At 39.8% G+C, this 72,089-nt stretch overlaps 2 protein-coding genes across 5 annotated transcripts in view; one reads left to right on the top strand and one right to left on the bottom strand.

Moving 5' to 3' along the window:
• Positions 1 to 20,786, top strand: part of PPP2R2C (protein phosphatase 2 regulatory subunit Bgamma) — a 132,269-nt gene extending 111,483 nt beyond the window's left edge. For all 4 annotated transcript variants that reach the window (XM_032186021.1, XM_032186022.1, XM_032186025.1 and 1 more), the window contains 3 exons: positions 7,425 to 7,594; positions 11,578 to 11,669; positions 20,296 to 20,786. In XM_032186021.1, coding sequence (XP_032041912.1) covers positions 7,425 to 7,594; positions 11,578 to 11,669; positions 20,296 to 20,587 — 554 coding nt within the window. In that variant the 3' untranslated portion in view covers positions 20,588 to 20,786. The remainder of the gene's footprint in view (positions 1 to 7,424; positions 7,595 to 11,577; positions 11,670 to 20,295) is intronic.
• Positions 20,787 to 35,173: 14,387 nt separating this feature from the next.
• WFS1 (wolframin ER transmembrane glycoprotein) lies at positions 35,174 to 71,803 on the bottom strand. Its single transcript, XM_032186240.1, has 8 exons — positions 71,549 to 71,803; positions 69,832 to 70,026; positions 50,855 to 50,937; positions 46,600 to 46,744; positions 45,624 to 45,794; positions 44,915 to 44,995; positions 39,556 to 39,701; positions 35,174 to 37,863 (listed from the first exon to the last, which is right to left on the bottom strand). Exons 2-8 carry the CDS (start codon positions 70,019 to 70,021, stop codon positions 36,055 to 36,057), a joined length of 2,625 nt encoding a protein of 874 aa, XP_032042131.1. The 5' UTR covers positions 70,022 to 70,026; positions 71,549 to 71,803; the 3' UTR covers positions 35,174 to 36,054.
• Positions 71,804 to 72,089: the final 286 nt, after the last annotated feature.

Below are 72,089 nucleotides of genomic sequence, written 5' to 3'. Positions count from 1 at the left end.
CAAATGGATTTTTTTTCCTTGAATTTGTGCGTTTACTTTTGAACCCATGTATAATTTTTACTGTTCCCAATATCTATCAGTAAATCTTCTCTAACTTAATTAGGCACAGTGTGGTCTGCTCCTGCCTGTTCTGTACTTGCCCCTTTGTAGTTTCCCTTGGTGACCCCTTAGTTGTTGACTAGAAGAGACAGTGTACAACGGGAGCTGTCCTTCCCTATTCATCCTCCCTGTGCCACAATTACAGACCTCTCAGAGCACTCTTTCCTAGGCTGAGGAGTCCCAGTCTATTTAGCCATTCCCTGCATGGGAGTTATTTGATGCTTTTGGTCATTGTTACTGCCTTTTATTGTCTTCTTCAGTCCCCTACCGCTTTAGAGATAAGACCAGAGCTACACATACCTCAGGATATGATCACATCTTGAATCTAAATGGCACCAAAAAAAAAAAAAAAAAAAAAAAAAAGAACTGAAAAGAAAAATGCTTTCTGTGTTGGAAAATAGTAAGAAGTTGAAAATAGCAGAAAGTGTTGTGGAGTTGAATGAACGTATTAGTAGTTTTATATAAATTTCATGAAATTTAGCTTAGGTTTTGTATACTAAGCTTTATGAAAGTAAATTATGAAATTGTGGGGCAAATCACAGCTGTCCTGTGGAGCAGGACTAATTTGCCATCTAAATGTATTATAGTTAAGTTTTTAGTAAGGTTTTCAGCTTAGAATCATATTTTATGGGAGACATTTCATAAGTATAACCATATAGTCCAGAAAGTAAGAATGTTTAAAAGTGTTTATCAGCTCTCAAGACAGTATATTGCTTCTTGTCTCTCTTTCAAGCTGCTGTGGCCGATCTGTCCAGAGGGGCAGTATTCCTTCATTTCCGAGAACCTTTTTCAGTACATTTCAAATAGTTAATGCAGCCATTTTTATTTGGGATCTGACTGCAGGAAAGGCTCAATTTAGATAATAAATTGTTTGGCCTGGGATTGCAGCTCTTTTCTGTGCTTATGAAACTTCAAGCCCACTGAGCAAATACCTGATCCACTGTATGTGTGTCTGGTTGAAATGCACCTACTGTTTGTGTAGGTATTATCTGTAACAAGTCCTTAATTCAACCCAACTGTGGGCCATTTGCATGCTTGGACAAAGAAAATTGTTCTCCCTCTCTTGTTCTAGCATCTTCCCTGGCTCTGGCATCTACAGTCCACCGCCCCCTCGTAAGTTCCCACTGCCTTTTTTCTGCTGTTCCCCAAACTGTCTTTACCAATTTGTGTGGCCCTTGAACAGGAGCTGGAGAATGTTCTACATCCTTTAGCTGTCTTTGGAGGGAGAGGGAGAGTTGTTATTTCATGGTGCGAGATTTCTGGGTCCTTAAATCTAAGTAATGGCTCTTATAGGGGTGGGAAGTGACTGTATGTGAAAATAGAGTCACTGCAATGGGCTTTTTTAATGGGAGAAGCAGTCAGCAGTGAGGAGTCAGTTGTCCAGTCTCACTTTTTCATCCAGTTGTTTTTGAATACTAACAGCATCCTCTAGGGGAAAAAAAAAAAAAAAAAAAAAAAAAAAGCTTTTGAAAGTTATCCTTGTTCTTAAATAGAAAGAAAGTAGCTGTTTTTCTGTTATAGAGAATGGCTTTTTAAGGCCACTTATAATTTTATCCTATGAGTGATGGAATTTCTTATCAGCTCTGAAGCTGCTAAGCTTCCATCTTCAAGTTTTTCTTTTCTTTCCTTTCAGATAATCACAAGTTCTGAAATATATGTAAGCATGATTCATCTTTAGTTTTCTTTTTAAATCTATTTGGCTTTGTAATAGAAAAAAAAAGTTGTTTTTATCTATAGTTCTGCTTTTAGCTGGCAGTAACAGAAATTTTCAAGGTTCGTATCTTTGTGCCTTAAGGAGTATGCAGTATTATCATGGTCTTCTCCCTTGCAAGCTCTCTTTCTCTCTTTGTTTTGTTTACTGATATTTCACAGTAAACCCCTTCAGTTATCATCAAGTGCTCAGGCCTTGATAACATTTTTTTTTTTTTCCAAACCTTGTACTCTGCGTTTCTCCCCTTTAAAAGAGATGGAAGATTTGTTTAACTGAATACAGTTAACATTTCTTTTATCCCATCAATCCATTATACACTTATAAATTCCTGTGGAAAATAAAAAGTAGCTCCAGATAAACTTTCATTATATTAGATAGATAGCTTTTCTAACCCCTGCCCCATATTATCTCAGATACTGTTATTGCTTTCCCTTTAAATAGATCTTTCTTCTTTGTGCTTTGAAAAACATTATTCACATTTGAATTTGGGAACCATCTGCCTTGCAGCAGCATTGTGAGGAGCTCATGGTTTTATTTCAGCCAGGCAAAAGAAAGAAGGTAAGAGGTAAAGGGGAAGTGAGAAGAGTGTTGAAAATTAAGTTGAGGCATTAGCCAAGGGGTCCTCTAATATAAAGTAAAGAAGTATGCATATTCCTTGTTGAGGAATACAGGATTGTGTGTGCTATTTTGGATTGTGACACTGCACCCACCATATGAGCCATTTTTAGCATTATTATTTTTTAAAGTTCACATATGCCAGAATTTATACCCTGCAATGATTAAACCTCAGGCCAGCAAACAAATTAGTAATTTTCAGTGGTACTGCAGTCTGGAGATCCCAATGACTCCATCAAAAATGTGTGCCTTTGGAAGAGGAACCAACAAATCACAGAAAAACCTTTTATGAGAGCATGAGCTGTTATGTTTTCTGAGGCTGAAGTTACATTTTGGCTATTGCTGGGGTGATGGCTGGTTGGCTCCTAAAATATCATTTAGCTACAATCTACCCACTGCTCTTCAGCAGAGTGTGCACGGTGATGCTGTTTGATTTATCACTTGCCTGTGTTGCTAGCAGTTTGATATCCCTCCTTCATCTGCCACAAGTATGTATTTGAGAAATTGGAATATTGTACTGGAGTAAAATGTAGCTAGTGGAGCTGAAGGCAGTACCAGCGATACCTGGTCTCTCTCCAGACCATTGAAATGGGATTTCAAAGCATTTTTCACCCCTCATGGACCTTGTGGTTTGTATGATGTGTGTTGAGAGGAGTGAGAAATTCCACTCTACATGTTATCAGCAGTTTTGGCAATTAAAAGAAAAATAAGAAACAATATGCTTAAGAAAGGTTACATTTGCATGTGCATTTTGTCAGCCATTAGTTCTTGTTTAGAATTTAACTTGAAGATTAGGGTTATTTGTTCTTTATTGGATGGGTCTTGTCCAAACCATATACCTTCCAGGTCTGTGTAATCAGGCCCATGTTAAACCAAATGGGAAGTTTCAGTGGCAGCACCTATGACACCCAGAGTGCAACTCATCAGCTTGATGAGAACCCCAAGAATGTCAGTAGGTACTGCCCAAGCCATCTGCTTTTAGCCTTTGTCTGGAAGGGAAGCTGAGAGAGATGGACATTCCCACCCACCCTAGCTGTTCTTGGCTTTTTCCTTTTCCTTTTCCTTTTCCTTTTCCTTTTCCTTTTCCTTTTCCTTTTCCTTTTCCTTTTCCTTTTCCTTTTCCTTTTCCTTTTCCTTTTCCTTTTCCTTTTCCTTTTCCCTCTTCCTCCTCCTCCTCCTCCTCCTCCTCCTCCTCTTCCTCCTCTTCCTCCTCTTCCTCCTCTTCCTCCTCTTCCTCTTCCTCTTCCTCTTCTTCTTTTCTTCTTCTTTAAAAAAAAAAAAGATGATTGTAGACATGTGCATATATTTCTGCACAATAAATGCGTACCTTGGCAGTGCCTTTTGTGTCCACTGTTGCTAAAGAGAGTCTCCACATATTAGGTCAGAGCAATTCAAGGCATGCTAAGATATTTTTTCAGTGAGTTGAGAGCTCATTAAGCAGATGGCAGCTCCTTTTGAGAAAGAAGTGGCATATTGTTGTGCTGCAGACTTTCTTCAGGATCCAGGAAAAGAGTGCTCTGGCAAGTATTCTTCACCTGACCCATCCTTCTTCCCAAAATCTGGAATTACTTCTATGAAAAGCTACCCTGGTTTTTGACTTATGAGCAGAAAGGCATGCAGAAAGGGACTGAGCATGTTTATTTCCTTAAAATGACTTCCCAACTTCCTCAAGGCTCTGCTTGCGGAGTGAGGAGCAGGAATGATGTCTGCCTTGGAGGCTTGTCTTCAGCATTGGCTGTGTTCAGAGACAAATTCACTTTCCCTCTGTAATCCTCTGGCATTTCTCTGTTCTCCAGCACCTGCCATAAATATGCCAAGGTCATATTTAAGTCTGAGCAGTGCCATGTGAAAGTTGAGCACACTACTCCATTTGTGAGTTCATCAGTTGGCAGCTGGACAGGTAGCTTCATCTTTCATGTAATGAGCACTGAGAATGCTTTCAATAACAATATTCATGAAAATTAAATACCCTTTTTATGAGAAAAGTTACTTATTAAGAAGTTAATAAGAAATTAATCGAGGAGTGTAATAGAATTTGTAATTGAATCTCTTTAAAGTTCACATTCCAAATTCTAGTCTAACAAGATCTGCTTAGATAGAGAAAAGTCTGCTCAGTTTGTCTTGAACCTTGGATGCTGATGGTCCCCTGGTGTAAGAGCAGCCTCCCCAGTGTAAATATAATCTGTAGTGAGCAGACTGTGTGTTTCCAGTGCAGTCTGGCAAACCTGACCTTGCGGACAGTGGGCTAGCACCATGTTGCCTCTTGTCAGCTTGAAGAAGCCAGGGTTGAATTTGTATTGCCTGCCTGAACTAGAGGCTTAGTTACCTGGTCTTCGCTGCTGTTCTGTCTCCACTTAGCTTTTATTAGCCAGACTGAACTTTCAATATGGATTTTTGCAGTCTATGTGGACCTATATGTTGCTGCTAAACCAGAAATAGCTAAAGGCTGTGGGTGCTCTATCTCACCTTCATTTCCTGAGGCCAGTGCCTTGATCTGGGTGCTCAGCCACACGCTGCTAGTTGCTGCGCTTTCTCTGTGTCACTGGGAGTCACTCCCTAATTTCCTTTAACGATTTTCCTGGTTTGGTTATGCTGACTGTATGGGCTGTCTGCAACAACTTTCCGCCTCTAAAATTGCTACCTTTCTTTCCATAGTGATACAAGGCTTTCAAGCCTGCAGTAGGTTTTGTGGTTTAATTAATCTGTCTTTCTAATACTTACTGTGGTAAGGCTAGAAAAGCAATACACAGTGCAGATAAGGTATGAAAATGTTTAATCTCATTAATTAACAAAATACAGAGCATCCAGGTACAAATATTACTCCTCTCTAATCACTGGGGGTTGGATGAGACATATAGAGCTGAGAAAATATATCTAAGCTATAAATGAAGGTGTAGTTCAGTGTTTTTTCTTTCTTTCTTTTTTCTTTTTTTTTTTTTTTTTTGTTGTTGTTGTTGTTTTCCTGGCTTTAATAGCAACTTCACATCATAATTAAGAGGATGAAATTCCTGCCAGCCAAGTGCATAGTTTGCACAGATTAAAGGGAAGAGGTATGAGAAATGATAATTGCTCTGTGCTCGTCAGATTTCTATTGAAAATCTGACAGGATAATTGCAAAATATCTGCTTTGCAGAATGTCTAGGCAAATTTTTAAAGAGCTATTTAAAGTTGTTCGTTTACAGTCTGTCTGAAAAGTTCCCCCCCCCCCCCCGTTTCGAAGTACATTGCCATCTAGATGTGTTGTATGTGTTCAAATATAGACCTTATTCTCATGTGCATGCCGGGCTGCATTCCACTGCCCACCCCCAAAGAAAATTGCCCATAATTTTTTGCATTACCCCACATGCTTCACCCACATACTCACCCTTAGCTTTCTGCCGAACATTATTTCACCTGACAGAAACTGGAACCTTGTTGCTTTCAACAGTCTGAATCATAGCCGTAGATAAATGAACTGAGAACAAATATTCCAATGGACTACACAAAAACATCTGTTTTGACTGACAGCTGAAAGTTTTTCCACTTTCAGCACGTTTTCATGTGTCATCTAATGGTTTTCCTTCACCTGCTTTTGAAACTTGGAAGTGACACTCACCAAATTGTCAATTTGCAAAGAATATTCTAAATGTAGAATATTCTAGAACTGCATTGATTTTACTGATAACTGAAAGATCCTGAAATTCTGACTTTCTGCTAAACTTCACCATATGAGATCATTTGCCTTGCTGGGCCTGCAGAAAGATCAACAGAAGTGCTCTAGGCTCCTGGTAGGAGTTAAGGAATTAATGTTCACTTCAACCAACAGGGGGACCTGACACCAGTAGCACCCCTTTCTTGTGGGTGCCTCACTTTCCGACTCTTCCAGAGCTAGAGTTCATGCAGGCTTCTGGGGGAAGGATGTATGAAGAGAGCTAGTTAGAAATGGGTTTGTATAGCTGATGAAGTGGGGTCTAGTAAAACCAGTTGTTTCAAGTTCCTGCGATTCATCGTGTGTCATCAAGTATCATTATTATTATTACACACAGTTGAATAGGGATGACTAATCTCATAGAATCACAGAATATCTCAAGTTGGAAGGGACCCACAAGGATCACTGAGTCTAACTCCTGGCTCTGCACAGGACCACCCAAAAATCAGACCATATTTCCAAGAGTGCTGTCCAAACGCTTCTCAAACTCATGTAGGCCTGGTGCTGTGACCGCTTCTAGCTACAAGAGCTAAGCATCCCCCTATGGAATACTCCAAGCAATATTTCATGATCCCCTGCCTTGTCGGATCGTGCAGCACATGGAGCAGTTAACCAGAGCGTGCAGTGAATTTAGTGCTTCCCAGAACTGTCAGCTACTGCACGTCAACTAAACAGCTCATGTATGCACATGGTAAATCACTGTCTGTTCCCTGCTCCCTTTATTGGAAGGAGGTAATTGTAGCTTGCAATTGCTGCTCAAAATTCTCATGTTTAGTCTCTGGTGCCCTCAGACAGGAGCTGTGAGGTGCCTGCAGACAGGCCAGCTGGTTCTGGCAGGCAGGGCAGGCTTTGAGTAACCACCCTTCCTGGGGATGCCAAGGCTGTTGTGAGACCACATGGACACCTTTCATGTGTCGGAGCCCCTGAATTTTCTTTATGTGTCAGGAAACAGGATGTGGGGACCCCTGGGAAGGTGACCATGGATGAACTGCCTTGCTGTTCCGTAGCTGTAGTCAACTAACTGGTATATTTATGGGATTTCCCAGAGTGATGCAGTGGGAGCATAGTGATAAGGTTAATTATTGTAAAAATCAAAGCTTACTGCTTGTATTTTTATATAAAGATAAAGGAAGCTTTATATAACGATAAAGGAAAAAGGATGAAGGTGCTGTACATATAATTAATTCTGTATCATGTGCATCAGTACACTGGATTACCTTGTTTCACAAGAAATGCACAGCACAGATTGTGTAACAAAGCATTTCTTCCACAGAATTCTAATTTCTCTCTTGCTTCTTTTTCTTTAAACAGTTTATGAAGAACCAGAAGACCCCAGTAACAGATCGTTTTTTTCAGAAATTATCTCTTCAGTGTCAGATGTCAAATTCAGTCACAGCGGTAGATATATGCTAACAAGAGATTACCTCACTGTCAAGGTTTGGGATCTGAACATGGAAACAAAGCCTGTGGAAACATACCAGGTAGGTGTCTCCTGCTTACTGAAATGTAAAAATAGAAAAACTTCTCACTGAAGGTTTTCCCAAACTTCTCACAGCTTGGTCTGAGGAGCACATATTTAAGAGCTGCTAATCAAGATGATTAAAATCCTTATAGTGGCATCCTTGTAGTTGCAAAAGGGCAACTTCAGCATTAGTAAAGACGTGTAACTCCTAGGGAGTCAGAGTAACTGTGGAATGGGCTCTTGAAAAAAACGATGTTTTCAGCAAGGGAAATCATCTCGTCACTTTGGCATCCGTTTTCAAATGATGTATTCCACTATTAACATTTAAAAGAAACTGAGGAAAGGATTTTGCAAATTGCTTAGCATCCTGGTCCCTCTGGGACTGCTGAGAGTTTACACCTTTGTCATTTCAAAACTTCTTTTTAAACCTTTATCTACGCATTCCTCCCTTGTGTCTAGTTCTAGAAGAGATCGTTGTTAAATCCTAACATTGCCACTGACACAGCGATTTGTGAATGCCAGACAGACACATCTGGTTGCCTGAATTCATTGTGATATTATCCAGACAAAATGCCAGTGGCTCCAGCCAGTGCTGAGCTTGTACTCTGACATCTGTTCTAGTTGGCAACAGAGGTCTGAGCTTACATTTTTAACTCTGCTTTGAAGAGGGAAAATATGTCTGTGACACAGAAAATGCTTGGTATGAAAATGCAATGAGAAAAAAATGTTAGGGTGCCTGCAGAAGAGTATGCAAAGCAGGAAAAATATCATTCATCTAGCTCATACTGCTTACGCAGGGACAGTGCTGCAGTACTGATGGAGCAATCCCTGTTTTCTGTCCCCTTGTGTCTATAAAATGGCAGGTGGGGTACAGTAGTTCACAGTAGCTATTATTAAGGTTATTTTTCAAATAACATGGAAGGATACTTTAGTGGTAGAAAATGTCAAAACAACCAAAATTTGACGTCAGTAACATTGGAGGTGTTTATTAGCTAGTGTTTAGTAGACAAAGTGGGCACTGTTTTTCAGTATACCCATTGTATTTCAGTGGACACTACCCAGTGTGTCTCCTATTAGCACTGAAAAATCTGAGCCTGTGTACCTTTAAAACTACAGAATTGGTTTTGCTCTGAAAATGGCCATACTTGTAATACTAAATGTGTTAGAAATGTTGGTGTGCTGTAAAAATGGAGTGGGAGGGTAAGGGTGAGACTGTTTTATGTAACAGAGTTGTATCTCAGATTTTTAGGAACTTAGGTAATACATTATTTTATACTTATTCTAATGGATTGGGCATTCTCCCTGGAGAGGAATGGCTAGTCAAGCCAATCTGTTTGTCTTGACTTTGACATCTGCTTTTATTTCCTCATGTAGGTAGCCATGTAACAAGGTGGCTACCTTTAAATCAGTCTGACACCCAACAGTGGGGCCAATTAAAAAGTTATGTTTCTCCATGCTGAGATGCTGAAAAAAATATGATGTAAAATTTTCAGTACTGTTTATTATAGTCAGCAACTTATGAAAAACAGCAAGAAAACCTTGAAAATATAACTGTTCTGGTTGCTTTACTTTAACCAATGGATTGCCTTTCATTCTCAAGTACCTGTGCAGTGCCTTGACAAGTGCTGTAGCTGACTGAAGGAGACCTCAGAGCTCAGAGGCCATAGGCACAGGACTGTGTAGGATTCACACAGTCCAACTGCTTTCAGCAACCTTGAACTATGAACATATTCATAGCTGATAATAGCTTGATCCACTTTTGGCGAGGTTTATTGTGTAGGGATTTGGACTAATGTGTCACTTATCAGCACAATTCCTGATTGTGAATGTGCAGCCCCAGTGAAACAGCTCCCCACGTAGTCATATCGCTGTGTGATTCTGGAGCACAATATGACTAGATAATTCCAGGAAGGTCTGACCTGAAACAGTGCAATGAAAAAAAGGAGGATGCCTGGGGTGATCGGTTAGGAGTGAATTTGATTAGGATTCAGGTATTATTTATATGTGGTAAGAACAATATGTACAGACAAAGCAAATCTGAGTTTACCTTCAATCTGTAGTGGCAGATGAACGTGAAAACAAAGTGAAAATTAAGTGTTTCCTCCAGTTAGTTCTCCATAGTCTCTGAGGGTCTGAATGTGGTCAAGTGTGGTAATCAAAGGGTGAACGTAGAGAGTAAGCTGATTATCCCTGGCAGCAGTGCAAGTTAGCAAGGGCAGTCAAGAAAAGGGACCTGAGACCTTAAAGAAATCAGACAACTGCAAGAGAAACTGCAAAATGCTTTTCAGTAGAGTAGGTAGAAAGGCACAGCTCTAAGCTGTGGAATCGGACGCTCCTTGCACAGGGTGTGTGCATGATGGTGGTCATGACAGATGGCTGCTGGAAATGGTGAAGACCTGGAAATGGCAGTCAGTGAGGCAAAGGCGATCTACTTCCTTGGCCTGCTTTACCTAGCCTTGCTACTTCTTCCAGGTCTTGGGAGCTTACAAACATAATAATGGAAAAAACTCCAGTTCTGTAACAAATTACGTGGGTAACACACACCAAAAAGCTTTAAGTAAAGAGAAAATGGAAGGATTTTAATTACAGGGGGTGCAAGAAACTGCATCAGTTCTCCATGTTCTGACCTTCTGAAAGTGTTCTGACCTATGGGAGTAACTGCATGTAGTTTGAAATGTTTGAAATGTTTTATTTGCATCTACCATTTGCATATTAAGACATTATCTGTTGATATACAGCTTAGTGTTCACTCTTCCATTGCTGAAAATTTATCCGTAACTAAAATGTATAGTCCTTCATAGCCTTATGTTACAAATATTCTTGATAAACTTTACAATTTTGCTTCTAAAGGTGGTTTAGTTTAAATAAAATATTAGCGAAGGGTCATTTTCCTTACTCTGGTCTTGGTAGAAGTTGCTAGCAGAAATGTTTAAGCCCTCAGGCCAGAGGAAGATGCTGAGCATGTAATGAAAGGACCACAGTCAGGAAACCCTAATTCAGGTGGTGCTGAGCAGGAACAGTCTGCTAGGACACAACAGCCAGTACCTCTGTAGCCAGAGCTCAGTAATGCCCTTGGCTGTCCCACTGGTGTGTGTGCTCCTAGAAGTCATCCACACAGCTTGGTGTCACAGTTTCCACAACAGCTAGAAGAAAACATCAGGAATGAAAGTGCGTTAGTAAATTCTCCTGTGCAGTGATTTTCTAGCTCATTATTTCCCTGCGAAATTAAAGCAATCATCCAGAAGGAAAACTAATCAAATCTAGCAAAGGGATGGAACAGTTTGCATGAGATTTGTCTCTTCCTGATAACCCTCGCTCAGCAGAGGTATATGTATATAGCCCAGAGGAGAGGTCTTCTACTGGTTAATCTCACTATTCAAGTAGGTATGTGAAAATTTACAATTTTGTTCTTAAGTCTTAGCCAAATATGAAGTATCCTTGGGCTAAATTAGTGTTATAATTTGCAGCCTATGCATCTGCAACCTTATACAGGATTACGCTTCCGAAATACCTTACCCAAATGTATGTGTTACCATACACTACAGGTCCTTTTAATAGAGCCAGGTTCTTTCTGCTGCAAGAAGTGATAATCCACTTATCTTGGAATATGACATTTTTGTTACAATTTAAATTAGATTTCTTGCACATTAATTAGCACATCTAGGGTATCAGCTGGTGAAACGTCTTTGGGAATTAGGCTAGCATTGAGAAAATCACCCAAGCAAGAAACAAGTGTGTTGAGGAGGGGTGGTCTGCAGCCTGCTGAGTGAGGTATGCTGCGTGCCTTCCTGCAGCAATAATTCTGTAACACCTGGTTAATTGGGTTGGGGGATGATGCAGATAGCTTCTTTAGAGTTTAAACACAGTACCTGCTGCAGTTACCAATCTGTACAGCATATTTCAAAAGCGAATGTGGGAGACAAAGCAGAGATCGAGGGATTGGTTTGGGAGTTTTGTTTTGCTTTGTTTCATGAATAACAGCAGTTGTTTTCTACAAAACAGGTCCATGATTACCTTAGGAGCAAGTTGTGTTCCCTCTATGAAAACGACTGCATCTTTGACAAGTTTGAATGTGCATGGAATGGATCGGACAGGTAATCCACCCTTACATACACCACTGTCTTCATTTAGCAAAAGCACTCCCATATGATGGAGAACAATCAGAAAATAAAGTATTTTATGTGGTTATTTTCCACATAAATTTATAACCCTACATATCAGTGTTGAGGCTGATAAAAGGTGTGTGGATATTGGTGCAGCTGGGTCTCCAACCTTCTTGTTGGTCTTGGTTCTCATGCCTTAGGGGAAAAAACTTCAAATTCAGTCCTTCTTTCACCAAAACTGTAAGTAGGCTGCAAGAATTAAAATGAATGCTGCTAATTTAATTTACACTGCCCCACCAATGCACTAAGGAGGCTTGTGTGATCCTGCGTTTACACAGGAGCTACTACAGACACCCAGTTCATTTACTAGAAATGGGGAGAGGGGACAAGCAGTCACAGGGACCCACTGATGCTCTGCCACCTTCCCCCTGATTCTTCCAATGCCTACCCCTTGTCAGAGCATTCCCTTTCCTTATATTTACCCAAGATATCCAAGACATGGTATCTTGTTGGATATTTTCATGAGAGATACTAGTACAACGAGTGAGAGAGGGGATTAAATTTGCCAGTACCCTAATCCTAGCAAATAGAGGTGGTACTTTGGGGAGCAGGAATATTGCATGGGAAGAACTGAGCAGCCTAGAGGACCAAGACAATAAAAATGGATGAAATCCAAGAGTATGATGCAAGGTGAGGATTTTAGTTGACAAAAACCACAAACCTTCATCTTATCAGTTGGAAACAACTCACAGGGACATTCATACGCTAGGTGGCTGTGGAAAGGATTAGCTGACTACAGGATGCATGTGAAAGAGAGCACATGAGCCAATTTGAATGGCACACAGTGACTCCAGTCTCTGCAGAGTTTGAAGCCAAGCAGCAAGTGCAGCTGATCAGTTTGGCACTCACAGAGAGCCTGGAACTATGCCTTCAACTCACTTAGCCTCGCATTTGGGAAAAACAGTCCATCTCATTGCATGTGAAACAGGTCTGCCCCCCCCAGGCTGCGCAAGGACTGTGAGACAGGGTGTGGGGCAGCTGTGACAAAGGCAAATGTGATCCTTGGGTGGGCAAGACTGGGATATCCAACAGAGAGGGGAGCAGTGCTGATGTTGTGTTGGGATCTTACTGAAGGACCTTTGGACTACAGTTGCACATTTGTTTTCCCTCATATTCAAGATAGATGAGCTAATCAGGCAAATGGACAGCTGCTCTGAAGAGAGGAGGGGAAGAATTTGTTTTGGATCAGCCTGGCAAAAGAGGAGCCAAGATTATACTTGCTTCTGTTACATACATCAAGGAGGTATATGTAGGGAGGAAGAGGATCTGGCTGAGCTAAATGCTAATGGTAATAGCACAGGGGTGATTACTGCTTGGGCCTACGTGGGGCCAACTTGGTAGTTTGCTCCTACTGGAAATACCAAAATAAAAGCCTTTCTTGAAAATACATGTGAGGCTGATCCCTGCCTAAACCTGGCACTAAAGAACCACGGAATCAAATCGTTCAGATATTTTGAAACTTCAACACTCAGAGGATTTCATGTCCTTTCAGACCGTTTTGTTTTTCCTTAGTAGGAATTCCCAATGTGTCATGCAGGATGGGCAGCTACATGTTCACAGGCTTAGGGTCTTTCTCTTGTAGTTGAATGAAGTACTGCCATCCACACTGACAAGTGAGACCACTATCCAGATAGTTGGTAATAATAGAAATTTTATTCAGTATCAGGATTTAAAATGAGTGTAATATTTTAGTTCATACTTGACAGATCAGAAAGATCGACATAGTGAGTAATTATTAAGTGGGAGCCTTACACCGTGAGAGCTTAATTTGTTGTACTGCCCAAGCGTCGGGGGGTTGTTAGTCTTGCACAATTACCAGATCTGTCACTAAGCACAACACACTGCTCTTGATTGTAAGAAACTGTTGAGTGGAGTAGCTGGCAACATTTGACAAAGGATAAGGGCTCACTTTAATTTAGTTTTCTTTGTAAGAGTCAAATATATTGGCACTGATGTTCATCTCTTGAGGTGAGGAAATTCGTGTTCACTGTTCTGAGCTTCTTGCTTCTGTGCTTGACAAGTATTTTATTGTTTTGCTACACACTGCAAGATTATTTTGGTTTTGGTGGATTGTGATTTAAATTATATTTGGGTACCAGTAACCCTTAAAGAACAGTTCATTTTAATAGTAAAGTCACTTCATGTGGTCCTTTCGGTATGTATTTTTAAAAAAGACCTACTGCGAAAGGTAAGCAATAACCATTAACAACAGTACTCATAAGAGATGCTGTACTATAACATTTATAACAGTAATTCATATACATAACACTAGTAATTGCATTTCTAAACTTGGTATTTTTATCTTTTGCAGACTTTAAAGTTACAATGACAAATTAAAGTGACAGGATTGTTCGGTTAAAAATGAAAGCGTGTTTATTATTTAGCAGAAAATACTTCTTATTAATGTTGTCATTATTAAGGAGTTAATCTAGGCTATGATAGAACCCGATGGTGAGGCCATTTACAAAAAAAAATCAATGTACGTGGGCTCTGATTAGAACGTGATTGATGCTCAGTTACTCCAATGAACAGGAACTAATACGATCAGACAGACCCTATCTCATTTGCTGAAGGGCACATTAATCACTAGGTACTTGGGCAGGAACTGTGGTCAGGGAGGGAGTCAAGCAGGGGTCTTACAGTAATTCAGGCAGATGAGCACATATTATCTATGGTGGAGTATATTACACTAAAATTATGTCATCTTTGTTATGTATACATCTTTATGTGACTATGGAGAATGCGTGAGCTCGGCTTTGTACACCAATTGCATTTAGTCCTTCCATTCACTTCCAAAGTCAAGTTTTTCAATAAGGACCCACAAAACCCTTCTCGGTGCCAACCATACCCCTTCTGTATTTCAGTTTTACCTCAAAACTTAGCACTTACAGAGCTGTTGGCATGTTACAGAAGAACCAAGTAAAAGAAAAAGTGTAGTATATTCTACATGGTAGTAAATGAATACCTTAATTTCTATCTTTTTTTTTTTTTTTTTTTTTTTTTTTTAAGATTTCAAATGCATGGGTGTATGGGAACCTTCCAGGGAGGCTTCTGAATGCCATTGTGATAAGTGATATGCTGTAAGCAGATGAATGAAGTCACGTACAGCTGTTCAGTCAGCCCTTTCCTACTGAACTGTCAGTCATCCCAGTGAAAACCCGTCAGCCTTCACTCCAATCAGGCGGGATTGGCAGGTCCCAGTGCACCAAACGTTAACCATTTATTCCCATCTGGCAGCACGCTCCGTGCTGGGGAGCTAGAAGATATCATTTCGCTATCAAGGCTCAGCACATCAAATATTAGCTTGGAAGGACTCTGGAATCCCTGTTCTTATTTCCAGTGTTATCCCAGCCAACCGTCTCAGGGTGTTGCAGTTCTGACTCTCAAGCTTTTCCATCACATATCCCCAGTGAGTTTAAAGAAGCTCCTTTAGGATGTGAGGTCAGTTGCTTCACTCAATGCAGGATACAGTAAAACTGCCCAGGGTCCCTACAGACCCACCCCATAATGACTAGTCTAGTGGTGAAAGGAAACTTGTTTGCAGCAGTGCTCCTTCCTTTCCCTTCATTGTAATAAATCTCATTATTTATTCCCATGAAGAATATTTTGAAGAGTTTTCCTGGGACAAATCCTTTCTTCTCATAAGATCGAGTGATTGCCACAAAAAGGTCTTTCGGGCTTTGCGTGGTAGTCTCAGAAGACTGCAGATGTGCTATTCTGCGCTGGCAGGTGTGGTATTGAGTTCTTGCAAATGTAGGGCTCAAAGGGTAACTGGAGAGGGGGTTTCAGGTCAGAGAAACGTCCCCTTCCTGTGCTCCTGTGCAGAGACTTACTGCAAGGTCTGGAGACAGAGGTACCCCTGTCCTCAGTGACTGTTACACCCAATGAAATTTCAAAGCCTAATCAATATTGTGGAAGAAAATTGCACTGCAGTTTAGTGTAAGTGTTGAAGGCCTATTCAGATACTCTTGAGGTTGGTGGAATAGGAAATGTGTTGACCTTCCAATAGAAGCAGGATGTTTAAGAAAGGAAAGCTATGCACCAAAATATTGAAAGGCAGATGTTTTATGGTATCAAGGTGCTTAAAGATGCTGAAGACATCAGTAGTTGCTACGGTGCTGCTGTAGACCCTAAAACTCTGGCCCTAAATGAAACCCTAGAGGAACAACTACTGGTGTCACGCAAAATAAAATAGTTCTCTGTAGGTAAATGTCTGCCCGTTTAGGTCTGTGTATTCTTCTTGCACTGCAAGTGGGAGGAACTTTTAGTCTCAAGTCCTTTGCTCCAGAAAATTGTACAGATGGGGATTTGATTATTACTATTTTTTTAAACAATAGAGTTTACCTGAAATATTACTGGCTACTGGATCAGCAGGGTATGGGTGAAGAAACCGCTGCCCAGTGGGCACTGGTTTAAGAGGCAGCAGTTAGTGTTGTGCTGATTTGAAGCAGTCCCTCCTGCTGCAATGGGCTCCAGTTCCTGGGATTTTGTGCTAAGGTCCTCAGGCCCTGTGCTCTGAGTGCCCAGCTGTCCTGCTTTCAGTTAGGACAGAGAAACCAGGACACCAGCTCAAAAGCAGATTACACACATGTTGCACACAAAAGTCTCTTTTACAGCCCATGGCAAGAATTCATGTGGAACAGATGAGCAGTTGGGCATCTCCCTCCCTGCACCCCCTGATGAGCTGGTAGGCTTTGTATGGCCAGACAGGCTCTGCTGATCTCCTAGCACCCTGACACTTCTGGGGCCACTGCTACCAATCTTCTGCCAGATTCAAGGGCACAGGAACCACTCATTTGTACCTGCTGAGAGAGGAAATCTGCCCATCTGCTGCTTTGTTCAGCCTGCAGCCCAAAGGAGAAGGCACGGGTAGCAGCCCGAAGCCCCTGAGAGCTGAGCAAGCTGTCTGTGAGGGTAAGCTGGAGACAGTGGGAGATGGCAAGGGATGAGTGAGCAGTGAGACCCCCAGGAGTAACATGAAGAGCAAAGAGGAAGGAAAAAGGAACAGACAAAGGGAAAAGACAAAAACAAGCAAAAGAGACAGTAGGGAACTGGGACCTGAAGGTAAAGCTGGGGAGGACACATCACTGGCAGGGAGAAGCAGGATAAAGGGAAATGGAAGAGAGGGGAATAAGAGGATGTGGAAAAGAAAAGACGGGGAAAGAAAACCTAACTGCAAAGTGTGTAAAGACTGCAATTTTGTGATTAGAAGGGGAGAAATAGAAAGAGAGAACAGAAAGGCAACTAGGGAGGGAGTGAGCAGAAAAGTCAATATAATGAAAGTAGGATTGGATTCCACTGGATTTTTTTCCTTCCTCCTTTACCTCCTGTAAAGAGAATATATTTGGTCTGCTTTTAAAGGAAAAAATAACGGGTAAGGCTTTGGGCACCAGTGACCCAGGGCTGTGGGACTTAAGCATGGCAGTGAGATACCTCAGATTGCCTCCTTGGTAAGGAAAAATGCCAGAGTGTCAGTGCAGGCTGTAAGAATTACTCACAGCTAATGTTGTCGTGTGTGCATATGTGCATGTGGCTCTTTTTTCTTTTTCTTTTTTTAATCTTTCTGCCTGTGGCTGTGGTGGTTTGCATGGAGTACAAATTTACTCCTGCCTGAGCCATCAGTCCACTGCTCCTCAGGGGCCACTGCTGTGTGTTTTGAGCCCCAAACACCCCTGCCCAGGTGAGGTGGGACTCTGCCCATGCTTTGGAGCAAAATTCAAGGAGTTGAGGCAGAACTTTTTGGGGCTGCTGCCTTACACACCCATGAGTTTGTGTGGGGAGCTTTGGGTGGAGAGGGCTTTGGTTTCTTGAACCAGCGTGGGGTGCAGGCACTCGTAGCACTGCTGTGCCCAGCACGCAGTCTAGAAATACAGGGTAGGCACTTCCTAGACTCAGCTACCATTTTAATTCTTGTACATATATATATTTATAATCCTCCTTATCACATACATTCCATTATTGTATGTTATATTTTCCTGAACAGGAATAAATTGCAGGGTTACAGCTAGTTCTTGCTCTCATTTATTGTTATTTTAAGCGGCAGGTAAGGTTATAATCCATCTGGGTTTGTGATCTTGAACACAAACGGGCACTTTCTCATTTACATAATGCTATTTTTTACTGAGCCATTAAACTACAGAAAAACAGGGCCAGCATGAAAAGTAGTCATCTACATATGTTAAAAAAAGCCCTGCAATAAATCCAACCGAAGGAAACAGACTTTTAAAAATATGTGAGTTGAAGAAATTAAAAAGCAAATGGACTGTAAAAGCAGCTTTACTGCAAGCAAAACCTAAAAAAAGATTTTTTGACAGGCACTTCTTTGTGCAGTTGGTGCATTGGTACATTGCCTGCATGAAAACTGCTCCCTGATGGCACCTGCCTGCATCTGGTGCAGGCTCCTTATTCCCGGGGGAGCCGCGTCCCAGCCAGCACAGCTCTGCAGCCCATGGCACGTGGTGCCCTGCTCTGGGAGCCTGTTTCAAAATTTTGCCTGAAGCGGGGGGGGGGAGGGGGGGGGGGGGAAGAAAAGAACAAACCAACCAACCCTACCACAGTACTGTCAGCATCGCCAATTGTGTGTGTTGGTGCTGAGGTATAGAATCACCTCTGCTGTTTCGTGTTGTGACCAACTGTTGTAGCAGGAGCCCTAATGGCAAGACACAGTGATTTGGAAGGAGTGAAGCATTAGATTTACTGCTGTTGATTCAATTTCTGAACTGGGCACTAATCTTGATCAATAGGCTTTCTGCATTTTTTGGGGTTCGTTTTATCAAGCTGTCATACCGACTTTTTTTTTTTTTTTTTTTAAAAAAAAAAAAAGCATGCGAGGTTGTTTGTGTGGGCTTAACGAGCAGAAGTATGCCAGGCCTTTGCAAGTGGGGAAGCTGAGGGAAAAAAATCTCTGCAGACAGCCCTGCTGCAGTGAGCCTGGGCTGGCTGTAACCACCTATGGGCCCTGCCTCTCCCAGCCACACTTGGCTTGGCAGCAGAGCAGGAGAAGAAGCCCTTGAGCAAGCGGAAGGCTGCGTGCCACCAACTAACACCAGGGCAGGGGGGAGCTGCCAGTCCTGCTGGTGACTCTGTGCACATCCAGCTCCCCTGAGCCAGTCACCCTAAGGAGTCCCCGAAGGAACAGAGCAGCTGCCGTTCAGTAGCGGTAGTGCAACCGCAGTTAGCTCCACAGCTTCGTTGGTGGGTTTGGGGTATATTTCTCATCGGTATTACAGCAGCTACTGATGACCCCAGGTGTGATCAAGGCAATGCTGGCTGGGTCTGTGCATGTAGTGTTAGACAGCTTCTGAATGCAGGGGCACCATCTCTCACCAGCTAGCATGACCAGCAGAGAGCACACGGTCTATGACTCTGACTTCCCCCATCGTTCGTATGCAGCTGCCTCAGGGCCAGCCCACAGCTCTGTGCAGCTCCCCCCAGGTGGGATACCACAGCCAAATGCTCCAGCAATGCGGCTGTCAGCTGCGATGGAGATGAGTTTATTAAATGCAAGGCACGTGACATACGCTCTATTGTGTACCAGAAAGGCAAATATTTACTGGTTGCCCAAGTCTTTCTTAAAATCGAAAGCTTCTTCCATAGAGACCTGACAGTTCAGGGTGGGTTCCTCTTCTGAAATGGGAGCACAGAAATTCACTAAATTCACTGTATTTGGGGCTGGGATGGGAAAGATGAGAGGAGTGTGGCCCTAGACTCAGATAGGGAAAAAGTTTGCAGAGGATGAGCTCTTGAACAAGGCTCTAAGATCCATGATTATGCTAATCCAATAACCTGAGGGCCATGGATGAAATCCTGAATTCATTAAAGTCAGTGACAAAATATGCCCCCCTGGGGAATGAAGCAACTGGAAATTCATTATTTCAAGCTACAAGCTGATTAATGGGGTAATTTTTATACAGGGTGAGGTATGCTTTTGTCCCTTTCTCCCAGCCTCAGAAATATATCCTGACTTGATGCTTCAGTCAAACTTTATACAGAAGATAAAAGAATCCTATTTATCAATATATTTATTTTTAAGAAGTGTATTTAGATACAAATTTTAATAGTGCCTACACTTTCTAACAGGTCTATGGCTTTGAAAGGAAAAGGGTTTATTCTGAAAAGAAATTTACTTCTGCAAAGCTCTTTTTTTTTCCTTTAAGAGTGTTTCTGGAATCATGGTAATCTCAGCTGTCAAAAAAGGTAAGGCTCTGGAGAAAGAAAAAAGCCTGGAACTATGACCCTTTAAAGCTTGTAAAGAGCTGTAGGGTAATTAAAAAGAACTTAGGTGAACGTGTCACTTTTACTGTCCTGTGAAGTCAGTCTCATGATGTCAGGGCCCTGACATGATTTTTTGTGTGAATGCTTATGGAAGCCAGTTCTGGGGTAACTGGAAATTTAATTGAATACATTGGAAGCAGGAAAATCCCACGCTTTGTACTGTTTCTGGAACCAGAAGCCATCTTATTCTAAGGTCAATGTTCAGCTGTCTCCATCCATTCACGTCAGTAGACTTCCCCCAGCCTGCTGTTTGATCATGTCTTTTTTCCCCCTCTCTCCCCAGTGTCATCATGACAGGTGCATATAACAACTTTTTCCGAATGTTTGACCGAAACACCAAGCGGGATGTTACCTTGGAGGCATCCCGAGAGAGCAGCAAACCACGAGCCATCCTTAAGCCCCGGAGAGTCTGCGTCGGTGGCAAACGGAGGAAAGACGACATCAGTGTTGACAGTTTGGACTTTACGAAGAAGATCTTGCACACGGCGTGGCACCCAACCGAGAACATCATTGCTATAGCAGCGACAAACAATCTGTACATATTTCAGGATAAAGTGAACTCAGAAATGCACTAGATTTATCAATATCCCTCTCTACTTACAAACCAGCCTCTTGAGAATTGTAGAAGGATGTGATCCTCACAAAAATTGTGGCTTCTGTGGTGGGATTTGTAGGTTGCATCCTTTCATCCCTCAGCCTGTATCATTATCGGTGGCGAGCCAACTATTTTCCATCACTGCAACTGTATAAGTAAAAGGCACGACTGCAAATCCAGCACTGTGGTCTGTATCGGTTCCTTTACCAAACAGGGGTGTTTATTTATTTGGGGAGTGTTCCTGAGGAGGGCTGGGACTCCTCAACTCCTGACACTCCTTTTGAGGGTCTCAGTGGTTCACAGGACCATGCTGTTCTGGTGCACTGCCTGCTTTTGCAGTCCATGGCATTTACCACATTGTTAGAGCTTTTTGCTTTATTTTATTTTACTCTTTTTAAGTAACATTTCTGTCTTTCAATCAAGCCAAGCCTGTTTGTGAGTGGATGAACGAATAGCTGCATCCCTTTAGGCCACATGGCATGGTGGAAGGGCCTCCAAAAGTCCTGCTGGTGGAAGGCTGTCCTGTCTCACCTGCCTCATTCCCTTCTCTACACCATCTATTCAGTATTTATTCACATTACCAACTGTGTGCTTTAACTTCCCGAGTGAATAAGTGACAGACTGATAGAGCTAGCCAGCTTATTTTGAGAAGTTCATTCTCCATCAATCTCTTTGCTCTGTTTAAAACAATAATTAGCATCCTCACCAGGTGGAGGACTATTTAAGACCTTGGTATTACTATTCCACGGGGACTAGCTGTTTAAACACAGCCTAGCAGAGTTAATACATAAACCCACACCATTGTCTGGGGGTTGGAGTTCTGGAAGTCTTGGCTAAAAATGCTGTCCTTGAAGGCAAATTTCAGCTTTAGTGGAAGCAAAGTCGCATCACTTCAATACACCTCAGAAAATCCCTTGTTAGCTTTTTACAGCATAATTATTTTCATCCTGGCATTTGGGGAACACAGACAATGCCACAATCTCTGTCACTATAAAATAAAGGTACTGTGAGATGTAGCATTGCTCAGTGAATTTTAAAGTTTTGTTTTGTTTTTTTTTTTAAAGTCCACTGCTAGATGACAAAGGTATTTCTGGAAAAACAGAAAAACACAAACCCTCCAAACCAAACCTGCTTCCACATAAATACATTTCTGTGAGATCTAGCTCTAAGAGAGATCTATCACTATTTCCAAATGAATAGTGATGTAATGGCAAATGAAAGTACAAGGAATTGATGTACCTCATTCGGGAAGCATATGGGAAAAGCGTAGTGGGCAGGAAGTCCTCTTCATCCAGGGAAAAAAAATCGTTGGCCTCCCTAATAGTTCTGGCAGAAAAACTGATATCCCAAAGGATTTCTTCTAAAATCATGAATACAAGAGCACAACTGAGATGACCTGTTAATCTGCCCATATTAAAACTCCTCAGAAAATAAATAAATAAATAAATAAATAAATCTCTAAGCCATTATGCACTGATTTCTATGGTGAGTGGAGAATGTACTGATAAAGAGATCTGCATGCTTTTGTACTTGGGTTTGGGGAAAAGGGTGGGTGAAAGTCTGCTTTCAAGAAGTAGAAAAACCAAGTCTACAGCTCTTTTATAGGACATCTTAACACAGCGCGTGAAATCTGTATGTTTGAAGTTTTCTACATCAACGCTGTAAATTTTGAGTGTAGAAGCACAAACGCATGTGCATCAGTTTCCAGCCATACTAAACACATACGGTATGAAATGTGTAGGTTAATTTTAAAGGGAATGAGGAATGTTTGTTTATAAAATACTGTATGCTCTAGCAGGCATGGACAGTATATGTACATATTTATTCTAATGAAATTTAACAAAACTGCTTTTTTTTTTTTTTTCCTTGTAAAAAGGTTTAAGAATGTGGTAAATTGTATAGAAAAGTTGCTAATGCCAAACTACCGCTTCAAGGGTGTCATACGATTTCTTTGACTTTTGGCCTCCTCGTTAATCTTTGCAGCTCAAAAAAAATAAAATTAAAAAAAAAAATGCTATGAGCTCATATTGGCATTTACAGCTAGAAGTACTGTAAAACATATATTTAGCTTTTAACATTCTCAAGTAAGAGTCTATAGATAACGTTATAAAGCAGATCTTAATACAACTTTTTTTTTTTTTTCTTTTTCTTAATTTGAAGTACCTTACTCTGTTACAGCTCTGGGTACCAAAAAGATCTTGTTAAAATTAAAGAAGTAAATATATCTTTGGAGCTTTATAAAACTAATGAACTACCCAACCAAAATACCATGAAGTGATTACAGAGGAAATAAATAGAAATCTTTCAAAGACCAGTATTCCCTTCACGTCTCTGACTTTGCTACTACAGCTCGGTTGCCTGGTCTTCTTGAATGTATGGAAAGTTAACATCGTCATTGTGAACGTTTCCAACTTTCTTTCTCTTTTTAGTTTGAGCTTTCAGTGGTGTAGAGTAAGTGATGGTAAAGTTGGTAAACCTGATTGTTTTGAAAGCTGTTGTTCATGGCTGCATTCTTTGTGTTGCACAAATTAGCTAACTGTTGTTGAATAAAAATATAAATATGTTAATACCAGCTTTTTCAATAAAACTACAACAAAAAAGGCATAAGGAGATGGCTTCAAGGTACAGCATATTTTTAAGCTAGACACGAGAAGGTTGTTTAGCTCCTATTACAAGGGAGTAAGAGCCACAGTTAGGGGGTCAGGGTAAACGCGTAAGATAAATTAGGGATCAGGGTAAGATCGACACTGGCCCAGGTGAAGAACCAGGGGGAGGGCAGCAGAGGAGCATCCACCTCTCTTTTTGTTCTCCACTCAGGAGAGGGGCTGAACCTCAACAAGCTGGTTTGGCACACACTTAATGATAGGAAAGGACTCACTTCCCAGCCCAAACTGATGCCTGAGCCTCCCCTAGCTACTGTGGTGTTTACCCCAGACCTTGGTCTTTTCTTTTGAATCTCTCACCCTGTCTGCATGTTATTTATGGAGCCACGGGGTTGGAGACGCCTCCTGGGCATCGGCACGTGTGAGTTACACCCTGAAATGTTAAGTCCTTTTTCTGGATGTGGACCAGAATACATTGCCTCAGCTGTTAGATTAGGCAGGGTATTGCTTTGCACAACTCCCCCAGAGCTTACACGCTAATTCCACCCCCCTTTCCCCTTTCTGGGAAGACACAGTCAATCCCACTCATTTAGATGGGCAAATATGTCTAGGCACTGCAGCGAGAAATCTCGGCTGAAAATCAACACATCAAGCAATTCACTATTTACCTTTCCAGTTTCCTTTTTCATCCCTAAATGCCCAGGACAAGCAGGAGCCAGATGGCTAACTCTCCTGCTCTCAAAATTGTCACCAGCAGATTTAGTAGCCGCATACGGCAATCTCACTCTGCATGGAGTGGGGGTGTGGGGAAATGCTGGCAGAGCCACCTGCTTCTCCCATGTGCAGCCAGCAAGTTGTCTTGCTCTCAGGCAGCCTTACGTCCTTTGGTCCCTGCCAAGGCTGTGGTTTTCAATCCCTGGTGAAGGGAAGTATAAGGATTGTTCACCTTCTACGTCCAATTTTCAGTAACATTATTACCATCAATTTGCTCCCACTCCCAATAGTAATCCTTTTCCATTTGCTGTCTTCTCAGCAAATTGCATTAAGTCTAAAATTAGAGCATGAATTCACTTATCTTGCCTGTGTGGCAGAACCTCAAAAGGCAACAGCATTACTAGTGTGGGTAGAGATTCAAAAAAATTGGCCCTAATTTTATAAGACGCTTGGGACAGGGTATGTGTCTTTGGTTTTGTGAAGCCATGAAACAGTCTGGATGTTTGGTACATGACAGCTTGACACGCATGCTGGAAAGGTTTGCTTTCAGAGTGAAAGCTGTTATTAGCAGCAATTTTTTTTTCCTTCTCTCTGAAGTTGGACTCGGATCAAACTTCTACTCACATGAAAGTGAGCACAACTCTTTAGGCACTTCGAGAGCCTAAGTCAAGCCTGAGACATGAAGCATTTCATGTGAGGCACCTGACAGAGCAAACTCCTGAGCTCCCTCAGCTCTAAAAGCTCCCCTGAATACAGATCAGCCAGTCAGGGTACAGATAATTACTTGTCTTGCCATTTGCTAAGCAGAGACAGTCAATGAGTAGGACAAGATACTTAAACCAACAATTCCATCAGATAATTATTTTAATTGTCATGGTGACTATATATATTCTTTGTATAATGTGGCTGCTAAAAAGAATAAAACCTACTGTAGTGACTGCTAAAGGATGCAGGGTAGCACTAGTCATACTAGTAGCATGGGCATGCTGACCCAAGATAGCCCGACAGCTCTAACCTCAAATTCAGGACCAAAATATTCAGCTGAGAGTGCCCCAGTGAGAGTCTTTAGCAGGGAGAACCCCAGAATAACAAAATACTGTAGCCTCCTTCTGAGGGTCAGTGGCTTTCTCATTGTTTCTCCAATTGGAGGAACAAATCCTGGGAGAAGTTGATTGTAAATGATAAATAATTCAGACTGGAATTAGGGTGTCAGACTGGGGGTAGAGGGGGTGGTATCCTTCCCTGCTCTACCTATAACACAAACACTGACTCCAGAGTGGGATCTCCCTGTCAAGAACTTACGCCAATATTCCAGCCTTGGCAGGCTACATCTTTTTAATTCTTCCTTGGCAAGGCTTGAACCCACCCAAACATCCTTGTGGGTTACACTGGGCCGAGCTCCTTCTCAGTTAGTGGGAAGACATGGAAGGAAGCAGAGGTTTCCCTCAGATACAAGCAATGCTGGCACTCTGGTCTGTGTAAGACAGGAGCGTGCTCACCGTAAGCGTACTTACACCTTGGGTTGGCTCAGGGAAGAGGCAGGGAGGAGAATGTCGCTGTTTCAATTATTGGCCTCTGACATCTCTGCTCACACCTCCCGGAGACGAAGGGCTGCAGTCTCCACTTCTCACAGCTATTGATCCAGGCCTCTGCAAACCCAGAGAGACGGTGCTGCAGCAATTGCACTCTGTCAACAGCATTACAGTACTCTGCAACCTTAAACAGCTAAAGGCTTACTTAACAGCAGAACGCAAGCTAAGCTGTACTGTTTTATCCCACCTTCCTCCACACACTTTGCAAACAAGCAGGGCTCGGCTACGCTTCTTTTTAAAATGTTTGGTTATTTTGGGCTGTCACTGCGACCTTGCTACTGAGCTTCCAGGAATCCAGGGCTACCTTTCAGTCTGATGTCTCTTCATCACTTGGAGGAGCCACAAGAAATCTCTGCTGGCACAGCTTATCCCTAAGGAAAGCCTGCCCAGTCTGACCAGTCCCAAACCCAGACTGTCCCCAGATTTGCCTGTCATTACAGGAGGGCAGAGGAGGCATTTCGTGCTACAGCTGCAGCCATTGAAAGAGGGGAACAGAAAGATGCTGTCTGTCCCTGATGAATCCCTTTTGCTTCCTCCCTGCCCTTCCTACCCTCGCTGCCTTCCTTTTTAGCCTCTCATCCCATGGCTTTGCACATTCCCCGTTGAACCTTGGGCCTCACAAAAGCCACGCTGAGTCCCACCCCAGGACCAAACACTGTGGTCTCCCCATCTCCTGAGCAGTCACAGAGGAAAGGCCTGTTTGCCAACACAGAGCAGCTTCAAGTGGAAGATTTACAGGCTCAGGGAGGTTGTATCTTAGCAACCAGCGATGCGTTAGGAAAGCAGCTCAGCTGTGTAAGTTTTCAGTTAAAGAACGCACACCACAGAGGCAGGGACATGCACCACGCACAAGGCCGCTCCAGCCTTTGTCGGGAGGGACGCGGCTACCGCACACACACCCACATGCCAACGTGACCCTGAGCCTTTTCCCTTCCCAGCATAGGCAAGTCAGGTGGAGAGATGGCCCATGGCTGTGTCATTGGCTCTCCTGCAGGAGGAAGAATGGAGAAAGGCCTTCTGTTTGCAGAGAAACCCTGAGGTTTTGTGCATTGGTCTTGTAGGAACCAAAGTAACGTTTTGAACAGTTTCCAGGAGGGAATTGAAAACTCCCACCATGAAAACTTGGTGAAATAGGCATGTGGCTGTGATCAGCCTACGGAAGATCACAGAGGCTGGGAAAGACCTCCAAGGTCATCAAGTCCAACACTAACCCAGCACTGCTAAGTCTACCTCTAAACCATGTCTGAGCACCACATCTACACATCTTGTGAACACCTCCAGGGATGGTGACCCAGCCACTTCCCTGGGCAGCCTGTTCCAATGCCTCACAAACCTTCCAGTTAAGATTTTTTTCTTAATATGAAATAATGTGATCACATGAGGTGATGTGATGCAACCTCTCTTCTCTGGTTTTTACAGCTTAAGCATGGGAATGACAGTTGTTACTTTCCCTTTCGGGGCGATACCTTATTTATTAGTCTTCAGAAAAAGACATCTTCCCCACAGTTCTCTTCTTCCATACCAGGTGAGCCAGGCTACAAACAGAACCTGGCCTCCGCATGCTTTATGTGAACACCCCAAATGACACTGCTGGCAGATTTTTCTGGCTACGCCTGCAATACGCCTGAATTTCATTGCTGAACTGACAAAGCTATAGGAAAAGCAGTAGGGACTCTGAAAAACTTCATTTGGATGAATCACCATTTTCTGCCTCAAAAGCTTCCTGTAAAATAATTATTGCTGGCTTTTAGTGCCCATTCCATTCCATTTTCCTTATTCCAAACTGTGATCCCTGTTGTGCAGCGACACACTGCAACAGCGAGATGAAACCAGCGTAATCCAAAGAGAGGGCACCTTTATGTTTTGGAAAAAAAAAAAAAAAAAAAAAAGTCTAGTCCCCAAAAAAGCAGCTGCTTGAGAAAAACAGTAAGAGTGGTGCAGAGTTCCTCACCTATAGATTAGGATTTTTCTGCACAGAAAGACAGGTCTTAATCCCTAACTACAGTCCCTGACCAGTCTTGGAAGCACACCTGGCATTGCAAACCTGGTGTGGACAAAACCCACAGACTTCCACGGGACTTGGAAAGGTGGCAGCCATCGTCCTTCTGGCTCTTCCCTCATGGATGCACTATTTTGGAGAAACTGAATGTAATAATGAAAGAAAATATAAAGCAAAAAAGAAATTCTGCCAGGACAACTACCATTACCAAAGAGTACCAGTTCTGTATGAGAACTGTGATATCAGGCACACACGTGTACTCAATGTACTTATTTGTGTTTAAAGACTATTTTTATCTCTAAGCTGCAAGACAGAAGAGCTACCCTGGGCTAGAGAAACTTCAGGATCCAGGATTGAAACATTCCCACGGAGACCCACTTTTTAAATAACGATTAAAGATCAATTGAACTGTTACTAGAAGCAGCATTAGGAGAGATTTATGAATCATCCATTTATAACTCTAGGAAAGCATCTTCTGTCCAGAGAAGACTGAAAAATCCATTTATTGCTAAACCATTTGCTGGAATCATCATCTGTCTCTCACGCCGGTGTGGGGGCACGCTGCACAAACAGGGCTCTGGCCTCTAACTGGATTTGGTGGCTGTGAAAGGTTAATAAATTCCTTAAATGTACTTCATGACAGGATGTGCTTTGAACAAAATTTAGCACCAAAATGAACTAAATTTCCTTTGTGTGGCATCCTCAAGGAACACACCTGGATTTTTGATAGATTTTTTTAATGTTCTTTTTTAAACTAGAGGCCTGTTAGGGTACTCAGACACTGACATCCATCCTGACCTTTGGCTGGTGGTTTCAGCTTTACTTGTGGACAGGTTCCTGATCAGAATTCAATCTGTTCAAGCAGACTGCCAAAGCATCTAAGCCCTATTGAAATAACATTTCCATTACCTAATTAATTGTTTGAAGCTATTCTCAGTGATTACTTACTGAAGTTATAGTTTGTCACCTGAGGCAACAGAACGCATTGTTGTCGTGGAAACATCCTGGCTGTCACCAGCGCTGAATAGGGAGGGAGGGACAGGAGAGGGAACTAGAGAAGAGATGCTTTGTTGAAATGCCTCAGTCTTTAAAGTGAAGAAATTATTTGAGATAAAGACAGGTCACTCAGAGCTAAGCTAGGGTTTCAATGCACACTGATTTCTGAGGCATTAGGGGGACTGTGGGCTTGGTTCAAGCCCTTTTAAATTTGGCATGACATTTCCTGCCATCTCCCATGGTTAACTGCAACATTTGCAAGGCCCTTTCTGATGCCAAACCTGCTATTAGTGCAGAAAAATCCTGCCATCTTCAAAACTAGAACAAAAACTCTGTAACAACCTGCTGAAAAACAAAACAAAACAACAACAACCTCCACCTGTTATCATCTCTCATTTGTAAAGTATGAAAATTCTGACTTTCAGGGTTTCTTTCATCAGCTTTTACCTGCGTGATCTTGACACAACCTTTCTGCTTTCCTCAAATCCATGCACAAATTTCTAGTGCATGAACATCTACAGCAAGAGTTGTAGCCAGAATTTCCCTTAAGACAACAAGTCTTCTACCTAAGTTTTACCTAAACTCTGAGACAGATTTTCTCTCGGACAGGTAACAGAAGGTTAATAAAAAAATTATAAAAAGATATAAACTGTGATAAGCCCTGGTTTGTTTTGTTTGTTTTTGCATCTAACACATACAGGCAATGAAGAAAACAGTTTCCACCAGAAGGGACATCAGGGCTGCCTGTTGTCACCATGCAAATAACTGCAGAAGCAGACAATGCAGATTAACTCTGCAAGATTTGTGATAAAAGACATTAGAAAAATGAACCTCCTTAAAAATCTGCTAAACTACAAAGTATCCAGAAAGTGCATTCCACAAGATTGCTATGCACTGTTTCATATCCTCTTAGTTTATCACTACACAGTACGTTATCACAAGGTTATTTTTTCCATGATTATGGTCTCAGGTTATAGAAACACTGTGACAGTGACTTTGCTAGTAACTGCTTGTGGGGGAGACGGCTTTAAATTGGGTCTGCAAATAGTTATCCATTTTTCACAAAATATTTTCTGATTGCATTTCCTCCCTGAAATGGAGTAAAACCAGAACCTGATTCTTTTGTTCACTGCCGGTGCCCTCTGGAGACAGCAAGAGGGAGAGAAAATGCAAAGTGAACCTGGAGTGCCATCTGATGGCACTAATTAAAACCACACTGCTTATGTGCTTGCTAGAAAAAGGGTATGTACCCTGTAAAACAAAACAAAACAAAACAAAAACAAACAAACAAAAACCAGAAAAGTACCACTTTCTTGCAAGAATTATTGAACAGAAAAGGAAAACAAGCGCACGGAGGCTCCAAACACAAATCTGCTCTTTCTGGACATTAATGAAATAATGAAACATAATTCACAGGCAGGACCCCTTAATGAGCACATTAACTAGACTCCCCAAGACCATATTTTCTGACTTTTTAAAGAACACACATTGCAAAAGTATAACTCATCAACAGTTGGGTAACGGCTTGTACCATGATGTTTTTGGCATCCTACGTCAAATAGTAGATGAGAACTAAGTATCTGCCAGTAATTGAGAATGGAAACGTAAATTGTTAATTACCTTTGTTCAGCAGTCACTGATGTCTCCATGAAGCTGATGCAGATGTCACTAACCCTGACTAATCCAGCCTTAGAACTAATGAAACAAAAACTACAAAATGGAGGGATTTTAAATCAAGCTTAGTGTCTGGGGGATTCTAGTTCATAAAGAGCACTTGTCCCTTTTCTCTTAAAACTTCATTTATTTTCTTAAAATGTAGACTGGCATCTAATTGTAACATTCAGGAAAAGGGTTACAACAAATACCAGCTGTCATAAGAGCAGGAATAATGTTAGATGCATTGGCAATGCCAAATGAACTTAGCTGGAAACGCAGCAGTTGTGCCATCAGCAGTAGAGTGGCATTCCTGTGCTTCATGCTGAGCTATGGAGGGTGCAAGGGAAACATTTTGTGGCAGAAAAGAGACTCAACCTTCACAGCAGCAATCCCATCCGCACAGTGCCACCCATAAAATATGTACCACCTCTCAGCAGGCAGCTTCTGCCAGTGCTGACCCAGGACAACAGATACAGCGCAGTGCTGGAGTAGGCTGATTTTGTCCTGGTCTGATTGTATTAGTGGGGGCAGGTGTGAAAGGTAACTAATTGTACTCAGCCTCACTTGTTAAATCTGTCTCCCCACACAAACCTTATAAAAGCTCTTTTTCTCTTTGTAGTGGGGAATTTGTAGAAGGAAGGAGGGTGCAGCAGACTATAATTCTGTTGGAGCAGACAATCCAGACAGATCCACTGCAGGGGGATTACTTCTGCTGAGGCTCACGTGAAGCCTACAGGTAGTGCCATCGGTCTCCAGGGCTACACCCACCAACCTAGATCAGGCTATGAATGCCTGGGCTGCAAGGTCATGCTTGAATTGCTAATATCTCACTGCCTTGGGAGAATATCTTAATTTGTGTGTGTTTGAATCTAGTGGCCTTCTGTTTGCAGTCAATTGTGGGAAAACTTGCTTGTTGTTTTGGAGGAGTGGTGAGAAGGCTCTGGAAAACATCACAATTTCACTGCTTTGTTTTCCCTGTTGCAAAGCGAGACAGTTAAGGAGGAATGCATGTTCCAACCCACAGGCCATCTGGGAAACAAGAGGGGAGTTAAGGCTAAGAAAGCCTACCAGAGAAACTAGGTTGGGGATGGACTGCCAACATCTAGTCCTGAGGATGTGATGCTTTGACAGGAAAACCCTAAGGGCACATTTTATAAGATGTGGGTAAACTGAAGTGTCAGATGGCTTTGGTGCAACAACTCTGTACGTACTGACTACAGGTATTATATACAGACATGCCCCACCTTACTCATGTGCTGGATGTGCACCTGCTTCTTGACTAAAATGCTGACTATCAATAACCTCCTGCTATTTATTTTCTGCTACATTTTGGGAAGTGTGATAACACATTCTTTTCAACAGAACTGCAAAGAAATTGGTGGCCTCATCGTGAGTTTCAGCCCGTCAGAGGAAAGACTCTACGAAACTCAGTCCTCAACTAAGAATGTGCCACAGATCACATCACTTACTGCACAAAATTATATGAAAAATTGTCAGACAAATGCTGAGGATTGAATTGTGAAGCTGCAGTCTTACAGAAGCTGTTTTCTGTAGCTGGCAGTGGGAAGATTCTATTCTGTATGTTTCTTTCCATAGCAATGTAAAATATTTTGTAAAGGAAGGGTGAAAGTGGTTTGTCCATGTTCATGTCTGGCTTCAAAACCTGAAGAAGAGTTTGATTTGATTGGAGATGATGATTTTTTGTCCTTTCTTAATTGGGGGGTGAATCTCATCTTTTGCACTTTGGATTATGACTTAAAAGAGGAAGTTGCAGGATGCTCATGACATTTTATTTTCTCCCAGAACAAAAGCTAATTACATCTTTTGAGTAAAGGAAGGAAAGCAAAGGAACCATTTGAAAGCATATAACCAAAAGTTGTTTGTTTGGTTTCTAGCCATCCATATTTGCATTTAAATGATGTCTGCAAGTAGGTATAAGTTATTAGAGCAGCTATAATAATCCTTTCTAATTTGGTGAGTTCCAACTAACTTTTGCTGCATGGATTACTATTTGCTTAACTTAATCATTAAATGATTGTTCTTCCGTCATAACTCTCTGCTGTTCAAACAACTGCAGGTGTAAAGCTGAGATGGGAGCACAGCCCCCAGTAAAGGACAACCTCCTTCATTTGCTACTGACATTTGGTACTGACCATACCCCTTACACTGAAAGGCTGCAACGCATCTGGCTAGTGTTAAGGATGTATTCATAATTATGAAATTCATTTTGCCTTTCTCAGTGGAAACAGAGAAGCCAAGAGACAGATGGACATTGAAGTGCTCTGAAAGGTGACATCGTTTTATGTCAAAGGCTCATGCTCAGCTTTGTAAGGAAGCATGGTGCTACCCCTAAGGTAACATCCCTATTACCACGTATTATGAAAAATTGAAAGCAAATCTGTAATAACATCAATTTTATGACACTTGAGAAGACCAGTTTGTTCTGGAAAATAAAAAAAAAAACAAAACATGGAAATGAGTAGATCTGTAGGAATTACTTCTCCAGAAGCACTGGGCAAAATGCAAAGTATAAACTCCTTGTATTCCTGCCTAAAGTGAGAGGCTGTTAGTCATTACAGAGTGGGCTCTTAAGTTATTCAGAATTTCTGTATGTTCCGAATTGTTTTTCTGTGCTTATAGAAGAATGTACCAGTTTGAGAACAAGCAGTACTTCTTCATGTTACTTTGAGGATGGAATTAAATTTTAAATTTTGTATATTCTAAATGCTAAAGCTAAGCTTACAGAACAGCTGAACCTAATTTAGATGTGTCAATAGCCATGTAATATAATCTTCCTCCTCCTCAGTTAATTAATACTAATTCAAAAGATTGAATTATCAGCCTAGAAAAAGGGCATCTATCTTTGGAACTGTTTATAATTCATTATGTCTTCAAAATTAAATAAGAAAATAAATGTAGAAGTGAATAATTAACAGCAGCTGCCACATTCTGTCTCTCTCCTTTGCAGTTAAGGAAGATGAACTGTTTTGAATATGAAGATGTGGCACACAGCAGTAGAACAAAGTTATTTTGTGCTCTGTTTGCCTGCAAGATTTGAGGTGGTTGGAAACAACCTTTGCAAAAACACCTTGCCTGGGGTTGCAATCACACTTAGTAAAAATTAGTGATTTTGTCAGCTACAATTTAGAAATACTTGCTGAAGGTTTCAGAATGCTGAACACTATACAGGCAAGAAAATGGAGTACCTATCCATCATGTTAATGTATTTTCTTTTTCCATTAAAAAATTGAACAGTCCCCATCAAGTGGGGCTGTGCCCCTCTGTGCATTCCCTATTAACTCCTCTCAGACTTGGAGGTCTTAGCCTAATTTGTTTTTAAGAGCATCACAAGGTTTCCCTATTGACCCCTGAATAGGGAAACAGCCTCCAGCCAGAAGTTTGCTTCATGACAACCCTCCAAATTTCCCTCTAAGCAGCACTGAATGAGGCAGTAGTGTTTTGGAGGGCAAAGTGACTGTGTAAGTAATGACAACAAAACACTTATCTCCTTCCTACCATGGTGTACTCTTGTGCCAGAGGCTTTTTGCTGTTATGGTTCCTACAGTGAGCTGGTCAGGATTGTTTTCTTTCCTCTTTACAGTGTGGAAGTTGACACATGCACTGAAAGCACTAGAGGGGCGCTTCTCAGCTCCCTGTTCTCAATAGGATTCAAAATCCAACTTGGCTGTTTGCCCTGGACTGAAGCATGCAAAGATTAGAGGAGTTGTGTGCAGATAGCAGCTTTAGACAACTTTAACCCATCATCTAACCTGCCACTGCTCTGAGCAGATGAGTTATTATTCCCTTACAACAATTACATGCCAGTATCACCTAATAATTTCATGAGAAAATGATAAACTCGAATTTGCAAAGTTGGTGGAGTTAAACCTCATAACAATGTTATATATGGGAACAGAGGTACTTGGCTTAATGCTTTTGTCTTGCAACCCTTTCCATCTGACTTCAGTCAAATTTTCCCTTTTTGTGACATGTAGTTTCTTCACAATGCACTGACGTTTGTAAATTGACATCTTTATGCAAGGAGTAAAAGCTTTTTTAAAAAATTAATGCTAGTTATGAATACCAAGACTGCTTTTTTTTTTTTTTCCTCCTGACAAACATGTGAATAGAAGTTTCAAAATTATATGTATCTAAGGAAAAAATGCATCTTTAGAACCTAAGTTTCAGAACAAGGAAGAACATTTAGATATTCGAAAGGAACCTAGAAATTTTCTAGAAACAAAGAAGGAGAAAAGACAAAATTTAGCTTACCTGGTCTCCTTTTGGCTGGAAATAAGCCAACCTACGTCAAAATTTGCATTTATCTGCAACCTTATACTATTTATTTTCCCCAGGTAAAAAAAGAGATGGTTTATAGTTTTCAAAATTAAAAGTATCCTGAAAACATAATTCTACTTCACAGATTTTCTGATAGGCTCAGACATGACCAGGTCTGCAACATCAGGCTCAGCTAATTGCCTGGGAATCTGGCAGCAGGTTTGGAGGAGCCTTTGGATTCTTCCCTGCTGCAGCCCAAAGTGTGATGTTCAAGATGGTGTTGATGGTTGGAGCACAACCAAATGCCTCATTTTATCCAGGTTTCCCCTTCTCTATCTATTTTCACTGACTGTGCTTCTCCCATACACCCCAAACTGATGACTGGTATGCCAAGGCAAAAACAATATGAATGCAGGATCAGTGAAAGCGGTAGGGGAAATAGCATGATGCATGTGATACGCACACACATCCAATGGTTCAGAATGTAGTAAGTCACAATGAAAGCAAAGGCACGGAGTATATTTAAGATTTCATAGCTATAAAAAATTGGCCTGATGTACTCACGTTTTACTGCTAGATTGAAATAATGTGAAGTACAACTTCAGGTATCTCATACAAGAAAATGAAAGCTAAACAAACAGCTTTCATTGGAAAACACGATTATCAGTGCAACATGAACAACTGCTCAAAGTGTCAAAGCATAATGAACAAATGTTCTACTCATTTAATTCAAGTTTATCTTTTGTATTTATTTGCACAATACAAATCATTAAACAGACGTTCTTTTCAGTTTCCACTGTAGACTTTTACATACTGTTTTCAGTTGCTTTGGCTTGTCTGTACCATCACAATCTTATTATCTGGTGTTTGACATTCACATGCCAGCATGGATTATACCTTAGTGTCATACATATAGTGATCATAACCAATTAGAACAAATACTGTGTTTTGTACAGAATATTTAAAGCAAAATAAAAGCTTGAGAGCTTTTTTTTCCTTTTCTTTTTTTACAGCCTTGCTGGGGTGTGAAATGGTGTACCTTTCAAAAAAGCTTAAAATCATTATCTTCTGGACAAATAGTGAAACAATGAGTTCTGTACATAGATAACACCACCAGGTACTGATTATATGATCACCTTTTTCTAGAATACACCAAATAAATACAAGCAATAAATGCAACATAAGCTGTTGTCAGCTACCTACTCTAACTCATGCCTGTGAAAATACATATGGGCATGTTGTGAATATTTAAACAGTAAAGTGCTTTTAACATCGAGCAAGTAAATACATCTAGTGTCGTACCACAGGCAAACAGCATGTTCATTTTGGACAAAATAGTCTCCATGCAATTAGTCAGCAGCAATCCCCTGCATTCATTTACAATATTAAACTAGTATAATATCACTTCAGTCATATAGGGTTTTAAAGTCAGGATACAGTGTATACACTTACAAAACTCAACCAATGCTCTACATTAACATACATTTTGAGCATTGCTACAGCAGGGTGTTCTGTTTTATTTATTTATTTATTTTTTCTTTTTAAGCCAAACCTTTGGTAGTATAAATGCACCGTACATTGAAGATACCACTGAACCAATATGACCTCATTATGCAGCTGACAGGAATGGGAAGAAGAAAAAATCAAAAGCAAATTTAATGGCTTTATGCACTGTGCTCCTCCAGTCATGCTCTATTTTCACATGCCTCCCTGCAGGTAGGAGTTTAGACATGCAATTCAAGCAAGTGATTGCTTTCAGTTCAAAGACAGGCCATTTACTGCCAAGACGACCTTCCAGAATTGTGCTGAATTCAATTATACTTCCCTGCCTCAAATTCAACAACACTTTCTTAAACTCATTGCTTGCCTTCAGCACAATATCTTTGGTTATGTCATCTTCCTCTACTGACTTGGTTCCGTTTTTGCTGCTGAAAGGCATACCCACAGTTATTTCAAATTTGTACCGATCAAACATTTTCATGTGGCAGTTATGCTTCGTCAAATACTTGAGACGACACAATTCTTCCTCCTCCATAGTGACATTTTTGGGGTCACAGAGAGGGTATGTTTCACCATACAAGCATCTCATCCAATCACCAATAAAAAGTGGAAGCATATTTATTGCAGATTCTGCACTATTGTCAATTTCTGTAACACGCACATATTTGAACCGCCCAGTCCACGTCACTCTGTGTCCTTCCAGATGACTACATAAAATCTGAGTGCGTGCCATGTTAGTCTCCTTCCACGATCGGGGTCCACAGAGGAAAGCATACTGATTCCATGTCAACGTGGAGTTGTAAACTTTCATTCCCTCTGACCGATACACGTAGAACCAACAAAACAACACTACAGCTGTAATCCACACCAAAATGAGTTTCACAATTGAGCTTCGAGTAAGGGATTTAACCATTTCAACTACAGAGAAGTTGACTTTCGTCCACCATCGGAAGAGCAGAGGAACAGCACACAAAACTAGAGTCACTACGATTTTCACGAGCTCCAGGGACACAAACCACTTAATGAAATGGACAAGACACATCAGTGCAATGCCTACGCCTAGCACTGGGAGTGCAAAGAGAAACAGAAAATAACCAATTGATGCACGAATGAGCCCAATGCCAGAGGACTCCTGCAGAATGACTACAGAGAGTTCACACCACATAAAGCAGACTAGATATGGGACCAGGTAGCAGTAGGTGCCTTTAAAATTCCGTAGTTGTGCCATTCTAAAGAAAAGATAAAACAAATACAAGAACAAAAGGCATGGGATACTTACATTTATCACAAAGAAATGGCCTACAGGAACAGTGAAGAAAGTTTTACCTAAGAATTTCAAGAAACCAAAATTCCCAGGTAATACCTGCAATAGGGATAAGCAACCAGTTGCTATCTCGGTCATTAATGCTCTTCGTGTGTAAGGTTCTGCACATGTGCTTAAACTCATGTAACTTGTCACTGTGAAGAAAACGGAGATGGTAGCTAGCTCTGAGCATGGTATACAGTCTTTGCTTGCTATAGGGAAGGAAAAAATTACAAAGAATACAGAAAGTAAAAAATATATGTATGGCTCTAAGTGATTCCATCCAAAGTTCACTTCAGCTTGCTCAACATCTAGGTTTGGTTCAAAACGAAGGAGTAAGTCAGTCAAAGTGCGGAAGTTTTCCCAGGCCTTACTGTCCTGAAAAACTTTCAGTGTGCAAATAACCATAGAAATGAAGGACAAATAGAATATGACTAATGGAATAATGAAGGCAAAAAAATCAATTGTCAGATTACTAATGATGAAGAAGAAGATGAGAGCATTGATATGGTGTGTTGGAATAATAGTAGACAACCAGTGCATTCCTGCCTTTGATGCCATATCTATCAGATATTCTTTAATTTCCATAATGGCATGAAGTGGGTATTTTACAACCTGGAAAGAGAGAGAGAGAGAGAAGCATTTTATTTATGAGCAGGTTTGTATCTGTATATCACAGATGATCATAGCTGAAGCAGTAGCAGTAAATTATCTAACCTTAGTTGACATGAAAAGATATTTATTTGAAAAGAATGTTGCCAATAAACTGAGATTACTTTGTCTGATATTATTAGATCTGTTTTGATTAATTCAGTCAGGTGAAGCACAGAGGCTATTTTGATTTCAGGAAAGATGAATTTCATTACCTTTGACACATAATTAAATGGCTTCCTTGTCAAATACTCCGCTCTGCTAACTTCTTACTGAAGATAATACAGAACTGCAGCCATGTAGTTAATCTTAAATCATTACTTGAGGTGTGAGTACCGTAGCTTTAAAGCATTTAACTCTACCACTGTTCTCCAGGGATTATGTTATACATTCTAATGAAAAGGACTTACACAAAGTCTTTACAGCTGTGGTTTATCTTTAAGAAAAAAATCCTTCCCAAGTACCTATGGACGCAGCTGTCAAAATCTGTTTTGTAAACAGCAGGAATACCTTTATATTTATATGCACGTGTGTATTTGTATGTAGTAATTACAGCTATTCTTTTAACCTCATAAGAGTAACTGTAAATGGTCTTAAAATTCTATCTATCTTATGGCATTTCCCAATTCAGTCATATGACAACAGAAAAAATGCTGGATCAAATCCTCTGCCAACCACACACAATCTCTGAGCTACAAAAAGTTACAGGATTATTTTTTTCCAAACAATTATTGAAATATTACCATCTGCACATTAGATACTGCAAGCAAACCCTCCCCCGTAAAAAGCCAATTTTTAATGTTGTCCCAGAACTTATGCTTTTATATTATTTACAGCAGTGGAAAGTCCAAGAATGCTTCAGTGAAGATCTATATGCATTGTGATGAAATGGGGTAACAAACACAATGACTTTGGCATAAGACTGTTTATTAGCAAAAGTATCCATGTTGTTCTTTATAAATGCACGTATTTCAGAATAACAGTTATTCAAAATATTGGAAAAAAGACTCCCACCACCCCGTTTTTAAAAAACAAACATAAAAACATAAGAAGTCAGAAAACCCTACCATATTATAATGGACAACGAAACGACAACAATGACAACAAACTCAAGTCAGTAGCCAAAATCCCGCTTCCTCACTTGAAATTTACACTGGTATTGAATGCATGCTCCTTAATTTTCCCTTCTCCTTTCACTACACTTGGAGAATTCTCAGTATAGAAAGCCACTGACACTAAGTTTCATCATTCTTGAATTCCTTCATAATCCAACCTTTTTATACTTAAGGTTATGGATATTTTTTCCCACCTTCTTGTTCCTGTTTATGTAAGAAAGATATGAAGTATATAAAAGTAAGTGTAATAAAAATGTGGCTGTTATGATAGGGCCATTTGAATCCTCTTTGAGATCTAATGAAGTCAGATTGTCCCCTTGCAAGGAAAACCATTATTCCTTTCTCTTAAATATATGGCTTGTATATATGAAACTGTAAACACATATGTGAAGTAAAGTTTAAAACCAAATTGTAACAAGAATTCTCATACTGTTCTACTGAGACTAAACATCAGCTTTGAGAGTTGAGTGTAAATCACCTCTGTCTGAAACATGCAGGTTAAGAGTTCTTCAAAATAACCTGTTCATTATTGTCTTTTTACCTTCAGTCGCAGGGGTAACTCTTCAGGAGTCTTCCCTGCCAGTTCATCATCTTCCTCTTCCTGCATAATCAGGTTAGATGGGATGATTCCCTTTGCATATTTCTTGGTAATCTCCACAAAGTCATCCAGAGCAATGAATTTTTTAGCTAAGAGACAAAATACAGATCTTTAGATAAGTAGTATCCCTACAACACTATCCTGATTATATGCATTGGAATATTTATTTTAAAATAATAGAATATCCCAAGTTGGAAGGGACCCACAAGGATCATTGAGTCCAACTCCTGGCATCACACAGGTCTACCCAAAAATTCAGACCATATGACTAAGAGCACAGTCCAAACACTTCTTAAACTCCAACAGACTTGGTGTCATGACTACATCCCTGGGGAGCCTGATATTTTCTTCCCTGTTATTAAAGATCTATTCCCTGTTATTAAAGATCTACTCTGAGCTTCAAAAACTGAACTACTGATAACACAGGCTTCCCTAGCAACTTGCTCCAAGATCTGTGCTGAAAACAACCAGCTGCTTTTGCCAGCAATATATGACTACTCTAAATCTTGTCAGACCAGCAGGTAATTTTATTTTACTTATAAGTAGGAAAACAGAGTGACTGTAGCTTTTCTGCAAGTATTCCAAGGAAAACAGACTGCTGGATTAGGCTACACAGTTTTAATCACAAGTTATCATAGCTCCAAGAACTTTGAGAGAAATCTTTAACATCACTTTGAAAAGAAATAATTGTACAGCAACAGTAATGATTTATCTGTACACTACTGACTGAAAATTGACTTCTGATTAGGTGTTTAACAGACATTTTTCACAATTTCATACCTTAGACAGATGTAATCATGGATGTAATCATGGGAAGTGTCCAATTACTTATAACTACAGGTCTACAAGTTACTTTAGTGTATTAATTTAATATGCTTTGTCTGCGCATAGTCCTCCCTCAAACTATATTAACTATGATTTAAAATACCCAGCCACAAAATACACTTCGCTCTGTTGTACACAGAGACAAAGTTCTATCACTGCCTATTTGTACAGTATCTGAATATGAAGCATGATTTATTTACTGGTATGATGCATCTTTTCCACTAACATTTTGTCACCAACTTGTTAATACGGTTGCAATTCAGTGCCAACACGCTGCAGCACACAACACAATGAAGGCTTTTGCTAGAGGCCCTCAGACAAATATCTCAAGAGTTTCAGAACAAAGTAGGCTAAAGTGTAAGATGCTTTCTCTTGAAGTACAGAAGGAAACTGAGATAGTAATCGAGGAAACTGAAATAGTGATCTGTAACAAACACATCAATTTAAAATGATCAAGTTCTGTAACATCATTACACTGGTGTTCCCTGAGCTCTCATGACAAGGGGAAGGTCAGGGAGCAAGTGACACTGTTGTGCAATATCAGGAGCACAAGGACACAAACACTGATGGCCACAGGCTCTGGAAATGTGAGTAATGTGGAGATTACCTTTGAGTAGAAGGGAAGCAAGAGATTACTTCAGAGATCTGCAGGGATGCTGCAAGATGACTTATACACTGCTTCAAACTCTTTTCATAGCCAGTGCCTTGAATTAGCATGGATTAGCCAGTTTCTATGGTAGACAAGCTTGATGTCGTTTGTAAAGTAGGATAATTAACAGCAACTTTTTCCATACACTAAAGCAAATGACACTGCTGTAGATATGAAAGACTTTTGAATGACAAAGATCTGTAACACACCTCCTACGCAGTCAGTTTAGCTAGTCAGCTGATAAAAAGATACGAAAGCTGGCCTGCTTAATACTAGTTTAAGACTTTAAAGAGACAGAAAACTGAATTGATTCACTAAGTTTAACACCAGAGGATTAGTGGGTTTGCGCCTATTTTTCTTCAACTTTTACAAAGATAGAATTTATGGAAGCCACTTAATATTAAAAAGATACAAATATTTTATAAAAACCTGTAGATACAGAACAAAAAACACTCGTGTCAAGATACCTGCTACAGGAAGAGGTGTGTTAAAGGAGTTCAATGGAAAAATGGCAACGTACAATTTATCTTTTCCTTCAGTCTCACAACTTGGATGTTTTCTTCTCCTATTATTTTATTTTTATTTTTTTATTTTTCCATTGTATGAGCCTGTATGCCCTGAAAAATACAACATGGTATGCCTCCCAAGAAGCACTTTAGTTTTCTGCTAGCTATTCTTTTCTTTCACCAGCTGTAGGGCCACACCACTGGCACACACAGATCAGGGAGGCTCCTCACTTGTCCTTGGTGGGCTCCAGGTCAGGCCCAATACCAAACAGGCCATCTACATTTACTGTTGTCTTTGGACAAGATATATAGAAGTAAGACCTGGTGTGCAAGTTTCTGGTGTGCAATAAGCAAGCTAGAACCTCACAAAAGTTCCTTAAAGGCACTCCTACAAGGTCATGGTTCCTGGTAGGAAGAGTTATTAATTTTCTGTGTATAGATGCCCTGCAAAGTGTAATGGCATGTATATTCTCAAGCATGCAACGACTGTCCGTTGACAAACATCAGCTTTAATATTCTATTTATGCCTTCATTAAGGATACCCCAGATCAGGTATCTGGGAACATGCTACTGGTTTAAACATTATCTTCCAAGCATTGGCAATGTATTAAAACTGAAGGAAAAATTTCCTGTTGGCAAGAGAAATGCAGAAACTCTGTGGATCAGAGAAGTAAATGCAGGATAGTAACAGCTGTCTTGCTCATCCATGAAAAGATAAAAGCTCTCTAGAGGAGAAGGTAACAGCTTAACTCCTACTTTAAGTGTTTGATGAAAACTTTTCGTTTTTAAATGTTATTAGTATTTTGTCACCCAAGTGTCTCTCAAATTGATATAAAAAGCGTATGTTGTAGATTCTACTTTATTATTCATAGATTTTTTTTTTCTTCAATTTGGTTATGACAAATTTCCCTGCCTCCCCCATCCGCCATAGGAAAAGAAAAATATGCACATCAATTTCTGCCTACGCTTACGTGTAGGTTCATTTACTCTCCTGTTATTTTATGTGCCATTTAAGCCTTAAAAAAAGAGGGGAGGGGGGGATGGGGGGAAGCTAGTTCCTTTTCTAAAACTTTGAATTACTGAAGAATTGAGAACAAGTGACTCGCTTTGCACTCATGCTCTATCAGCACGTGTTGTTTCAGCTAAGGAATGGAAAGAGCACCAGTGTCATCCAGTGAACACCTGTGAGATGTAACTCCAATGAACTCACATACATCTGTTTTACAATACGATGACCAGTGAAACACAGCAATTTTATCCTTATCCTATTTTGAGCTTTCCAAAAGTGGCAAATTAGTTACAGGAACATCTGGCCTACTCTCACAGAAATTTTGACAGGACTAAAAGTTTGGTCTTCAAAATACTATGTCTCCCTATCATGACTCCCTCACTTATATACACAGCCATGTGTCTCTCCTCCACTTTTATTTCTATTAGAATTAACAAATCTGAAATACTTTGTTCTTCTTTGGAGTGCCAGTTGTATAACTTGATTCTGAACTCACCTGTGTAATGAACACAATCCTTGAAGGTAAAGGCCAAACTGAGCTGTTGAAATGTAAATTTAATCTTTCAAGAGGTTTAAATGCACAAAACCCAGGTTTGGCTCACCAATCCACATATGACACCTTAGCTGTGTGTATTCTAAGCTACAGATATATTATACAGTACTATGATGTGGAACGTTTAACAGTTTTTCAATAATTGATCCAGATTTTGTATAAACTAATGCATTTCAAGAAAAATGAGATTTTCACGACATGTGATTAATTAAACCTTGCTAGATAACATACTTTGAAAAGTACATATGCTGTACCGTTTGCAAACCATTTTCTTAATTTAAAGCCTTCTTTAATTTTAACCTGTTTTCCTTTTTTTTTTCCCCAGTTATAAAAGTAATCAACACATCTAAGTATTAGCAGCACAAGCATACTATTAGCACAGAAATTTAGAGTAAGCCAGAGCAATGCTCCACAAAGTCCAATCTCCTTTGACACCATTGATAATGCCCTAGAGGAAGATCATAACCACAATCATCTATTTTTTTCATGAAATCCATAGAAAACTTATCTCCTTTAGAACTGAAAACCACAAAACATTCATATTGAATGCATCCTTAATTTTATTTGCCACTTCTCTTTTGCCAGTCCTCAATTTTCTGCTAAGCATTTTAATACTTTGGGCAAAGTGGAGACAGTCTTTCCTGTTCTTTTAATGAGGTTTTGATTTTCCTTTTTTTTTTTTTTTTTTTTTTTTTTTCCATATTGCACATCTACTCTTGTATTGCAAGTGAATCTATCTAAAGCTCTTTTTCATTAGCTTCTGATGGGATTCTTCTTCTGACCTTTTCTACTACACCACCTATAAATAATCCCAATGTTAAGAACCTGTTATACGCCCAACCAGTCACCCATATCTTTTAGGCTATTCATGACTGGGATCAGACTTGTAAGTTTTCAGGTCTGTTCATTCTGTTTTCTGTGCTATTATGACAAACAACAGAACTCTCAGTTGCATTCCCACTCATTGGAGAGAGGGAGTTTTACATCCAGGGGTTCCTTCCTCATCCAACAAGTGCAAACGAGACTGCAGAAAATATGCAGTAGGACCACTAATGATTTGACTTTCCTCCTGAGGGCCCAGGAGCATGGCTGCATTTCTTAGGTATGTGGGGCTAGAGAGAACTCTATTTCAAGTCCAGCCCTCCCAACCCTACAAAACTCAGATTTGACTCCATGGGTCTGAATCATGTGCACTGAGTGGTTTAGTTCTCCCCACTACATGAACTGAGTTGTTCCTCTCTATTTAAGTTACGAAAGGAGTATCTCGGTACATCTTTCTTATATAAATTCTTTAACAGATACAAAAACACAAACATTATTTATGAGGGAAAGGCAAACAGAAACAAGGCAAATAGAATGAGGAATCGGTCCACATTTAAAGATTGCATAATTCATTCCCTTATTGTAATCAGAAAGCTTACTGCAATTCATAAGTAAAAAAATACTGAAAGTGCAATTTATTTATTTAGCATTGAATAGCCTTTTAAGTGCTCGAATAGGAAGAACATAAAGATGACAAGTTACATGCAAACACCTTTTAGCATACTAATCACTGACAAGTTGATGAGAATGGTAACATCTTCTACAACTTCACATGCAGATCAGTTACATTTACCTTGCACACATAATGAATAGACGCCATCAGTTTATAGCAACCCAAACTTGCTATACAGCCTTACTCTGGCAGCACAGAATTGTTTAGCAAAACTAAACAGAAACTAAACTACAGTCAAAGATTGAAAGAAGCACCATGCACTCACATTCACTGCTCACTAATCGCTCCAGCATCCTTCTCTGCTTCTGCACTGACTTTGGGACTGGGCCGGGTTGCTTCTCACCACCTGGTTCAATAACAGAAGTTCACGGAAAGTCAAAGCAGTCAATTAAAGTAGTCAAACAAAAACTAGAAGGTTATTAAAGCCGTAATATCTGTATAATAGTATTTTGTCAAACTTAACACAAGACAAACGTATATATACACACACAGAAAGTGGCTATATAGCTTTTTATATCATTATTGCTATACTGAAAAAAGGGAAGATCATTGACAGGTAACATATATTGTCAGAATGGCAGAATGAGACAGATGTCTTAAATACTAAATTTGCAAATTGAAATATCTGGCAAAATATAAGGTTGATTGTTAAAGAAAAAAGTTAAACACAGCAACATCATAAAACATCTATCTTCCAACGACAGCAAGTGCTGAGAATGAAGATACCTTTAATATTTTGTCATTTGTGTAAGGGCTTAACCAAATCACAACCTACAACAAGAGTTGGCAAGCCTTTAGGAAATAACTTTACTGGTCCAGAGAATACATTTATTAAAATATTAAAATAGACAGTCATTAGGACAGTTACTTTTTCTCAACTAAATCATACATTTATAAATCAGGCATGAGGCAGAAATAAAGCTCTTTAGGTTTCTAGCCTGGAAGCTTATATTTCATCAATACCAGAAACAAACCTTCATTGTCAACTTGCCCAACATTTTCCAGTAGTTCAGAAACTGCTAATTGCTTCTTCTTTTTTGGATTTAATTTCCAATACATGACTAAGGCAGCTTTTCTCACAGCTCTCTCCAAGTCAGTCTCTGATGATAATTTTTTCACTTCTTGCTCATTCTCAGAAGTGATGCCTCAAGAAAAGAAAAATACTTTAGATACTATTATCCCACACTCATGCTGAAATGACAGATTTGCCCACAATTTATTTTTCTCGGTTCAGTCTGAAACTTTTGAAATTTCATTCACTTCTTGACCCCTTAAGTAAGTTACTCAAGTGCACTTCTGAGCCCATTGCTTATCAAAATCATATTACATTACTTAAGTATCAACTGTACTTCAAAAACTGTACATGACATGCATTATTCTTTTGTCTTTTTCAATTTTTGAAGCACAACAGATCAGTCAAAAGATGGTGCAGATATCTACGGTTGACGTTAAAAGCAGAAAGAATTTCATTTATTTATTTTTTAAATAAGAGTTCAGAGAGTTGGCAGACAAGAGGAGCCCCATTCCAAGCGTGGGAAGCAGCATGAAGGAAGGTGTGAATCTTGAAGTGGGAGAAGACAGTGAAAAAGTCCAATTAGGAGAGAGGTTGGAAAGGGGCAAAAGAATGAAACAACAGCAGACGTGTAGGTGGTGTATGGTTGCATGTGACCTTCACGGTCAAGGAAAGAAGATTCAATGAAAGGTGGGGAGAGGAAGGCTGAGCATGAATCCCATGAAGGAATTCAAGCAAACAATTAATATAAAAAAATCTCTCCCCATAAAAGCATTTAAAATTACTTATTTGAATGTGCTGTCAGGAACTACTCACATAATTTTGCCATGAACATTCCCAATATATTTTAACCCCCCTCTTTTCAGTATTGAAATGTAGAGAGCATTATTTCAGACAAAGGAGAAAGTGCAAGCAAAAAGGTCTCAGAGAACCCATACCTCTTCTGTCTGCTAGGCATCTACGTAATAACTTGACAGCCTCTCTTCGACCTTGCTTAGCAGCAAGGATGAACCAGTCAACCGCACTACAATTGTTAAGTTCTTCATCCTCCTCTTCCGCTAATCTCAAGAAGTGTTTTCCCACCTACAACAAGCAGCAAACAGAATTCCTTCGGTTAACCTGAAATACACTCTAGCCTCTGTCTCCCTCCTCCCTCTGCTAGAATAAATTCTCTTTGAACAAAAGGTCAAAACATTTGCTCTAAGCACTAAAGAACATAGCTGTAAGTTGATATTCTTTAGAGAAAGACCACTTTTCAGAAGTGGAAGTAAGAAGAAATCATAGTACATTTGACTAGGTCAATGAATTAGTCGCCACTGGTCTTTGGGAATCTAGAAGGATCAGGTGAAGCTCCTGGTATTACACATCGTATTAGCAGCAGTCTTTTCTTGGATGGCTTTCTTCCTATAAAAATGGTCAGACCATGTTGTTAATCTTATTTAAAATATACAATAATTAAGTGTAATTACTGGTGCCAGTAACATTCAGAAATTCAGATGAAGTAAATTGGCAGAGGGCCTTGAGATGGATGGAAGGAAGTCTCAGGAAGGAAATGCCTGACTTATAGCAGTTTAGCCACTGAAGGTCAAAGCAAACTTGTGATTAATTAGCGAATAGAATAAAACTAACATTTCTTAAGCATTAGGCAACTTAAGTGATATAGCCTGTAAAATCCCTACCATTTCGGGCCACAGAAATTACGGAACAATTGCCTGTATCACTGTCTTACACCACCTTCATTCCTTCTATAAAACTGAAATATATGGTAACATAAACACACTCAAGCAGTAGCATGAAACACTTCTGCTTATCATACCCCAAGACAAGTGTTAAGTGGCAGAGAATAGACAAAACTTCTGGACATTTTATTTGCATGTACAGAGTATCTGGGAAATGTTTTTGCTTAGTTTGCTGCACTCCTCTCTCTAAGGTCCTGTATTAATTACACCAAGAATGTAACTGAAAATAGAGTACAGCTCCATAAACCCACAGTAGTATCTGCTGCAAAAACAAAGCAAAACAAAAAAATAACTGACAGTTTATCTGAAACTTTGCTTTTGATATTACCAATAAAGGTGACTAAAGAAATACCTTTGAAAGATTAATAATATAGAGTTGTTACATACAGATAGAACACACTGATCTCATCAAATTATTATTTTCTTAACTATTAAAGGTTAGGTCTCCAACCTCGCAACTGGATTCCAACACCTAATTGGGTGCTCAAACAGCTTCTACTTAGATAGTTATTGGGTAGACCTCAGAATGATTAAACCCATAGTATACGCAGCAAAGCTACCCAATATTAAGAAATACAAAAGACAGAACTTAACACTTTTTATGAATTCATGCCAGAGTTCAATAAGCACTGCACAGATATAGTGGCAGACCAAGAAGAGTATTTGAGACAGGATTTTTAAGATTTCAACCTTGATAGTGCAATTGCCTGATAAATTATCACCCAACTGCAGCTATTTGTTCAAGCAATTGCTTCCTGAAAGAAGTTGTATGGTAAATAACATCCTCTGAGAAGAACAGTTGTTTGTTGAGTGTGTTTATATTTATAGCCATTGAAATTTTGAGCAAAGCTTCAAGAGTAAATAGCACTTGATGCAGCCCCTTCAAGTTATGAAGATCTCTTGGTCATAAAAACTTGTACTGCGACATAAAGTAGCAGAAAGGAAAAAGGGAAAGCAAAGACAGCATAATACTGTGGTTTTATGATAGAAATGCTTTTTTTTTCCCTATAGTTTTGTTGCTCATTTGGCTTTGAAGTTTACCACTCCCAAAATCTGATCAACCAGAAAATATTTGCCCTTCATTTTGATTACAAAATGACAAGCTTTTGTGTATTTTGAATGTTTTAGTAGCAAAAGCACACCTCCACATCCCAGATCAAACATCTAGCCTTTCTGTGTTATACTGCTGAACGATCAACTTCTAAACAAGCCCCATGCAGCAGCTGCTTTTCACTTCCACAGCAAAGCTTCTAGGCAGAACCACACAAGGATGGCTGCACAGCTCTGGCCTGTGGCGATCAAATGAATAAGAACCGACACAAAAAAGTATTAGCCTCAGACTGCTTAAGTGATAAATCATGGATTTTCTCTTTCCCATTAAGTAAAACTGGGAAATGAAGTCATAGCTGGTAATGGCTTAACACAGATCTTCATACTTTACTTCAGTGCAAAGGTTGTTGCCTGCCTCTCACCTTTGGGCTTTGCTAACTGAAGCAGTTCTCTCTGGTAGTCCCCTTGCAGAGTGCCTCTCACTAGACACGGAGCTGCCTCTGCTCCATTACAGAATCCACCTGTGGGTGTCTCATTTTTGTAAACGCTGCACAATTATTTCTCAATAAAGAATTATATAAAGCTACGGTAATGCAGGTTGACATCCACTCAGAGTGCATTTATTTCCATAGTCATTGCAACGTTATTACTAGGAGTTTATTCAAAAATAACTACACGCCAATGAGCTGAGTGATTCCTTATATCTGATTTGGTAATTATCAGCAAGAAGCGCAACGATGCCATCACAGGTTCTTACTCATAATCCTACAACAGTAACAAGTTAAAATACATTTGTCTGAGTGGATTCTAAAGGGATGTGTTCCACGATAGAAAAGGAAGCATATAGTATATATATTAAAAAAAAATATATATATATATATATATATATATATATATATATATATATATATATAAAATTTTTGTTTTCTGAAAATAAAAAGTAATTCCCTCTCTACATGCCAGAAGAAATTTGATTCCCTAGAAGGGAAACAACTGTATTTAGGGTTCCTTTTTGTACAGTCAATTCATCCTGAGTGCATAATATAGCAAAATTGCATGCTGGATCTTTTTTTTTGAAAAGAACACTGTTATTGTGTGGAAATAGAAAGTGTACGCAGTTAAAGAGCTAAAGGAAAAGAGTAAAGGAGAAGGGTAAAAACTTATTATTTTTATAGATACATGCACACACATCAGAGGCTCAGATTGCACAAGGGATTTCTTACTCAGATGGAACTTATATCCTGAAATAATATATTATGACTTGCTCTTTTATGTGAAGGAATAGAGCCAAGACGTGGACTTTGTAGCAGCAATCCCCTCAAGGTTAAAGCTTCATCCTCTGCAAAGCCGCTGGCTGTTTCAGAGGTGAGGAATTCCTTACTGTCTCACGTTACAGCTCCAAGGACAGCCTGCCCTCAAACAACTTGAGATGGAGTGGGGAGAGAGCCTGGCACTGCAATATTTTTTATTATTTTTTTTTTTTCTTGAAAAGTGATCCCTGGGTTAAAAAACAACAAATCACCAATGAGCTTGTAGGAGACCATGAACACTCCTTGTCAAAGCCAAAGCTGAAGAAGAATGCTTAAGTCAGTCACCAGCCAAATTAAGCAGGAATTCAAAACCTTCTCTAAAGTTTTAGGCTATTTATACTAGATCAACTAGACCAATATTCCAGCATAACACAATGGATAGGAAAGAAAACTTTTCTAAAACCTACGGGAAACCCAAATTCCAACATATACAGGGGTAGAATTACCATTATCATTTAATTGGATCTATCATTACACAACTAAATATAGATAGCTTCAATAAACCACGAAGAACTTCTTTTCTATGTTAATTCAACATAGAAATGGTAATAGAGGAAAAACCAACCTCTGATGTTCCTGCTGAAGCAGCTCAGTGACAGTTTCTTCCACAGAGTCCAGCCTAAGAGTCTTTGTACATAGTGAAGCACTGAATCAACAGTGTTGACACAGCTTTCATTCTGATAAACAATTCTGCTTCAGTGACAAAATTAAGTCCAACACCAAAAATCCAAACAGCATTTAAGAATCACTACCTCCACAAATAACTCTTGTACATAAAAATATAAAAATAAAAGTCAAGCACCATGGCTTCTCCACGCTCTGAGCCTAATCCTTCCCCTACTCCCCACCCCATTTTGATATTCATCCTAAAGGCTTATGCAAGAGTAGGACCTGAAACCCAAGTAGGCAGCAATTCTCAAGGCTGGGAAACTACCTAGCGTCACCTTTCTCACCTTTCTTTGAACAGCTTATGATCAAAACAGATACAGTTCAGCTAAGTGTCTTTGGAAGAGATAAGAGTTCCACTAAAAGCTGGCAATGCTATTTTTGGAATTGAGAGCAAACAGCACTGGACAAAAAGCATATAAAATTACCTCTGTTTGTGCTTTTGGTTCTCCAGCTTTGGCCCTCTCAAGCAGTTCCTCAAAGAGCACTTCAGGTTCTTCCTTCATGGCCTCTAAATGAATTTGAGAAAGAAAACAGTTTGTTAGCAGAATTCGAAGTTTTCTAAATCATTATTATATTTGGTTGAAGAATTACAGGATCTTATCAACAAAATCTAACACAAGGGTTTTTACAAGAACAGCAGAACAGCAGTGGAAATTAACTAATATTTTCTCTCCACCCCAGCGTAGGCACCATTACTTGTTATTTGGTACCTGCCACAGGATGGTACACAGTTTACAGTTTCTCACTTACTTCCACAGGATTAATCTCTCAACAGAAGAAATTTCATTACAATAAATATAAACACGCACAGAACCTGCAGTATAGATCAACTTTTGTACTGTTGTTATTCTTATTCCTGATAGCCCTCGAGTCCTTCAGCTGATTACTTATTTAGTAGTGGAGCCTTCTCAAGCATTTTGGAAAGAGAAAAAAAAAAAAAAAAAAAAAAAAGCCTGTAAAAACTTATCCGGTATATTTGAAATCTCAGCTCCTCAGTCCCTAGAGTATATAGATACAATAACAAAATGATTAAATGCTTATAAAATTCATTATACCGAGCCCAATTCAGCACTCACATTTATTATTTTCTCCTTTACTATCTGATCGTATAAATACAGATGAACATTGTATTTTTTCTTCTTCAAAAGCATCACGTTGCTCTACAGGTCAGTCATCAAGAAGTAAAATCAGAGCTTTATCTGATATCTAGGGTTTGTAAATAATGTCATGCTGGGAACAATTTTATGAATGAAGAGCAAGTTTAATGCAAAAACTAACAAAGGCTGTGACAGCTACTCCCTCTCCCCACCCCACCCATGAGAATTTATAATCCGAAGTTAGTTTGGAAAAACGATAAGGAGAAAAACAATACAATTTACAGTTTACTCAACTGAGAGTGTGTGAGATATGTTCTTAATCAGTGGTCTGTTATACTGTTTACTAGCCAAGATAAAACTTAACTAGAAAGTCAGATCCGAACTCAACAACAAGCTCCAAAGCTTGAGCTTTGCCCCATTATCCCGTAAGGTCACCAACCACATCATGATGCTTGGCAGCTACGTATTTAGGGCAGACAGCATGAGAAAGCATGGCTGGGAAGCTTAAGAAGCACAGTTTCCAAATGTAGGAAAAAACTTGAGAGACGCATTCTGGCACTTGCTCAAAGCTACAGATTTCAGTCTCTGCCTACTAAGGGCAGCAATAATGCGAGAAGCTTGGTAAGCAGCCCAGCTAGCCGAGATGCCATTTAGTATCACTGATTTTTCAAAAGGTGGGAGGAAGGAAGAAATAAACTCATTTCCAGATGATCTCCTAAAGAACAGGGCTACTTACGTTCTTTAATATCACTGGGACTGGGACTATTTCCAAACGAGAACAGGCTAGAAGCCAACTCTTTCATTAAAATGGGTTTATTTTAACAAGAACAAACCATGAAGTAAGTTCTCTCCGTCACCATGCCACAGTTTTGTCTGCCAACCTCCACTTAGAAAAAACACTAATGCCAGATTATAACATGTTGTCTGGCTAAACAAGGCATATAATGAAAAATAATTTTCATTTACTACTCCCTCTTTTCAGAAAGATGTAAAAATATTATTGTAAGATAGGCAAACAACATCCCAGGAAGATTAACCACTTAATCTCCTTGCCCTGATGTATAACCAAAAGCACTGAACCCTACACAAGTCAGAAACCTGTCTTCCGGATGGCACTATGCACACTAGCACCCATCCTTCAGGAGCTCTCAGCTAACAGTAAAGCAGAAGTTACAGAAAACAGTGTATTGTTTGAAATGAATATAATAGTCATGCATACCCCACCCAAATGAAAAAAGTTGGGTAATACAACACTGCCCTGCTGCTTCCTGTGCTTTGACTTATTTCTAAGCCTTTCAAATCAGAATTTCAGCAGCAATAATCTTGGCTACAGATTTGTGGTATGTTTTTTTGTTTTTTTTTCCCCCCCCCCATTCGGTGTTTTCTACATGTTGAGAAGAAAACACCATATATGTTTGTCATACTCTGGATGAACCAATAAAGGATGCACTGGTCAGAAGCATTTGATAACTAAGTGGAATTTACACACAAAAGTCAGAGAGAGCAGTTTGCCAAGACCATATAGGCCCCAACAATATGAGTTGTTCTCCAGCTGTTTATACAGGCCAAGCAGCTTTCCTTTTGTGTCCTGCTCCATTTGGCATGTGCAGAAGCACAGCAGTGCTCTGGTCCCTTCCACCTTTTGCTCAGAGTGAAGTTTGTTAGATAAGCACGTTTACTACAATATAAATCCCTAACGCCAGCCCATTTTGTTCCTTGGTTTCTTCAATACTGGGATATAATTACCTTACGGTCCGACTACCACCTTCACTGAGAAGAGAAAGTAAAACAAGCTGACACCGCAGGCAAGCCTGCTGAAATGTTTGCTTTAAAGGAGCAGACTTCCAGTGGAAAAAAGCACTTCCTGCTGCTGTTTTCTACCTGTAGCCCAGTCCCTCCCGCCCTGTTATCACTTAGTCTATGCACTGTCATGTGGAACCTATAAATATAAATGAAGATAGTGAATTAAAATTATGGCTGTGGGTTGGTTGTGTAGTTGCATGGTGAGGGCAAAAGAGCAGCTGTGGTGAGTTCTGGAGGTCAAGGTTGGAATAGCTTCATACCAAAGCATTTCCACAACTATCAGTATTTTGCTGTGCTTTGTCTGAGGCAGGCCTACAAGGTGAACAAAAGGAACAGGTATGAATGACTCAGGTTGCATGCCTGCCCTATCCATTTACTTTCTCAAAGTATTTAGGTCAGTCTCTGAAGGTAAAAGTTACACGGTCTAAATGTGTTTAGGAACCAGGATGGACAGACACTTTCAGTTCAGTTCAATGCTACGAGAACAGGCACTATGAAAGACTTGCCCACCATAAAAAGGCTAAGTGATGATATATAACTTAGCACCCGTGTTCTTAAGCATGTTTTTAGTGTTTTAACCTCCTAATGTTTATTCCTCCCACACAGTAGTACTGCAATGGAAGTGCTGTCAGTAGAAGCTTTTATTTTCCAGCTTTGCTAAAAAATGATGTCTTTTTAATGTCAAATCTTACTCTGTCTTGAATATAAAAATTTCCAGAAGAGAGAAGCATTCATCTTACAATACTTCATGCATCTTTTATGACAATTAAAATAGACTTCACTAGCTGTTGTGTGTCAGGTGCATTTATATAAGCCAATGAAGTCTATCAGTTATTCAAGGCTCACAAGCACTGAAGTCATTCAAATGAAAGCAGGCAGGTGAAAGCACACAAATTTTAAACGGTACGTAGCACTCATATAAGAAACAAATTAAGACAGGACCATGACGCAGAAGGGTGGATAGTACTTCATATTTACCTTTAGTTCCTGCTCTGCCACCAAGACCCTGTGGTGGCCATCATCAGGGTACCCTGTGGTTCAGCTCTGGGTTTATGAAACAAGCTAGTTCTACCTTCCTGGGGACAGGCTACGCAAAATCACAAATTGTTCATCAGAACAATGACATTACTAACAGAATAATTAAAAAATATATATTAAAGTCCTATTTAAGTCAAACTTAATATATGAAATTATATAGTATCCTTTAATTTTCTCAGCTCCACTCAAAAAGAGTGGAATTAGAGAGAAAGATTTGCAATCTGCAAAGGATGAAGCATATGTGTACATTCCAGTCCAGTGCATTTATGTCCTCATACTACAGAAGGCATTTAAACCTCTGAAAAGTTACAAAAGTATCTGTATTTTTTGTTCAGGCCTTTCATTTCAAAGGTTAAAACTGTACAGCAGCATTTAGGAGAATAAGCCAAAGCTGCACATCATTAGCTGATGCACTATTAACTGGTAGCACTTAAAAGGTGCCATCAAAACCATTTCTTAGGGCCACTTGTTTACTAGTTAAAAACACAAGTCTGAACACAGCTGTCTATATACATAGATTGTAAGTAAGCTGATGAAAACTGAAGGCAATTTCCTTCCTGAAATTTCATATATTACTTTGCATTACTATACAAAGTAAGATTCCAATTTGGAGTCCAGCTTTGCTGCGAAAGGTTTAAATGGAAATTTACTGTTCATTTTTGCATGGGCAGGAATCTTTAATTTTTGTTAGGTTTTGATCAGAAAGAAGAAATGTTGTAATAAAGGAAAACATCCTGTTTTTTCAGTTAGTCTATACAACACTACGGTAGGATGCAGTTATTGTCCCTCATCTCTGACATTTAACACTTAAATTGACAAAAAAGTAGTTTATATATAGTAGGGGATTTGTGTGCGTGATATTCAGAGATATTAGCGTTCAATAATAAATCAGAAAAGGAAGATGCCATCATAGGTTAAATAATACATGTAAGAAATACATATACATATAAGCCTCATCTTTGGGCTGCATCAGGCACTAAAAACCAACAAACACTTCAACATCCACGGAATGTTTTGCATGGACCTCTATATTTCTAGATAAATCTCTTCAATGCAGAATATTTTGTAGAAGACAAAGGTTGTTGTCATAAAATTTCTTTCCCGGTATTTTAGCAGAAGTCAGTAATGAATAGATTATAGATTCCTGAATAGCAATATTGATGAATAGCAATAGATTTCTGTTTTTTCTACTATCCGTCACATCTCCAACTGAAACACACCACGTGTGCACTGCTGTAGACAGGCTGACTCAGTGTCCAATGACATATTTAGCAAGATGTCTTGCACGTGCTTTAGACAAATGCTGTTTCAAAAATATTAGCATTTAATGTACACCGTGCATCACCATTAATAAGCTTTAAAATATGTAAGGCACATACATAAATAATAATCTTTACATATAAGGAAAGATTTTTAGTTATATATGCAGAGTAAATCATATGTGCTCACCCAGCATATAAAACAACCTCCATTTTCTCTGCGTTTTTCTAACTGCTAGATAACACTGCCTTCCTTCAAAAATATTCTTTCAAGTTACTTCATGCAGAACGAGTCAACAGGACGCAGACTGAATAATACAAGTGTTTATCGATGTAATTTCCTACCAACACAAGCATATCACAGCTCCCAGCAGAACAGACTTTGCCAGGAGGAGGCTAGGTTAGGCAAAGTTTTAGCACCTTTCCTGCTTTCATCACCTGCTGAGCAGGTACACTCAGCTCTTTCTTCTCCCCGTTTAGGTCACAGCTACATCACCTGAATTCTCCAGATAACAGAGGAAAATGAAGACCATGAACAAGGAACGCCAACACCAAAAACTGGTATGTTAAGGGATCACAATCTGGATCACAAACCTTTTGAGCTTATGATCTGTTTTGTTTACGCTGTTATTGGGGCCAGCTACAAAAGAGCTGTGTTACTGCACCCAATAAATCAATTTGTACACAAATACAAGGCAGGCACTTCCATGTCTTTTGAGCAGCAGAAACCTAATGAGCACAGGATAAGAGAAAAACTGAAAGCAGCTTCTCAGACAGGAAGTAATAATGAAGACAAAGTATTAATTTGAAATATATAAATTTAAAAGAAATTACAGGTTTTACAAGCGAGTATGAGAGCTGCATAGAAACGCTATGGAACAAAAGATGAACGCATTAGGCAACACCCCCAGGCAGTGTATGAAGGAAACCTGCACGGCATACACACTTTGCATGATCACGACTACAAGCATTCATTTGGGCTGAGAAAAGAAAGTGACAGGGACGTGCAGGAGGAGGAGGAAAAACCATGTGTTTGGGAGAATAAAGGATCTTAGATGACAAGATATGAAACAAGGCTTCTGGATTGGCCTTCCCATTTTATTATTACAGCGAGTATTCCTGAAGCAACTGAAAATAGTAAGTTAAGCATATGCACAATACATATGCTACATTCAGACCTAGTCAGTGGTAACATACTTCCAAGCTCACTGAATATACAGCCAGAAAAGTACAGAAACTTTTTGTTTTAGAAGTATTTCATGAGAAGACATGACAGTTGTCACAGATGAAAATTGCTATCAAGGTGTGGTGGTTTATCCCAGCAAGGTGGGCCAAAAAAAATGCTAAGTTGTCAATCTCACAGTTGATCTTGCAAATGCTAGATTTTTATTTTTATTGCAAGATTGTACATGCAGTTTCCTTTTTGCTTTGTTTGAATAAACATGATTAAGACATACTGAGAAAAATCGGAGCAGCAAGAAGGCCAGAAAACAGCAATAACAACCTCAATTCCTCCTGGAGAGAAAGTGAATATTACATTAGAGCGATACAAATGTATGAATTTAGCTACACTTAATAAATAAAGCAATGGATAGAAAAGTTTTTTTTTCCTATAATTGAGCAGTGCACAGAACCTAGATGTTAGTGAGTTACTCTAACAGCACTTTAGATTTAGTACTCATCTAGGCATGTCAGAAGCCAAAAGTCTGCTACGGTCATATTCAAAAGCAAAACAGGATTGGAGGAAAAAAAGAAAAATAAAGGAGAAGTCATAGAAAGTTATTTAGAAATAGGCATAAATCATTATAAAGCTGAGCTCATGCCAAAACAAAGAAAAATAGAAAAACAATGAATCTAAAACATTTAAATTTAAAACCTACACCATGATAGACCAAGAGGAGATTTGCAGAACAACTCACTGCAGAACCTGTTACTTCTTTCTATGCTTTTTTCCAGCACACAGGTTGCAGCAACCTACCAGGCAGACTATAGACAACTCAAGGGCAACTGAGTATTTTAAAAAGAGAAGGGCACAGTGAAAGATTTAGTAACAGATATACTCCCCTCCTCTCCCAACAGAGGATCTCACTGAGAGGCTTCTGTGCAGGAAGCTCAAGTGCCTTTTTTAAAATTTATTTATTTTTAAAGAAACTACTGTTTCTTTCAATTGTAATTGAAAACTATATAAAGACAATCAAACAAAAAACACCTATAGTTTCTCTTCTTTGTTTATCCAAGGGTTCTAATGGACTAAAATCTATTGAACTATATACTGCAGCATGTAACCTCTTACTTAAAGCTGAGAAATGAAAGTGGCAAACAAGATACCAGAGATCCATAACAGAGACCATTAAGTCTGATATCTGTACAATGCGAATGCACAAAAGGAAGAAAAATTGTAAGCCTGTGAAGTGTGAAAAAAAAAAAAAGATATACCAGGAAAAATTAGAATAAAAAGCCTTGACCTGACACCCTTGTAGCAGTAAAAGTGCTGGAGGACAGGCAGATCCAGCTTGTATTTATCTCTCTGAGGGTGGTATATAAGGCTTCTCACAGAAGTCTTACAAAGAAATTACAAAGAAGGCTGTTACATGGACAAATAATAGACTAAGAAATAAAGGAATGAAGAGTAGAAATACGCAGCTCACATACTCCTAGGGAAATGATTATTGGTTTAGACTAATATACAATATGACCTGTATTATTTAATGCATTTATGTGTGACCTGAAAAAAACAGCATATATAGAGATGCCAAATTCTGCTGATGATTTTGTGTTACACAGGGGAAATAAAACAACAAAAAACACGACCTATGATAAACTGCAGAAGGATTTAATGATTGATTAAGTGATAAAAGATGAAACAGTACATGCAAAATAAGAAAAAGTTATCCTATCACTATATGCACAGTGATAAGATCCGAACTCTCTACCACTACTCAGACTGAAACCTTGGAGCTATAACAAACTGCTTTGTCTGCGTGAGCTTAATAAGCTACTGGAGAAAACAACGGCAGAAGAAACACCCACGGAGCACTCTCAAATATGAAGACCTCACCTGTCAGCCAGGAAATCTCTAGGCTGTAAAGTGCTAAACATGCTGAGAAGTAACCAGCAGTTCCTGCACACCTTTAACATGGCAGTACCGTATGAGTAAAATTGATGAGGAAAGCACTAGCACTGCACATAGAAAAATCTCCTTAGGTCTAGCAGGCGTGCTGTAAACAATAGTGTAAAGGATTCAGATGAAAATAAGATTAAAAAAATGTGTAACTGGAAAATGTTTGTCACCATTCAGACTCTCCAGCAGCAGCAATACTGATAGCACCTTCTGCAGGTCTTCATGCAGAGTTCACAGACTAACTCCTGCACTAGCTCACGTAGGAGAGAAGAAAAAGCTGAATGATACCCAGAGGAAGAAAAACACAACTTCGTACGTTAATAGCTTCATCCAGTAAGCTCTCTACTTATGTAAATCGGTTCCTTACTTATAAGAAGTCACAGGATGTCAAGCATTTGTCAGTTAATAGCATGAAACAGGGAAGGATAATTTACATGTTTGATGAAGAGTCGCATGGAACAAGCTTTCACCCACAGGTCTTTCTGGCAGCTAAGTCACTGGGGGTAGAGAGGAGGGAAAAAATGTCATTTTTGACATTAGATCTTCTCCCACACTTGAACAAATTCTCCATATACCATAAAACATACGGATGTCTCAACTGATTAGTACTGCGCTGTATAGTCCTGAACTTTTGTGAAGCTCCAGGCATCCATCGTTTTACTGAATTGAGTTCCTTTAATAAGAAGGCCTTACTGTAAAAGAATCTGAAAGGAAAATGTCTGAATTGCAATGTAAATTACTGTACTTTTACTTTGATAGGATACTAGAATGAATAACCTGTGTTCACTGCTAAACTCTACTGTTCCTATCATGCTCAACACAACACTGAACAAATAAATCCGTATGTGCAGACATGGCAGAGAGACGGTTAGCTGTTGCGTTTGAAAAAGCCTCTTCATGACTTTCATTATATGATAAACTTGAAGCTTTTTTTTTCTAATCTTTTGTCACAAAAACATGTTTCTGAAGTGCTACATGTAAAGCTTATCTCATACTTAACGTCAAGATAAAGACACTAAAGTAGTACTTGCAGATAAAACCAAACTGTTCTACTATCATTATGTACTTTAGTTCATAATAACAAATACACTCTGTGCCACGAGTTACAACAGGGAAGCTAGAGTTTAGATTACACCATAGCTATCTAACCCAAATTTGGGTTAGCTTGAAAAAGCAGCAGCCAGGAACAGCTCAAAACCATGTTATAAATCCTGTCTCAAAGAAAGTTAGGCTGGTACACAGCAGGGATGTGTATCACATTTATGGTAACCAAAAACATCCACAAAACCACAATCAGCTTCCTGGATGCCAGTAGTTTTTATAATTCATTTTCTGTCCTCAATTTGTATTAAAGGACCCCAAAACGCACACTCTGTCCCCTGGATTTCAATGCCTTCTGTAAAATAAAGCTAGTATTAATGAATCATTGTCTGGCTTCTTAAGCATCCAGCAGCTAAAAACAACCCCCTGTATTTGCAAACTGCCTTGAAGCATTGACATCTTCCAGCTCTGACCAACAGCGTGAGATTCTTAAGCCACCGTTCCAAGAAAATCGTCTCCTACTCCTTGGCTTTCGTCAGCCTTGTTCTCTACTCCTCCAGTATTTACCTTTGCTATAGTTACAGGCAGAAAAAGAAGCTTGTTACATCAAAGAGTGGAGGTCTTGCTGCGGAGTTCAAAACTATGCTAGGACTGTATTGTAATCATCTGGTCTTCTGGGACTACTAAAAAAGAAAACACATGACTGAAGCATCAGAAATAACAGCCTGTCACCCAAGTCAAGCAGTTTGTTAGAAGACTTGAACAAGTTTGCTTTAAGGAGTTCGCAAGTGAAATATACTAGCTATAAAATATAATTTTCTTGCAGATCTCTGCAGTAGCCCATTTGTAAATAAAGTCTAACAACTTTGAAAATGGAAAGCTTTTGTAACATTAGACAGGGAATAAGCAACAAGAATGCACGTACATGCACAGTAAATAATGCAGGCATAATCTGTTCAAGCAATAAATGTTTTCATGGAAAAACTAGGAAAAAGAAAGCTTCAGGGCATGCCCACACAGGCATATTGACCTAAACAGATGCAGCAGAATACATTTTGTGCTAAATCTCACTAGAAGGTATTTCTTTTGGAGTCAAGTCCTATTAACGCACTTCTAAAGGGAAATGTTACAGTAGCTCTTTTTTTTGGAGGAAGCGTTCCTTTTAAAAAACACAGATTGGTGAAATTTAACCACAACCAACAAAACCCAAATTTTCAAGCAACAGTCCGCAGCTCTTTAATACAGATTTTATTTTCATTGTGAAACAAGCTCTCTAAAAACCCAACCACACTTAGGAACAAAGGCATATACATATTAATGACAAAAAGAAAGAATAATTTTATTTCTAGAAGCAGCTATGTAAACATACCAAAATGAAACGGGGAAAAAAATTCAAACACCTTTCAGGAATGAGATTTAAACTGTTCGTCTTCAGGCAGAATGTCTATTATAAATAGGCTTTTAGAAAAAGTTGGTCTGTACATTTTGTAACAAAAATTAATGTTCTAATAGCTTTTGTGTGTCACTGGATTGTACTATAGAGCTCTCAGTGTTCAGAGGAGCCAGTCTGAATCTCTAGAGACATCCTCCTACTCTCTTTGCACAAGCTCCAGGAGTTCAGTGCTATTGTGTGCAGTACCTGCGTTGCACTAAAGTTTCTAGAAAGACTGACTGATGTTCCACTTGAGAGCAGACATTAAACATCATGTCATAAACATGATCTGTTCATACATGTATAGTAAGTATATAATGATACAAACAGAGGAACTGACCGGAGAGGGAGAAACATTTTGTAAAACAAACATCACTGTTTTAATAAATGGTTTTACTACTTCAGACCATTACTTGCTCATCCATGAATGTTCACTGTTGATTGTCCCCCTGTACTCAGCTCTGGTGAGGCCGCACCTCGAGTACTGTGTTCAGTTTTGGGCCCCTCGCTACAAGAAGGACATCGAGGTGCTTGAGCGGGTGCAGAGAAGGGCGACGAAGCTGGTGAGGGGCCTGGAGAACAAGTCCTACGAGGAGCGGCTGAGGGAGCTGGGCTTGTTCAGCCTGGAGAAGAGGAGGCTCAGGGGCGACCTTATCGCTCTCTATAGGTACCTCAAGGGAGGCTGTAGCGAGGTGGGGGTTGGCCTGTTCTCCCACATGCTTGGTGACAGGATGAGGGGGAATGGGCTAAAGTTGCACCAGGGGAGGTTTAGGTTGGATATTAGGAAGAACTTCTCTACCAAGAAGGCTGTTAGACATTGGAATGGGCTGCCCAGGGAAGGGGTGGAGTCACCATCACTGGAGGTCTTTAAAAGTCGTTTAGATGTTGAACTTAGGGACATGGTTTAGTGGAGGACTTGTTAGTGTTAGGTCAGAGGTTGGACTTGATGATCTTGAGGTCTCTTCCAACCTAGACAATTCTGTGATTCTGTGATTCAATCCTTTCATCCATTCAGAAATGTTCTGTATTCTTCTCTAACTGTAAAATAAGGGCTGGGTACAATTAACAGTATAATGCACTTTTTTTTTTTTTTTTTTAAATGTGCTTCTACTTACAAAGTAATACCTTAAGACAGTCCTGCTTGCCCCGAGAACAGTTAAATATATTTGTAAAAGCACACACTGTGAGGCACTCTATTCTGAAAGGTGATAACAGGGATGAGAGTGAGGGGAATAACATTTGTTTAGAGAAGTGCTAAAGTCTAGAACTCAACTTTGCTTTCTATGGGAGCAGCAATGGCTTTGTAGATACGATAACAGTCTTAGTCACACCACAATTGCAAGTCATCAAAATAGCATTAAATTGAACAGGGAACAACTTCTGCACCCCCACAAAATGAAGGCAAATTGTCAGGAGAGCAGTGAAAAAAAGCATGTAGGCGGAAGACTAAGAGTTATGATATTATAGAGAGTATAAATCTTAAAAGTGGAGGGAAAACTATTCTTAAAAGGTATTTCTTTCTAGTGTAGCTATTATTGTACAATGATCATTTAAAGTAATTTAAAATAATTTTACACACAACTAATAATATAGCCCTGCACTTCAGGTTTATCTCAATTTATCAATAAAAATTTGATCAAACATGTTGCCAAACTGGAAAATTAGAAGTAAATAAGCCTTTTGTCATTTCTCAGTTGAACTTAAACACTGTTAACCCTCCCCACCAAAACAAAACTAAGGACATCAACCTGCAGAAAAGCAACATCAGAAAGAGTTGCAATCATAAACCTTACCAAGCCCACATATTTTTGTAGGTGAGGAACTGAAGTTATCACAACAACCTGTACAACGTTCTGCAGGCTTACTGAAATTCTGCAGTGGATGCTCTTTAACTTAGACACCATAGGTTCGTTAGCTTACAATCAAAACAGATGACCCTTAAAAAATAAAAGGTTGTTTTGCAGGTCCATAGTGCCTTGTTAACTTGCTCACTAAGCACTTCAAGTAACTAACTTTGCAAACAGTTGGTTTTATTTCCCAGTTTACTTTTACCAGTCTCATCTCCTAACTTTTGTAAGGAAGTAGGCCTTCCACTGCTGCAAATGGTCCCTCTAAAAACACGGTTTCGAATCTCTCCTATGCATTAGTTTGCTGCAGTTTTCTTTAAACATTGTTGTACGGACTAGGTACTTCCAAATGTTTTGCTCCAAAACTACTGCAAAACATCTACAGAGGTCAGTCGGACTCCAGAGGTTCCTGCTGATGATGAGTTCAGGCACATTCTGTTAGAGCCTTGGTTCAGATGAGGAATGTGCTTTTAACTTCCCAGCTGGTCCCATTTACAGCATTTTGTTAGCACGCTGGAACACACATACTGGATGCCTTCTGGAGGAAACTAAATGGAAAAAAAAAAAATGTATTTCCAACTACTAGATTTAATTTAGACCAGCTGAAGTTTGGTATAAATACATCCTACAAGATGGATACAATTTGAACCTTGGATCCTCAGCACCAAACAATTGACTCCTATTTCATTACACAATTTATTCATGTGAATGTAGCTTTCCCTTCTATTGCTCATTTCTATCGCTCTAACAACATCGGGACTCTACTAGAACAAACATTTTGTTATCATATACCAAAACAGATTAAGGAATTGATCCACCTGTAAAAATTACGGAGGATGATGATCCAGCCAGGGCACTTTCCTTAATTTGGCTCAGTGTGGGCAAAAAATTTATTGTGCTGGTACAGCCCAGTGGAAGAGTGGAAAGAGGAAACTAACTTCAGCTACATGTGGAGAAATATTTCTTATACTTAAGCAACCCCCAGATACCCAACCAGCATCAAATTCAAGAATGCAAAAGTTACTTCTGTTAAGGGACCTGTAAGTCTTTGTTTATCTGCCAAAGAAAATGTTTATATATATCTTAAATGGTAAAAAAAAAAAAAAAAAAAAAAAAAAAAAAAAAAAAAAAAAAAAAAAAGGCCAGGAAGGAATTTTCTTCTTCCTCATAAACGGACATCCAATCCTACTCCCACGGATGGTAAAAACCTTACTCACGCCAATAGCAGCAGACCTGAAAAATGCCGATTTCCATTGTTCTTCGCTAATTATGACTATGTTCCAAAATTTTATCTGAAAATACAGTCATTAACTTTGGTTTGTATAGAATCCTTTCTCCCCCTCAGTAATACTTGGCAATGAGTTTTCCAGAAGCCCTAGTAATTACAGGTAAAGCTTGAAGGGACATCAATAAAATGACAGATAAATTGTTAAGTAATTAATACTTCAAGGCATAATCCTCCCTTTCTAACAATCAAAGATTTTTCTGAGTTTTCTTCAAGCTTTGCACAAACATTTCACTTTGCCTCCACAGTTAGCCTGTATAAGCAAACTGCCAGAAAATGAAGACAAAGAAGTGCTAAAATAGAGCTTTGAAGCAAAGGTTCTTTGTAACCTTAAGTGGAATAGGTTAACATTTGGAAAATATTCGTAAGTTAGCAATGTTTCCTATTTGTTAGCTTTCATTTAGCAATGTATTGGGGATGCACTGTTGTACACTGTTACAGTGTTGTAAATTGTCTGTGAGGTGTTTTTTTGTGTACTGTTTATAAATTTTATGTCACACAATTTATAAAATAATCTAAGAAATACAAAGAACTGCATGAACTTTAGAAGGTTAGGCAGAAGTCCACTCATCTACAAACATAAGACAGTGGTTTCTGCCCTCAAAGCTCATAGTAACAATACTTTCCCCCAATGCTCTCAATTCTGGAGCAAGAAATTTGTGTATATTGCCTTAACAACAAAAAAAATGGACAAAGGAAAAAATATTCCTCTAACCAAAGAGACATTTCTCGAAGCACTGCAACTCTGTTCTACAGTCCTCTCAAAACTTCCTAAACTCTGATCATCTTCTCAAACTCTATCCCAAACTTTGAGATACTACCTGATTCCTTTTCTCCAGCTGTACTGGCTAGCAAATGTACATGAACAATGTAAAAAGAAAAAAGCTACACAAATAAAATCCTGTTCATGCACATATAAGAAATTGTCACCCTCACACTGCATACCAGATTTCTGTTATCCTAGAATGCCCTCTTGCCTCCTCTTCTACTGCTGACCAGCAGACAGTCTTCTAACAATTTTTAAGAAAGACACTTTGCATACTTGAAAGCAGTTTAGGCGCTACAATAAAGAGAAGCACATCCAGATAAGCTGGAATGAGAGTCAGTCCAGCTCAAGTTACCATTATGGCTGACTCAAACTAATTACTTGAATGCAGAGATCCCAGGCAAGCATCCTATTATTAGCACACTTACCAAGAACATCGATTCATAAGCCTCTTTCACTCTTTCAAAAACATTAATAGGAGCAGGATCTAGATACTCAGCTGACTAAGTGAACATGTTGATGGTGCCTTTTTTTTTTTTTTTTTAAAGCCATGCTCCATGTACACACATGGGAAACAATACCCACTAGCAAGAATTATGCTTTTAAGCCTATTTTGGAGGACCCAGTGTTCTTACAAGGTACATAGCACATGGATAGAAATTGAGGGCATGTGCACCTGGGACGCAGAGAAGTGTTTTAGAAGATTTGAGTCGTAGTCTGTTTCAACAAACTTAAGTTTCAGTAGCCAGTAGCCACTGGTCTTCCTTGCTGTATACCATGTTCCTACTGATGAAGACTATCAAAACAATGACAGAACTTATTTAAGCAACTGGCAACTCTCCTGTAATTTGCTTACATGAATACTGATGACTCAATGGTTTTAAAATTTTAAACCTTAATTAGTAGTGCATATGCTTTGCTCACCAGTAAACTTCCTGCCCAGGAACATTCATGAAAGAGTAACAACTTTGTTTTTCTTTAAAAAAAAACAAAACAACAACACAAGAGTCAACATACTGATACACATTCATTCCTAACTCATTCCATACACAGAAGCAGTAATTTATATAGGCAGAGCTTTGCAGAGAAAACAACAGTTTTGGGTAGAATAACCCTCATTAAAAACAACGAAAAAAAAGAAAAAAAGATCTACAAATCATCTTAAGCTCATCAACTGAATATATTTTTTCCCATCAAATCCATGTTTGATTTACATCCAGTGCTGTTACCGCTTATTGTGAAATTGATTATATAAGGAATAACAAACACTACCTAATGATGTATTAGCCTAAGATGAACTGAAAAACTGCCAAGAAAAAGCCTTCAGTATAGGCTTTTGACCCAAATGAAGTACCTATGCAGCTGAGGATGTGTATTGTGCTTAAGTGCTTTCCTGAGTCAGAGCCAGGGGCATTGACTCCATTGCTAGATTATGCTGCAAGATACCAATAAAGCTGCAGGAGTAGAAGATCGGTGTTTCCTGGAAACAAATTACTTCATGTTCATATCAATGCTATGCTTTAAACACAGTATGTGTAAGCAGAAAATGTAAGGAAAAGCACGTATCAGAAATATAGAAATTTTGGCAGGAATATTCCAAGAGTAACAGAATGGCTGAGACTGGAAAGGCCCCCAGGAGGACATCTGGTCCAACCCCTGCTCAACCAGGGCCAACTACAGCAGGTTGCCCAGTACCACATCCAAGCAGCTTTTGAAAATCACCAAGGAGGAGAATCTACAACCTCCCTGGGCAACATGTGCCAGTGCTCAGTCACCCACACAGTAATGAAGTGCTTCCTGGTATTCAGACAGAACCTTCCATGTCTCAGCTTGTGCCTGCTGCCTCTTGTCCTGTCCCTGGGCACCACTGAAAACAGATTGTATCAGTCCTCTGCCAAGCCCCCTCTCCTCTAGGCTGAAGAGTCCCACCTCTAAGCCTTTCTTCACAGAAGAGATGCTCCAGTCCCTTAATCACTTTCGTGGCCCTTCACTGGGCTCCCTCCAGCAGCTCCATGTCTCTCTCATACTGTCAAGCCCAGAACTGAGCCCAGTACCCTGTGAGTGGCCTCAGCAGTGCTGAGCGGAGAGGAAGGATCCCTCTCAACCTGCTGGCAATGTTCCTCCTAAGGCCTAGGATGGGATCTGCCTCCTTGGCTGCAGGGGCACGTGGACATGTGGTAGGTAGGTTTGAGGTGAAACCGCCTTTCAGGATCATCATATGGCGGACAAAGCACACCACTCCTCCAACTGAAATCACAGCACTTTTATTGAAGACTACATTACTTGTATAAAATGCTACAAGCTTAAAATTTGTATTATGAGATACTTCTGTCATAAAGAGGAAGTGTTCTAAGCCTTTAATAATTCTTACTGTGATAGCTTTCTGTACAGCAATGCGTTGGTTTTATCTGTCCTCTTCTGCATCACTTGCAGTCATCAGAGGAACTAGTGACACATAGTGACTGTTCAAAGCAACTGGCTTACTTTTTCGAGGAAGAAGCAGCAACTGCTCTTCTCAAAGCATCTGTTCTATGTCCTTTCATAGAATCAGAACACAACAGAACTACACGTCATGGACACAAGACTGGGTCCTTCGCTCTTCCTACATCTATCAGCAACTGGAACATTATTTATTGGTAAAGGCTCTAGTGATTCAAAGGAATATCTATTCTGTCTGAACATTCTGAAGATTGCCAAAGTGCCAATTTTCAATTTGAGATTTTCATATTTATGTTTCAATAAGCAGATATATATGATTGTGTGAACTTTTGTGGATTTGTGCTTCTCTTTCTGAAGTCCTACTTAAATCCCTGTTTTTAAGTTTTGATGTCCACTGCTGCTGTTCATAGAAGAAAAATTCTGCTACCCCTATTTGAGAATTTTTCAGTTCTAGAAACTATTAGTATTATAACAAACTTTTCAAGTCTAAAATAACTGTAGAAGAAAACACTGGATGAAGAAACATGCTCTTACTGAACACATCTGCTACCTACATCCACTCAAATCTTAGCCGTTAAGAGACTCTGGCAAGATATAATTGCAACAGTAGCTCATTCTACAGCATTAAATACTTCAGTATATTAAGGGGATGTAAAGGGCAATGACAGTGTTACCAGTACCAAAAAGATTTTTATGGGAATTGATTTAAATCAGAAATGAGTCACAACTGAAATGGAGAAATGTATCAATACTTGACAGTCCTCTTTTATAGGGGTGCAAAGAGAATCACCTTTAATACAAAAACCAGCACAGAGATCATTAGTAAATACACAGACCTGTAAAGAGACAGAATTGAGGCAAAGCTTGATATGACTTTAAAAGCCCAATATTGATACAGAATAGAAAATCTCCAGATTAGCTAAAAGATATCTGACAGAATCTGTTTAAAATAACATTGTATTGATAGTATGTATTAATTTTCAGAATCGCGCGTGAATGTGGGCACCAACAGCAGAAACCGATGCCTTTCCGTTTTAAGTGATACTATAAAAAAGTGCAAGATAACTCCACACCATATTCCTAATATTGTTGCTATTCTCTTCTTGTTGAAGCACACTAAGAAACCGAAGAATGAAGAAAGGAAGAAAACATACCTGTTAGCGCTAATCCTAAATTAAGGATCATGTAATTAATGTCAGAATTGTCAATTCTCCAGCATCTCTGAATTGTTTTACTGGTGGGTGAGATGACAAAGCTTGTAGTGATACCTTGAAGCATGTTCGAAATTCAAGTATCTTTTTTTTTTTCTTCTGTTGGGAATGAGCCCTTTGGTACCAAAGAACCAAGAAAGTTCCAGAATTCAATTTCAAATTAGATATAAGAAGCACTAACACTGCCACAATATTGGCCTGAACCACATGCAGCACTTACCTACATCTGATGCATGACACAGAGATATTCACACATTTAATAATTTTAAATCATTGGATAGCTTTATTACCTTCAATAAAGCAAGTCATATGTATATACAGGTATTAAGCCATGCACCCAGTTTCAGAATTTAAAGTCCAAGAAAATTAAAGAGCAGTAGAAGTGTTATACCCGGACTAGTAAACTTCTTGCAGAAGTGTTAGATTACAAACCGAATTTAAAGTGAAACTCAGCAGCTGAACACCAGAGCCAGATACTTTTCTTCCTACTTTTTGCAAGAAACTTTTCTCTCATCCCATATTTCAAAGTTCATGAAACTGAACAGGTTCACAATAAGGAAGAAAAAGTATTTCTTCTGCCTTTTAAAATGTATCTTCATTCTTAATCTGACTCCTTGACTGCCAATCTTAACTTTATATGAAACAGGAGTGACAGAAATATCAGTTTATTATTCCCTCACAGTAGTATCTATTCATCCAGATTAGAACTCATACTAAAACTACAGTTAACAAGCAGTATAGCTAGTTAAAGAAATTAAATTGAAACCTTAACATTCTGCTAAATTACATTTAATTCTTCCTGCCCATTTTTCACAGGAACTTCTTTCCTGTTGCTCTGTGTACGTGAGAAATAGTGGATGGCAAAAAAAAAAAAACCACAAAAATATGTACAAAATAAGCAGCAAAAAACTTCTCTTCCAAAACCATAGGTTAAGAAATTAGAGACACTTATTTTTCTACTTGACAGTGTCACTTTAAAGCAAGAGCTGAATGTGTGTTTGTACTTTATTCTCTTAATGTTTACCATAACCCAATTTTGCAGAGAAATTGCTTTCATGCTTACCATTTTTTTCAGCTTTCTCCCTGCTACGGGAGTAGTCAGAACCTGAAGGAAAAGTTGCAGCATCTCCTGAGGGTGGTCCTGACCTCCGATTGTTCTCACTGTGGTCCACAGCAGCAGCATTCAGCTGGGACCTTCCAAGATGTTGTTGTGGCTGAGGAGGACTTGATTGGGGATCAGAATCTGAATTCATTTTAGCTGCAAAAGAAGAAAATTGTAATTAATTATCAGGTAGCATGATTAATACATGAAAACCGAATAAAACTTAAGATGGGAATATATTCATACAATTACTTGAACAAAAAACCTTGAAAAGGGCAAGGATGTCAATAGCAACTACAAGACATATAAAAACATCCCTGAATAATGCTAAGCATTAACAGTTATTATTGAATAAGAATCTTCATATATGTATAATTAAGCAAGAACATTTACTGCCTTTTTTCCTTAACTAAACGAGAATTGCTTCTCAAGTCTTGATAAAATAAAAATCATGATCCCATAAAAACTGTATATAAATAATCTGAACCTAATTTTGCACTTCCACATGCAACAAAAAAAAGACTAGCCCCTAACTTTTTATAGAACAGTATCAACCATTCTAAAGTGACAGAAAAATCACTTCCTATCAAGGACCTGGTCCACAGCCACCACCTCAATCAGGCAACAGGGTAAAAAGAGAAGGATAAGGCAAAGGAGGAGGAGATGTGGAGCTATGACACTGGAAATGAGAGGAGGTACACCCCCAAAGACATGCTTTGTTGAAACTGACAAGATCCAAAATAGGGTCACTCGACTTACTACTTAGTTACTGTTTTATGTTATTAAATAGCTTTTACATAGAAAACAGTAGGGCAGGGAGGGAGAGGCCTTACAATTCCTTACAAGAGAAGGCCCAAACTCCCACTGTAAAGCCTCTCCTGACCGGGGAGGGGATCTCTGTTCTGCAGTTTGATTGCTTCCATTAGCAAACTTTCACAGAAGTGCTTACTGAAAACTTAGTTTTTACAAGGCAGGAAGCGGAGAGGTACACAGACACTACCACGGTGTAACATAGAGTAACTCCAGCTGCTCTACAGCAACTTACTTCCCAGGAATGTGGCAATTCACAGCTAACACTGTAAAAGGTGTCTGCCAACAAGCTGCATTTTTAAAATCTGTGCATATTTCCACCTAACGATGTGGAAGCAATAAGCCAAAACTGCGGATGCAGTCCCTAATTCAGGCAACAACTTCAGCCCTAATTAGAGGGCACTAAAATCATGGCAGGATGCGAGAAACACCAACTGTATTATCAGCACACAGCATTCTTTGCAACTTAGACAACGTGCTTGCCAAAATGAAGCTTCCTTAAACTACCAAAAAATGTTTTACTGAAAAAAAGAAATGCATTTCTATCTTGTATCTCTATAAAGTTATAAATAAACCAACACAGCCCAGTTCACCCAACCTTCAGACAAGCCCTAGGAAAACACAGAGATTAAAATACTTTCCAGTAAACCAGCAAGAGTATTTTTAACCACCATACAAGCACAAAAGTTACTCAGCATCTTGTTGTGAGCGTGACCTTGGCGCAGGGAGGCAGAGCAGGGTTGGACCAGCCCGGGGATGCGCCCCACTGCTGACCCCCAGCGCCTGTGGGGCGACCCCGATCCGGGACGAGGAACCGGGCACCGGAGGCCTGAGTCCGTGGGCGTGCTGTGAGCAGGACGGGACTTACCTCGGGCTGAGCGAGCCACCAACAGCACTCCTCTCTCGCACGCCTCTCCGTGCTCTCCCCGTCCTACAAAGGGCTCCCCAAGTTTCCCTAAGTGCCGGGGCTCCCCCAGAAACCCCGCAGGGAGCGGGAGGCAGGCAGGGAAGCTCGGGCTGTCCTCCCCCAAGCCCTGCGGGGGGAAGGCAGCAGCAGGCACTGCCGGCGGAAAGTTTCTCCGCCTGCTGCCGGGCGCCGAGTGGGGCGGTGGCGGCGGCCCTAAGGGGCGGCCCCGTCCCGCCCCCGGCCGCGGCCCCCTTCCCGCGGCGCCTTGCGAGGGGGCAGCGCCGCCGCCATTCCCCGCCCGCTGCTCCTAAAGGGAGGAGAGGCCGGGAAGGGGGCGCTGATAGTGGGGGCTGCCCGTGCTGAGGGGGTGGCTGCACGCAGGGTGCCGTGAGGGAGGTGGCTGGGGAGGGCTTCGGTAGCTCCAAAATGGCAGCGCGGGGCGCTGAGGGCGGTGGGGGTCGAGCGTCGGTGGGCAGCGCCTCATGGCTCCCCCTTGAGGCGT

This window comes from Aythya fuligula, chromosome 4 (assembly GCF_009819795.1).
Source record: "Aythya fuligula isolate bAytFul2 chromosome 4, bAytFul2.pri, whole genome shotgun sequence".
In the NCBI taxonomy this organism is placed as follows: Eukaryota; Metazoa; Chordata; class Aves; order Anseriformes; family Anatidae; genus Aythya; species Aythya fuligula.
This window is presented reverse-complemented; position numbering and strand designations above follow the sequence as displayed.

What these genes read in the sequence shown, in the direction of transcription:
- WFS1 (XM_032186240.1), bottom strand. Translation starts at nt 70,021, where the DNA reads ATGAATTCAGATTCTGATCCCCAATCAAGTCCTCCTCAGCCACAACAA. An exon ending in TGGGCAAGTTGACAATGAAG is followed by an intron (nt 44,996 to 45,623) that starts GTTTGTTTCTGG and finishes TTATTGAACCAG; the next exon opens with GTGGTGAGAAGCAACCCGGC. An exon ending in AGTTACCCCTGCGACTGAAG is followed by an intron (nt 37,864 to 39,555) that starts GTAAAAAGACAA and finishes CTCTCTTTCCAG; the next exon opens with GTTGTAAAATACCCACTTCA.